General features: G+C 42.3%; 5 protein-coding genes across 10 annotated transcripts in view; 2 read left to right on the top strand and 3 right to left on the bottom strand.

The window, feature by feature from the left end:
• The window catches only part of lpxn (leupaxin), a 15171-nt gene extending 4777 nt beyond the window's left edge, over positions 1 to 10394 (bottom strand). Inside the window, exons 1-8 of the mRNA XM_083767483.1 lie at positions 10356 to 10394; positions 8556 to 8647; positions 7088 to 7167; positions 6666 to 6753; positions 5685 to 5933; positions 4913 to 5086; positions 4517 to 4598; positions 4276 to 4424 (exon numbers count right to left, since the gene is read on the bottom strand). Coding sequence (XP_083623609.1) covers positions 4276 to 4424; positions 4517 to 4598; positions 4913 to 5086; positions 5685 to 5933; positions 6666 to 6753; positions 7088 to 7167; positions 8556 to 8647; positions 10356 to 10368 — 927 coding nt within the window. The 5' untranslated portion in view covers positions 10369 to 10394. The remainder of the gene's footprint in view (positions 1 to 4275; positions 4425 to 4516; positions 4599 to 4912; positions 5087 to 5684; positions 5934 to 6665; positions 6754 to 7087; positions 7168 to 8555; positions 8648 to 10355) is intronic.
• A 5285-nt stretch (positions 10395 to 15679) lies between these two features.
• scyl3 (SCY1-like, kinase-like 3) lies at positions 15680 to 28752 on the top strand. Of its 4 annotated transcripts, none has more exons than XM_083767476.1 (15): positions 15680 to 16324; positions 18610 to 18794; positions 19986 to 20171; positions 20640 to 20753; positions 20904 to 20960; positions 21087 to 21189; positions 21509 to 21608; positions 21891 to 21968; positions 22196 to 22335; positions 22806 to 22987; positions 23596 to 23767; positions 24169 to 24279; positions 24941 to 25111; positions 27004 to 27779; positions 28100 to 28752. In XM_083767476.1, exons 2-15 carry the CDS (start codon positions 18630 to 18632, stop codon positions 28160 to 28162), a joined length of 2418 nt encoding a protein of 805 aa, XP_083623602.1. In that variant the 5' UTR covers positions 15680 to 16324; positions 18610 to 18629; the 3' UTR covers positions 28163 to 28752. The 4 variants fall into 4 exon arrangements, with proteins under 4 accessions (XP_083623602.1, XP_083623601.1, XP_083623604.1 ...); XM_083767475.1 differs by having other exon boundaries at positions 21888 to 21968; XM_083767478.1 differs by lacking the exon at positions 24169 to 24279.
• Positions 28753 to 29423: 671 nt separating this feature from the next.
• firrm (fignl1 interacting regulator of recombination and mitosis) lies at positions 29424 to 49648 on the bottom strand. Of its 2 annotated transcripts, none has more exons than XM_083767473.1 (25): positions 49509 to 49648; positions 49217 to 49330; positions 47362 to 47401; positions 47135 to 47223; positions 46947 to 47051; positions 46627 to 46767; positions 46303 to 46465; positions 46034 to 46118; positions 45602 to 45740; positions 44338 to 44427; positions 44159 to 44223; positions 43055 to 43203; positions 42061 to 42190; positions 41465 to 41651; positions 39747 to 39829; positions 38204 to 38255; positions 35685 to 35774; positions 34922 to 35107; positions 32734 to 32853; positions 32194 to 32289; positions 31987 to 32100; positions 31477 to 31581; positions 31283 to 31363; positions 31032 to 31181; positions 29424 to 29955 (listed from the first exon to the last, which is right to left on the bottom strand). In XM_083767473.1, the coding sequence occupies exons 2-25, from the start codon at positions 49304 to 49306 to the stop codon at positions 29746 to 29748; spliced, it is 2760 nt and encodes a 919-aa protein (XP_083623599.1). In that variant the 5' UTR covers positions 49307 to 49330; positions 49509 to 49648; the 3' UTR covers positions 29424 to 29745. The 2 variants fall into 2 exon arrangements, with proteins under 2 accessions (XP_083623599.1, XP_083623600.1); XM_083767474.1 differs by having other exon boundaries at positions 49217 to 49325.
• A 5069-nt stretch (positions 49649 to 54717) lies between these two features.
• On the bottom strand, positions 54718 to 55854 carry LOC310860527 (14 kDa phosphohistidine phosphatase). The gene is made up of 3 exons (XM_083767485.1): positions 55647 to 55854; positions 55159 to 55283; positions 54718 to 55004 (listed from the first exon to the last, which is right to left on the bottom strand). Exons 1-3 carry the CDS (start codon positions 55786 to 55788, stop codon positions 54912 to 54914), a joined length of 360 nt encoding a protein of 119 aa, XP_083623611.1. The 5' UTR covers positions 55789 to 55854; the 3' UTR covers positions 54718 to 54911.
• Positions 55855 to 61924: 6070 nt separating this feature from the next.
• On the top strand, positions 61925 to 67215 carry LOC310860523 (E-selectin-like). Of its 2 annotated transcripts, XM_083767480.1 has the most exons (14): positions 61925 to 61995; positions 62185 to 62260; positions 62741 to 63157; positions 63317 to 63427; positions 63548 to 63739; positions 63942 to 64133; positions 64287 to 64490; positions 64750 to 64938; positions 65107 to 65301; positions 65458 to 65667; positions 65873 to 66052; positions 66170 to 66305; positions 66432 to 66511; positions 66620 to 67215. In XM_083767480.1, exons 1-13 carry the CDS (start codon positions 61993 to 61995, stop codon positions 66496 to 66498), a joined length of 2172 nt encoding a protein of 723 aa, XP_083623606.1. In that variant the 5' UTR covers positions 61925 to 61992; the 3' UTR covers positions 66499 to 66511; positions 66620 to 67215. The 2 variants fall into 2 exon arrangements, with proteins under 2 accessions (XP_083623606.1, XP_083623607.1); XM_083767481.1 differs by lacking the exon at positions 65458 to 65667.
• The last annotated feature ends 3300 nt before the right edge of the window (positions 67216 to 70515 follow it).

The raw sequence follows: 70515 nt of genomic DNA, 5'->3' as shown, positions 1-70515 counted from the left end.
TCATTGTTTCTTCATAGAATTGTTTAGTGTTATGTTAAATTGATATATTCATGTATTAATAATTATTAATATTTAATACAAATAAGTGGCTATTCAGGACAGGCACATATCTAGGCATGCTTTCTCTCAAAGCATATCATGTTTTATCTGTTATCTGTGGCTCATTCGTTCATCAGGTTCATGACCCCCAGATGATAACCCTAACCCTTTTGGTCCTAAGCTTTTTTTCAGCACAACAATCACAGATGTCCTGGGTCGCTCAGTCAGGAGATTCACCAATTCTTCTTCAGCCGGTGTTGGCCGGTCGCGGTTTCTTTGAAAGTGATGGTTCTAGTATCTACCGAAGAAGTAAGTCCATCACCATCACCCACGTGCAGGCTGCAGTGCTGTCGATTATACAGCGTTATAGATTGCTTGCATGGGACATAGTAGTGTATCTCATCTTAGTTCTGGACAAGGGTGGTCTCGAACAGTTCTCGGGTCTGCATGACATGAAGCTTATTTTAACTTCTTTAAAGCTCATTATCAATTGCTCAAAGGCCGCATGAAGAGCATATGCCGCTCATGTAAATTAATCCATAAAGGGCCTCTATCACTTGGGTGTTCAAATAGTTTAGGATTAAGATCTAAGGCTTCTCTCTTAAGTATTGGTATCTCGGCTCGCATGGTGTGGGAAGTCTCTTCTGCTGATCTCGACCCTCAGCATGATCTCTGTTTTCCGATCCGTGCTTAGGATCCCCTATTCACTCTTTAATTCATTCAGTCAGGATGAAGTATAAGTAACTCTGTCTTTGCTTGTGTCTTTTAGTTCTGCATCGGGCAACTTGCTCTGGCTGCGTTCTGGACTCCGTAAGGTGGCGTGAGCCCTGCTTAATCGGCTATCGGTCTCCTCAGCTCATTCCCTGGCTACTGAGTCCTGATTCTACTGCCACGCTGATGCAGCAGTCGTCACCTGAAACTCAGGCCATGGTCCTCAGCTGCCCATGAATCATCATCATGTGCATCTAATCGGAAGAGCTTTCAGTTGTTTATTCAGGATGTAATGAGTGCAAGTGCTGTATTCGATCAGGAATGGTAATCTTATTTCCTTGCATATACGGTGGTCGCTGGGGGCAGTTCAATTGGTGGCATGTCACAAGCTAACGTTAATAATGGTTCGTTGATGTTCGTTGGTTCGGCCGATGGCGTTTCCTCATACTGGCGTAGAGGACGTCGGCATAACAGCAGGCAGATGGCGTTTCCTCATACTGGCGTAGAGGACGTCGGCATAACAGCAGGCCGATGGCGTTTCCTCATAGTGGCGTTGAGGACGTCGGCATACCGGTAAGCAGGCCGATGGCGTTTCCTCATACTGGCGTAGAGGACGTCGGCATACCGGTAAGCATGCCGATGGCGTTTCCTCATACTGGCGTAGAGGACGTCGGCATAACGGTGAGCATGCCGATGGCATTTCCTCATACTGGCGTAGAGGACGTCGGCATAACGGTGAGCATGCCGATGGCGTTTCCTCATACCGGCGTAGAGGACGTCGGCATAACGGTGAGCATGCCGATGGCGTTTCCTCATACCGGCGTAGAGGACGTCGGCATACCGGTAAGCAGGCCGATGGCGTTTCCTCATACCGGCGTAGAGGACGTCGGCATAGCGGTAAGCAGGCCGATGGCGTTTCCTCATACTGGCGTAGAGGACGTTGGCATACCGGTAAGCAGGCCGATGGCGTTTCCTCATACTGGCGTAGAGGACGTCGGCATACCGGTGAATGGTTGCACTACACGTAAGCCCTGCGAAAGCAGCTGTAGAATATTCCTCTATAGTGGCAATAGAGGAATGGCCTATCTGCTAGCGCAGCCACGCAAGGCCTTTTTCAATTTAAGCTTAAAGTTAGTATGCCCCAGCTGATCCCAGATGGTTGTCTCGCATCCAAAAACGGATGGGATATCGGCCGGGGCCCCAAATGGGTTTGAGTTCGTCCTTTCACACCACACATTATTTTTCTCAGATAAGCCTAATGGCTACACATGGCTCACGTAGGGCGTTCTCGGTTCTGTTTGTTGGGGGGGTTAGCATATCCGTGCAGGTTCCAGAAATGCATATTTTTTATATTTGCATTTCGTCACTGTGCATTCATAGTGGGTCACCTGCCCGGATCGACGGTGAGAGTTCACCGACGGTATGTGTGTTGGGGGGTTATTGTATATCTATCTCCCTGCTCTTTATGTTTTATGTTGTTGCTTAATCGTGCCGAGCAGGGAGAAATCCAGCAGAGCCGAACGCCAAGATCTAACGGCCGCATTTGACACGATTGATCATTCAATTTTAATACAGCGTCTGGAGCACTGGATAGGCCTGTCTGGTACGGCCCTGTCCTGGTTTTCCTCCTACCTATCAAATAGAAGTTACTTTGTCAATCTAGCCGAGTTTGACTCAGACAAACACGACATCAGTTCTGGTATTCCACAGGGCTCGATTCTTGGCCCTCTGCTTTTCTCCTTGTACATACTGCCATTGGGCGAACTCATTGCCAATCACGGAGTCAATTTTCATTTCTATGCTGATGATACCCAACTATATCTTTCTGTGGCTCCAGATGATCCCTGTGCTTTAGCCCCGCTGGTTACCTGTCTGTCTAGCATCAAATGTTGGATGAATGAGAACTTTCTCAAGCTAAATGAGGATAAGACAGAAGTTCTTATCGGTTCTAGTGAACAGAAAGAATCAATATTAAGCAGACTTGGCAACCTGACTGTAGAAAGTAACAGTACAGTAAAGAACCTGGGGGTTATTATTGATTCTGAATTGAATTTTAATTCACACATTAATCATGTTACCAAGATTGCCTTTTTTCACCTTAGAAATATTGCACGAATCAGAGCATCGTCCTTGGACGATGCAAAAACGCTAATCCACGCCTTTGTTTTTTCTCTGATTGATTACTGCAATGCACTTTTTTCAGGACTGCCTAAGAAAACAACTGACAGATTACAACTTGTCCAAAATGCAGCAGCCAGAGTTTTAACTAGAACTAAGATGAGAGAACATATTACTCCAGTTTTGGCATCACTGCACTGGCTTCCGGTTGTTTTTAGGATTGATTTTAAAATTATTTTACTTGTCTATAAAGCTCTCAATGGTCTCGCACCTTCCTACCTACATGACTGCCTGCCTAAATATGTCCCAAACCGCCCCTAAGGTCTTCCACTGCTGGCCTGCTCGCTTTGCCTAAAGAAATGGCAACAAAAAAATACGGGGAAGCAGCTTTTTGCTTCTACGGGCCGTCAGCATGGAACAAGCTCCCACTGTACCTTCGTCAGGCAGCCTCTGTAGACATTTTTAAAGCTCAGCTCAAGACCCACTTCTACAACATTGCTTTTAATTGATCTTTTATTTTTTATTTCATGTCCTCACTGTATTGCATTACTGCTTGTTTTTTGTCGTTGCCTTGCTTTTCTTTTATTCTCCATTGTTCTGTAAAGCACTTTGAGCTGCATTTCATGTCATGAAAGGTGCTATACAAATAAAGTTTTATTATTATTATTACTATGTGGGCGTATAAGTGTGTGCAAGTCTCACACGTCATTCGCCGATGCGGCAGTCAGCTGACCAATCAGGCAGGCTACTTAAGCTCACTAGACTCCATGCTCTTCCTGCCTTCCTCTGCTCATGGTTCCCGGTTGTATGTGATGTTTTCTCCCACCACCACCCCAGCACCACCGGTGGGCTCTGCTATTTATACTCCCCATGGGGGGGTTATTGTATATCTATCTCCCTGCTCTTTATGTTTTATGTTGTTGCTTAATCGTGCCGAGCAGGGAGAAATCCAGCAGAGCCGAACGCCAAGTCAAATATCATATGCACACTTGTTACTCATTCCGCAAATAAATATTGGTTAAACTATTCGTGAGTTGTCTGTCTGAACATTAATAATACTGAGACAGATATCTCTTCAGTGGAGGAGAAGTGTAAGTGTTAATGCTCTATCTAGGCAACTCTGACAGGTGCTGGGAACGAAAGCACATTTGGAGAACTTAAGCGACTTGCAGCCTACTCTCCAAACACAAACTCCTGTGTTCATTTGCAACACTTTTGCAACAGCTTCATCAGCCACAAGGTTTCCTCGTTTCCTTGTTTCAGAATTCCATCTTGTGGTCAAGACATCATAAATAAAGAGCCCAGCAGTCTTACGGCATTGTGTCAGTGTGGGTGTCCCGCTCAATTCTTCTTCAGCTGTGTGTGCGTGTGTGCGTGCGTGTGTGTGGTCTGAGGTAAAAGACTCACTGCACAGACGAAGCACTCTGGATGCCAGGTGCCGTTGGCTGCGTTGAGGTAGTTCTGTCTCACTGACTCCCCACAGCCAGAGCACTTTGGAGCAAAGAGGCGATAGAAGTCCTTGTTACAGTATGGCTTGCCGTCCTTCTCCAGGAACCCTGGCATAGGAAGAAAACAGAGACACCGTTGACTGACTGACTGATTGATAATCTTTTGTGACGACTAGGTCATAGGGAGTAAAACGTGTTACCTTCAGGTCCAAAGCGGTCTCCACAGTGAGCACAGAAGAAGTGGTCTGGGTGCCAGTTCTGGTCCAGTGCAGTTAGGATGTTCTGGTTTGGGAGTCAGAGACGGGTCAGCCACAGAAATATAAAATGTACCCTCCTCTGAGGATCACTAATCTTTTATTATGCAAACAAATAGAGATGTTCAAATGTCAGCCAGCGATTTCGACAGTACCTCAGAAACTCATTACAAAAATAATACCCAGTATCTAGAATATGTCTGTAAGGATAATTTATAATTATAGATGAGCCGACAAAAAGGGGAGCGTAAAACGCTGTGTTCATTTATCTTGTTGTGTGTCTGAGAGAGTCAAAGTGTGTGTATGTTTCAACACTCTCAGGTGAATGTGGAGGATTAGCACCTGCAGGATGGCTCCGTTGCAGTAGGCACAGCGAGGAGAGAACAGCTCTTGGTAGTCTTTCTCACAGTAGGCTTGTCCGTCTCTCTCAAAGAAGCCGCCGGTGCCCAGCTCTGTCTCACACTTGGCACATGCAAAGTGTTCAGGGTGCCACGTCGATCCAAGGGCTGTGATCATCTACACATGCAGTGATGCAGAGAACACATAGTCCAGGAACAGATACAATGGGAGATGTTTATTGTAATATTTACTGCATAATTTATGGAGATGCATATTAACCACTTAAACCCTATAGGTTGTGCGTCAAATAGTGGAAAAAAATCACACCTGTGCGAACTGAGTGGTGCAACTATACTTTTATTGTGATAGTTACTGTACTGTACTGTACTGTACTGTACTGTACTGTGTTATTGTTAGTTATACTTTTATTGTTATAGTTGTGGTGCTCAGTGTGAGTGGCCCTTTGGGCTGTCCAACAGTGCCACTTTAGGTCACCCAGCGGTATTGCAGCTGTTGATACCCCAAACGGACATATGGACTAGTCACATATGGACACACACGGCATTGGAACGGTGTGCACCGCTCAAAAAGCTGATCAACAGGCTCACATGACTGTTGTGTTGTGAGCTTGTAAATCTGTTATTTGTGTTTCCAAATTTTGTTCACATCCATGTTTCCTGAATGTTCACCTAATTATGACGAGCCCAGAATAGGGATGCTGGGGTTCATGTGGTTAAGAGGTTTACAACGGTATTATGTTTCTGCCCTGAATTACCTTTCCTGTAATGAGCTTGCCACAGGAAGCGCAGTGGCCCTTGGCTGTGGTGCGAACACCGATCTTCGCCAAGTCAGAGCTCAGCCCTCCCAGAAGATCGTCTATAGCGTCTGTCTTCCTACTCTGGGTCGGTCCTGTCACCTTAGCGCCTGTTGCAGTGCTGTCATTGTCCTGAAATCCATTATAGCTTTTCTTTTTCACAGACAGCTTTGGAGCCAGGGGTGGTGGGGCTGAGGAAGACGGTGGAGTCTAAAAGATAAGATATTAAATAAATACCTCGTGTTTTTATACAGTAGGCTATAGTTTTGAATCTCTACCTGTTTGGTATACTATATATCTTTTGGTTCACCTGAACCTATAGTCTCTCGAGACTGAGTTGGCTCAGGTCAAATTCAAAGGCACTGTTTTTCCTTTATTTTTGCCGATGGGTTCTAAGATTTACCTGAACCTGGCACTGTATAGCAAACTGCAGCAGGGAGAATATATCCCACGCCACAGTATACTTTAAATATGACAAGGCTGCCCTCTGCTGATACAACATTATTGTGCATCTCAAAGAGCTCATGTAATGAAGTAGTACTTCCCCATTCTTGATAGCAGATAGGCAGTATACAGAAAGAAAGAACTAAAACACAATTACAAAGAAATAATTGAAGCAATATTTGTAACCAAAATAAAAATATCACATGTATATTCTATTTTTTGCTTGGCAAATACCTTAAGTAGCCAATTTAAGGTATTTTCATCACTAAACCACATCACACCAAATATTTAAAGGAGAATAGAATATATACATAATACAATATATATATATATATACAATATTTAGTTACAAATGCGGTCTTCCTCTATAACCCCCGAGGAACGGCCGGACTCAAAGGTCAATTCATTGCTAATTTATTGGCTGAGGATCTGTGTGTGTAGCCAAGCATCTTGGTGCCACTGTGTCAAACATTGTGTTATCCTCACTATCATACTCACTGCTGGTCCCAGGGCCAAAAGGTCATCCAGGATGGAATCCAGGTCCTTATTGGAGTTTAAGGAGGCTTCCACAGGTGCTGGCAGCTCACTAACAGAACGAATGTTTGTTTAGTCCAAATGTTTCATACCATGCTAATGATGACACATCATATAGTTTTATACCCAGATACACACATGCAGAAATATTTGATAATTGCAGCATGCATGCAAAAAATAGTAGACCTACAGCTGTGATGCGTTGTGAGCTTGTAGATTTCCTCTGCTATTTCCGTGCCCAAAATAGGCACACCAGAGTATTGTTCACAAAGAACAGAAATACTGTATATTAATTAAATAAAAATGTACCGGTATGCATGTACAATATTTATAGTTTACACAGGATTTAACAGAACAGAGCACATGAAACGTAACTTGAGGCTCACCTGTACACATTGGGGGACGTAGATCGAACTCCTTCCTTAGCTGCTACTGCTAGTGCAGCATAACCTGAAGCTAACAGCAACTGTTGAAAAACAACACACAGCATCACTACATAATTCTGTAGCCAGTTTACCAGTAACGCCTGAGGGCGAGAAGCCCACGCATCTGCCTGGGTGACAGCAGACTGCTGGGTGAGCAATGGTGCTTTGGAATGGGGGGTCAGATCAACATATGGAATGAATTCTGTACTGGCCATATGTGGAGTGTGTCTTGAGTGTACAGGGTTTGATGAGGTCAGATCAACATAATGGAATGTCAGAACAGGTCAGCTCCATATATGGAGATGTATGGGTGGCAGCGGGGGCAGTGTCTTGAGTGTACAGGGTTTGATGAGGGCCCAGGTAGCGCTGGGCCTTCATTTTCTGGCCTGTTGAGAACTCTAGTTTTTGTCGGCTGCCGGACGCAGCTGCACTAATAACTTTGGGGCAGGCCCGTCTAGAGTTTAAATGGACAGGTATCAGTCCAAATGGAGACATCGAAGAAGAAGGGAGGATCAACATATGGAATGTCAGAACAGGTCAGCTCCATATATGGAGATCTAAGGGTTTGAGGTGAGATGTAGAGGTGCTTGCCAATATTGATGACATCCATATATGGGCTTAATTTTGATGACGTCACGAAGCATGACCATATATGTATGTGGTGTGACTGACTGACTGATCGACTGACTGCCTGACGGGAAATGCACGATTTCATTGTTAACTGCGGTCGCAAAAAACATTTAAAAAAATTAGCATCCGTTTTCATAACAATGTTGACGATTGGACCTTTAAAACAAAACTAATACATCAAAGTACAGTATTCACCACACACACACCGGATGAACATAAAACAAAATCTTTGAGTACGATGAAATGATTAGACTTCACTGCGGTTAATGTTTTCTGGTCAGTTACTATGACAACCTGCACAATCCATGTTTAGCTTGAAATATTCACTTTCTCTGAAGTAAGTTTTCTTCCCTATACTGTTTTCACTGATTATGAGAGAGAGCTGAGTAATTGTACATTGCATACTGTAACATCAGACAGTGGACAACTTGATACTGTGTAGTGACTAGTGAGTGATTAACATGAATGACAATCACAATTTGTGTGGTGAGGAGCGAGTGACCACGTGCTGAGGCAATCCATGCAATGTGCAATAGTGATTGTGTAACTATCAACATCATGCCATTTTGATTTAAATCATCAAAGCATCAAGAACACTGTGTCAATACGTCCCTTCTTGTAAAAGCATTTTTTGAAGTACAGTAGTTGGAGGGGTAAAGGTTGTCTTCTGCTTGGAATGTCCATATATCGGTACCATGTCTTGATACAAATGAATAAATAAATGAATAAAATCTGTAGTTTTTTTGTGACCAAGTTTTTGTTAAGCATTTTTCTATAAAATCTGTAGTTTTGTCCTCACCTCTCTGGATGAGGATGCTTCTCCACTCTTCTCAGAGACTGACTCAAGTTCTGGTGAATGCTGGTATTGGACCAACTCCTCCAACAATTGATCTACGATGTGACACATGATCATATATTATAAATCATCGTACATGCTTGAACACAGTCAGAAGCATACAGACATGGGTGTGCAGACAAATATCAGCACAAATGTAGGGGTGCAATAGTTCATCGATTGAATCAATTATCAAAACATAATTGATAATTTAACAAAATAAGGCAAAAACGTATTTATAAAAAATGATGAACATGAAAAGATTGTTGTTATTATTATTATTATATATTTTTTGCAAGAATGTTATACATTTTATACAAAAACATTTTCTACAAACAAATCTAATAAATTCTATAAATAAAAATGTAAAAAAGTATAGTGAAAATAGCCGATCTACAATCTCACAACGCGTCTAATTTTCTGCTATTTTCACAATTTAAAAGTGTGAAAAAAATGTTTTGTCGTGACCCATAGTAATTGGTCTGTGACCCACAAATGGGTCCTCCTGACCCACTGTTTGGGAAACAGTGCTGTACAGTAGTACACTATGCATACAGAGTACTGTACAATGTAAGGTGCTTCGGACTGAGGTTGAGGTTTGTTCAGGAAGGCAGCTTCTTCAAGGAACTGAAACACGTTGCACAAATTAAACTTCTGCTATGGTTACAAGGCAATTGTACTGGAGGATCCTGATGTAAAAAGTCTGTATTGACCTGTACTTTCGTTGAACCTACACCTATTCTACAAACTGTGAATAAAAATTTAAATACAAAAAAAAAGTGGTGGAAAAGGTACTGCATTTTTAAGTAAAAGTACCAATGTTGCAATGTAGAAATGCTCTGTTACAAGTAAAAGTCTGGTAATCAAAAGTAAAAGCACAAAGTTATTGGCATCAAAATGTACCAAAAGTAAAAGTACTCATTATGCAGAAGGTCCCATTTCACAAGTTTTCAAATGTATAAAAGATCTTTAGAAAATAGTAGATCTACAAACTCACAATGCGTCGCTAGGCATTGTGAATTTGTAGATTGTGGATGTTCAAATGACCAAAATGTATATAGGGCTGAAGGGGTTAATGTATGTTTTGTAATAATAATCAATAGTTAGCTAGTTAGTTAGTTATATTATATATATATTACATTTGCCCCTGAGATGAGTAAATAAATGTACTTTGTTACTTTACACCACTGCTCAGTAGTAAGTACTGTTAGCAAGTACCGTAATCTGTAAAGCACCTTTCCAGGGCAGAGACGCCACAAGAGCTTCATAGAGGAAATAAAGCGTAAGCATGACATACATACAATGCAATAAAAACGGAAATAACTACAACATTAACAATGACACATGAGAAGCGATCTACAAGATATCTCAACTCTAAGTTTGTGGATAGGTGATTTTGGCAATTTATTTTGTAAATGACGTTAAAGATTTTGAAAGATTTTCACTTCATTACACTGAAATCCAGCTTGCTTCCTTTGTCATAATGTGATTATACATCAGGCATTTTGAAAGTTAGAGCTTCTAAAGGGAAGGTGACATTAATACAGCTAGCATTCATATAAGAATTAAGAGCATGAATGTCCCCGTTTAAACATACATTATACATGATCAAAAGGTGGTGAAATGTCCTCATTTCACCACTGCTTTCAACTAGGTTTGTTTAATTATTCAGTTTGTATCTATATATTTACGCTAAACCCACTGATTAACTATTGTCATGTCCAAACAGCAATGCAAAGTGTGAGAGATAATACGTTCTCTTACCTAACTCATCCATGTTTGCCCTGTCACTGAGCCAGCATGTGTGTGTGTGTGTGTGTGTGTGTGTGTGTGTGTGTGTGTGACTGTGTGTGTGTGTGTGTGTGTGTGTGTGTGTGTGTGTGTGTGTGTGTGTGTGTGTGTGTGTGTGTGTGTGTGTGTGTGTGTGTGTGTGTGTGTGTGTGTGTGCGTGTGCGCGCGCGTGTGTGTGCGTGCGTGCACGTGCGTGACGTGTGTGTGTCTGTGGAGGAAGTGACAGAGTGCTAACTGTCACTTCCTCTGATGCAAACGTACGTGTTTTCACAGATTGCATCTCTTTTTAAGAATAAAGGTCACGTAAAAATATAATAATGACAATGGTAGTGAAGTGAAAAACTAATTTTAGTGGAATACAGGAAACGGCATGGACATGGAGGAGCCCCTCATAAATCTACAATTTTCATTTACAAGTAATTTGTGTGATAGATACATGAATATAGGCAGAAATTAGAATAAATTGGTTAAGAGGTTCATGTTACATCCATCAAAAGATATTGGAGGCTCTCGAGTCCTGTCGAGTCCTGTGTGACCGGCTACAACTTGAACTTTATATACTGTAGTTAGTGTAGTAGATAAGGATTAATACGTAAGCCCTATGAATTTTGACTGATTAACTGTTAAATGTCCTGAACCTAGCAAGTTCAGAATTTGTGGCGAGACATGCAAATTTTCCACATCACGTGTCTCAGAAAGGGTGAGGAAGGACAAGAGCTGCTGCTCCTAATCAGAAGTGTTACTTCATAGCCTATGTGTGATGCTGACGTCTTCATATGCTATTCTTGGTTTGATCATTCTCTCTTTTGAGTTTAGCACACCAGTTCCCTTGTTTCTTCTAAAACCCAGACTCAGGAGGGGGAAACTAAATGACCTAGCCTAGCTAGCCTGGGGATAATTTCAGGGTGCCGTGTGGCTACATGACATGGTTTTCAAACATATCCCATTCTCCAACATTAAAGCTAAGATGGGGTAAAAAAAAAGAAAAAGGTCAAGAAATTGAGCAATGAGCAAGAATGAGTGAAAACAGTTAACTGTCATTGCAGTAGCAGTGTTTCCCAGGGGGGCTGGAGACCAAAAATCAAAGACCATAAATTGCTTCACTTCACTTCATTTTTGAGGAAGTTTCAAAAATTGTGAAAATGTATACAAGCTGCTGTGAGCTTGTACATAATCTATTTTTGCTATTCGTCGTACAAATTATATAGGGATTAAAGTTAACAACACAATTGTGTGTCCACCACTGCTTACATGATATGCCCCTCATCGGCCACCAAGTGTTTTAGTGTTGCATGGACAGTTGTACACGTCCACAACATATCTAGACTGGAAAACTGTAAAGGACATTCTGGTTTTAATCCTATGTATAAACGACCAGGACTACTTGTATCTGAACAGACAAAAATGACATGCAGAGTTCTGCAAGGCTCCATTCTGGGGCCTCTTCTATGTTCAACTTCTTCTTGCACTTCTTAAACTGGCTCAGATTATGGAAAACAACAAAAAATATGTTACCATAGTTTTCAGCGGGACAGTGCTCTTCTCCTTTTTCAACCCCCTACTGTCTGGTCCCATGCAGTCAACACCTCAGCTTCTGACCCCCTGGATGGATGGATGGGCGGACGGACAGACGGACGGACGGACGGACGGACGGACGGAGGGCCTACCTAGACGATAAATGGATAGATGAGGTGGGGTTGCAACTGGAGAGATGTCATAGTGGCCTAATAGTGAACTCATGTCTGTTATGTTATACACAGTTTTCTACGGCCTGTTATACACAGTTTTCTAAGGCCTGTTATACACAGTTTTCTAAGGCTTACCATTTCAAAATAGGCCACATCAGTCTATTTGCATTGAAAAATTGTTTAAAAGTGCATAGCTGGCCCAGGCCGTAGCGTAACGGTCTGGGCACCGGACTGGTGATCCAGTCGCAGTGTGCCGCGGGTTCGACTCCCGGACCCGACACAGCCTTTACTGCATGTCATCCCCCCATCTCTCTCCCGTTTCCTGTCAGCCTACTGTCTGTCCCTTCAAAAATCAATAAAAGGCGTAAGCCGCAAAAAAATATCTTAAAAAAAAAAAAAAAGTGCATAGCTCATAAGCCTACTTGTGTGGAACCAGGGGTCACCAACATGTCCGTACACGGACAAATGTGTCCGTGGACTGTGGCAAAGATGTGTGGCTGGGTGGGTGCGTCTGAGCCATAGACTGTAAAAAATATGGACAAAGCGTTCGCCGGGTCTAACATGGACGTAAAATGAAGCCTGTTATTCCTGCATTGTAAGTCGCCATCTTTCTAGATCCGTTTGGTACCAGCTGGCCATTGGCTGGCTCCGTTTTGGACCAGCTGGCCATTGGCTGCCCAGACAACGAGGCGGGACTTCCCCCCTTCTTCTCCGTTGGTTTTTATTTTGACTCGAGTGGGAGGGGAATCCCGATCATAGACTGTAACGGTAGCCACGCCCCTCAGAACATACGCGATGGGTTTTTTTCTTTATGGTCATTTTTTTAATTAATGGGAACATAATTTTCCAAAAAGAATATTATGACATTAGAAATGAGACTTTAAACTAGTGACTGGAAGAAGAAAGTATTCATGACCATGTTTATTAAGGTAATACAGTCTAGGTGAAGTTGGGCCAAAATACATGGGCCTCTATGGAGCTATGGGGCTTTTTGGGTCCAGTCCAGCGCCACAACAGGCCATTATATGAACTACCGATTTCAAATGAGGCTTCACAAAATATCTGGCTGACTGCCCCCCTGGTCTGAGCACGAAAACAGCATGGTTGTCTTTCACCACCTGTGCGCAACCTAACACACACACAAACACACGCACATATTAACTGTATATATGGTGATTTCGGGTGTGCCAGTACAGTACAGTACAGTAGAGTGAGGGACCCCACTGTAACGCTGTCATTTCTCAACCATTTCGGAGGCGGGGCGGCTCGCCGGAATCGGGCCGGCACCCTGGGTGTGTTCCCCCATACGCTTACGCATACGCTTCTTCTTCCACTGAAAAAGAGAAACAAGTTACATTATAAAACAAGTCTCATTACACCAGAAAAACGAATGCAATACTAGAGTAAATGCATGTGCATTTACTATCCTCTTTTTTTAGGTTAACACATTTAGCTGGGAATGGCTAACATGTCTAACATGCGAGTACTACAGGAACTACCCATAGATCCGAAATCCCGTTAGTCCGAACATGCACTGCTCCCGTGCTTGCGGTTAGGTTTAGGTTAGGGTTAGAGATAGGGATAGTAATTTCGGAACAATGAACCTTCTGACTAATGACACGGCACCAGTACTACAGAGTAGCTAGCATGGCTAAGATGCGATTTACTACATCATAATACAGTCAAAAAACACAAACCTTGGCTCTCATCTCGAGGAGGGTCTGAAAGGAGAAAAATAAATGTCACGGGTGAGTTAGATGGCCATTAGAAACACGTTGATTCATTTGGATTCAACTCGAGTATCCACAGAAACAAAATATGTTGACCTACCGTGAAAGCGAAAGTGTCCAGGAATGGCGTAAAAGCTTAAGCGACGTGATATTTATAGGCAGTCCTGCTGCGTCATCTCTTTAACGCACCACTAAATGCAGGTGAATTAAATAGTCTAATGATGTCCTATGGCCCTGGGCCATGCCAGGCCAGGCAGTCCGACTTAATTTGCCACACAGAATGCATCCAGCTACAATTAACAATCTACTCTTTTTGGCAATCGACAGTTCGACACTGTATTTTGCCTGACAACTTTGCAATTTAGCTACCTACAGCAATGGTTGATTTGGGAATGGACACACAAGCGGTGTGCCGAGGCTCAATAAATTGCTGATCCACACACGGTGGCAATCGCATTGATTTATTCTCCGTTGAATTATCTTGTCACTTTACTACATAATTTTTTATAGGACAGCGTGTTTGACACCGTCGCACTATCTGCCGCCTACCAGTGGTAAAATAGAAAATTGGATATACTTTATATATTTAAGTGCAATACTTAATTAGCCTACGTGTACTACTACGTGTAGCCCGCGGACCCCCATTTGAAGAGATCTGCCAGGGAGTCAGGGACCCCCATAAGATTTTTGCAGCTCTAGCAGTGATTCTCAACCCGTTTAATTTCAAGGACCCCCAGTTTTACATGCATTAGGCTACAGACCCCCATTTAATGTAATTTCTATCTCTGGGACCCCCATATTGATAATATTGTAAAATCAATGTCTCAGAGTTACAGACCCATAACATATAGCAGTGGTTCCCAAACTTTTTCGTGTCAAGGACCCCCAAATTAACATGTATTAGGCCACGGACCCCCCATTTGAAAACATATGCCAGTGACCCTGCAAAGGGAGGATTTTTACGGCTCTAGCAGTGATTCCGAAACATATTCATTTCATGGACCCCCAAATTCACACGCATTATGCTACGGACCCCCAATTTAATGTTATTTCTATCTCTGGTATGCATATCCCAATTTATATTGTAAAACCACTGTTAATTTAACTCAGAGAGTGTACAAATAGAACTAGACCTAGAATGCCTGTGATCATTTAATTATAGCCTACTTCGTAAATTGTCATGTAGGCATAGATCCCTTCTGGTAATGCTGGTAGAATTGGAATATGCGCGGCATAAATGTGATAAATGCTGTAGGCCTACTCACCCATTAAATAATTCCAAAGACGTGGAGTGAAAAATGGTCCACTAGTTTTATATCCATGTGAAAGTTCTGGCACAAAATGTGTATTTAGTCAATTATCTCCACTTTTTCAAGAGATGCACACGGAACGATGAACTGATTTGACAAATACGTCCTGTTTACAAATACGTCCCCTCGCCCGGAGAGAAAGATGTCCGTGTGCATCTCTTGAAAAAGTGGAGATAATTGACTAAATACACGTTTTGTGCCAGAACTTTCACATGGATATAAAACTAGAGGACCATTTTTCACTCCACGTCTTTGGAATTATACAAACGGAGCATTTCTCACATTTATGCCGCGCATATTCCAATTCTACCAGCATTACCAGAAGAGATCTATGCCTGTGATACATGAAAATTTACGAAGTATAATTAAATGATCACAGGCATTCTAGGTCTAAAATAGAACCAAATGGACCCGTGACAAATGGGTCCATTTGGTTCGAAATAATCATTTAGCTGGGCCCCCCTGTAACTCCTTGGGGGTCCGGACCCCACTTTGGGAACCACAGGGCTAGTTTACACCACTGCTGTGACTTATACTTGTATAATTATATAAGTAGTGCCTGAGCATCTCAGTTGCATTATGTGTGCATTCACCTTCACGAAGTTCACGTACCTGCGTTTTCTCACACCACTATGGTCGCAACCAGTGGTCATTTATAGTAGGGGTCTTATGATTTTGTATGAACTCAATAATACATACACAGATCAGGCAGATCAGTGCAAACAGTTCGTGCTTTACTATATCAAATTCATACTTATTGATGTATTATTAATTGTCTAGTTTGTAAATTATTGGAGATTTGGACGTATCTCGTTCCTTGATAATGTTCACACGCCCCTACTGTTTGAGTCGGAATGGTTTGGTCCGAATCTCTGACCGGAAGAGTCGGTGTTTACAGCAACAGCAAGTTAAATCGATCCACACATTAGCGATTTATTTTAGCCCTGTGTGTTTCTTCTGCTGGCCTGTGTTTATAATCGATTCCCGGACACTTTAGTGTGTCTTACTGGATCATTATTTTTCATATTCATACACTGCCGCTGCTGCCATGAAGTGAGCATGGTGTGAGTGAAGAAGAGGGCCTGCTGAGCTGAGGAGGAGCGTTGCAATGGGCAGCTGGCTTTACACGTAGCGGCGAGGTTAGGTTAACAGCCAGCTAACAGCCTACAACTTTACATTACATTCTGTCTGCTGCGGATTATAACGATAAAGAGGTAATGGTCTTAAAACACCATGTTTGTTGTATCTCTATTATAGCTTCTCTTGATTGATTGCTCATCAACGTCACTGTTAAATGACGTGTGCTGTGCTGTACTATCATCTATCATCACTACCCCCGCTATTTAAATATGTTTAATTTATTATGACATGAAGCTTCCACCACGATGTAACCAAACGACAGGATGTCTCTGGATGCGGAAAATGTGCATGATTGATATGATAAGGCTGGTACTAGGAAATGGGAATGTCTAAACCTAATTCAATTAAACAGTGTGCTACCAATACCATGTGTCACCACAGACTGTAGTTCTTCATTTCCTGATACACTATATGGATGTTTAGCCAGTTCTTGAAGAAGTTCTCAGATTTCTTTTAAACTTGATGTAAAAGTAGCAATTCCATGACGGGCCATTCTGTACAAGTAAAAGTCCTCTATTCCAAATTGTGAGTAAATTTACAATAGCATTGGCATCAAAATATACTGACGGTACCACACTTTTGATGTTAAAGCTTTATTGGTTAATGTATGATTTTTATGAATGCAAAATATATCAGATTAATACATCTGCAAATAATTGTAGCTGAGTAAAAAGTACAATATTTGACTCTGATATGGAGTTAGCCCTCCAAGCAGAACCCAATGGTACTGAAGTTTCTGACATTTTTGACGACACAGACCATGGGGTCCTGTTGCAGCAGTATCCTGCCACCTGGTACGCGGCCATAATAAAACATAAAGACCGTGTTTACGGCCTGTCTGCGCTATTTGACGACTTTTTTTCGTGTGAGGGCTTCTGAATCTGTGAACTATAAGTACCTATACATGCCGCTGCGAATATCTCCTGTGGCGCGGAAGCCGTTAAGTATTTATAAGTGGTGCAACCACTTCTACATCCAGCATGCAATGTCCATGTACGTGTGTACCTGTGTGAGCACGAGCGCATGCGTGAAATTGGAACGAGAGAAGTATGTGACATGGCTGCCACCTGCTGGACGCAAACGATACAGAAGAAATTGGAACGATACAGAGAAGAAATTGGAACGATACAGAGAAGAAATTGGAACGATACAAATTGGAACGATACAGAGAACCAATAGACGGGAGTTGCACCACTTGGTTCACACTGGTGTGATTTTTTGACCGATTTGGTCGCTTTGATTCTTCTCTTCCTTCCTTGTTTATTGACACCTCATTGTACCGCCTATCTGGCTAGCTAGTGGCGCTATAGCTATGACAGAGCAGATCAGAGGCAGGGACGTAGCCGCACAAGCCAACCGCACACCGGGAGGCGGTACAATAAACGGTAAACAAACAAGAAGAAATAAAGCGACCAAATCGGTCAAAAAATACTTAACGGCTTCCGCGCCACAGGAGATATTCGCAGCGGTTTGTATAGGTACTTATAGTTCACGATTTCAGAAGCCCTCAAAGGAAAACAGGCCGTCATACGGCGCAGATACGATGTTAGTGAGCATATTTATGTCCGCGTTCCAAAATTCCCATACGAAAATATAGTTATGAACAGGGACCCTACAATAAAGCGACATCAAAATTTCAGAAAAGCGTTATGGAGGGTTCCGAGAGGGGCTAATATGGAGTGAAGTAGAAGTATAAAGAAATGGAAAGAGTCAAAATTGTAATTATTTACACTGCTTGAACAAAATGTACTTCAGTTACCTTCCACCACTGCATTTAGGCTAGCCGCAATTTGCAACTCTAGTTTTTTTTAATAATGGGATGAATCTAGAGTTGCAATACCCTCCATTGACTCCCCATTCATCCAATTTGCTTTTGCGATCTGCTTGTATTAAACAACGTTAAAGTCACCAACATTGCATTTCTAGCTTGAAAGCTTGAATTATCCTCTTTCAATCTGCCAAGCTTTTGTTTCATAAAAATACACCGTACACATGTTATGAGCTACTTTCTGTCAAGAAATTTTCTAAGTGTTGGAGTTTGGAAGCACTCGTCGAAGTCGCTGAGCAGCCCTGCGTACCACCTGTTTCGCATTTGCACATAATGCAGGAGGCAGCAGCGCGACCTGTTAATAAAAACGAGTGCTTCCAAATTCCAACACTTAGAAAAAGAATCACCAGAATAGCTGATGTTTGTATACTATTTTTTCTGGGGACTCCCTGGAACCCCCCTCAAGGACCTCGTTACCCCTTGGGAGTACCCGGAGTCCCGGACCCCCCTTTGAGAACGACGAATTAAAATATACGCTATCTATCCGATTTGATAATTTGATATATTTCCCTGCCATGACCCCCTTTCCAGGTCTGTGAAGAACCGCCTCCATGGGGGCCGAGAGCAGCGCTATGCGGAGCTGCATTCTGGAGGAGACCCTCCTGACACTGCCTTCAGGGATGACCATGTACTCGGCCCTTCTCCAGGATGGGAAGCCTGCATCCGTGTTTGTTCACAAGCAGGGCAATGAAGACAAAGTCAACAAAGCTGCTAAAGTAAGCACCGTTGTAATGTGGTTTCAGTTCAGTGTTACCTCTGTTGCATGATGAGGAGTTATTCCTCACCTATCTTGGCCTTGGGTCTTTCTTATATAGAGTGTCCTTGGAAAACTGAAATTGGGGTGACAAAAGTATATTATTTTCAATGTGATGTAACCGCTTGAACCCCAGCATACCTATTCTGGTGCTGACGTTTGGTAACAATTGCAGATATACTATAGCCTGGCTTTTGCCTGGGGCAGAAGCGTCAGTGAATCCACGTTATGTGTCTGGCAAAAGCCAGGCTAGACATACAAGCTCTGAGCTTGTAGATCAGCCTTTTCTGGAGAATATATTTAGTGTAGAGTGAAAACAGAAGGGTTTAAGTGGTTTCATTATAGATTGATATAATCTACCAGCTTGCTAGAGTGAGTAGATTTCTTCCACCGCTCAAGAACCACCAACACGATAGTGAATGAAGTTACTGTGTCCATGGCAGGACATTTTAGTAAAGTAAACATCATGCATAAGACTGAATAGTGTGGTTTTTACTGTATGTAGTATGTACCATAGCATGTTATGTAAGAAACGTCCATTTTACACAAATTGTTGGTCTTTTGTCTTAAATATCACACATGTACAAAAGTATTTTCTCTAAAAGACTTAAATAAAGTAAAAATTAAAAAACTTAAAGTTAATGGTAGTGAATAAAGTGTATTAAGTGAAGTTCTTGATATGAATAATGGTGTATGGCTGTATTTAAAAAAAAAATATATATATATATATATATATTATAATAATAATAATAACTTGCATTTTTATAGCGCCTTTCAAGATACCCAAAGCGCTTGAAACAATATTAGCAGTTAACGCATTGTACATGAGAGATTAAGATGCAAAGACTATCAACACAACGCATTGTCAGGTTTCAACCACATAAATTCACAAAAAGGTAACTTTCACTGTTACAACAGTACTGCTTCCCCACTGAACACCACATTGTGACTTAAATGTTTTCATTCACAAAGTATGAGACATGCCTAACCTACAGTATCTTTCTTTAAAAAAAGAAAGGAAGACAACTAATCATAATGGTGAAATTACGAACCCTTGAATTATGAACCCTAGTCATAAAGGTGAAATTAACTTACTCAAGGGAAGGCTACCGTAGTGCTGCCCACTGAATCCACACTCTTTCATATCCTGCAGCACCTGAAGACGCTGAGGCACCCGTGTCTCCTGCGCTTCCTGTCGTGCTCCGTGCAGGACGGGGGTATCCACCTGGTGACGGAGCGTGTGCAACCTCTGGAGTTGCTGCTGGACAGCCTCTCCCCAGAGGAGATCTGCGCAGGCATTTATGACCTTCTGCAGGCACTCATCTTCCTGCACGAGAGGGTGAGAAGAAGCTCACGCACACACATACATATGCACACACACATGCAAATGGACATGCAACGATGCTCCGGAATGGATGCTGGCGTTGACATAGGACTCTGGAGGGTTCTTCCATTGCTCCGATTCTTAGTGAGTGATATAGAAATGTGTCATTTATCAGAATTTATTAAACACACTTGCCACATGGTTCATAAATCACTGCTCGTGTTTATTATGGGATTGTCAGTTTAGCATAAATTAACGGCAAAATTTGATTAGACCCACTTCACACAATCCACCTAAGGGCAAAGCTGAAATAGTCAACCAACCCAAACACACAAGCACAAATAGAAAAAGTCACATATTACTTACTGTGCAATATATGGCACATTTCTGCCCGCAAGGACATGGGAGACATTACAGAACATTATAGGAAACAGCAGATGTCTTGATCTTGGATATAAACTATTCCTCTCTTTCACCCCACAGGGCAAATCGAGCCACAACAACGTCTGCATGTCATGTGTATTTGTCAGTGAAGACGGTCATTGGAAACTGGGAGCGATGGAGACTGTATGCAAGTTCTCTGAGGCTACCCCTGAGGTAAGAGATACCAGATGTAAAAAGCCTAACTATGCAAACATACTATGCCAAGCAATCCAAACGTATTTTTAAGAGGCATAGTGCCTGTGCCTATGTATTTATCAGTTCACGGAAATGTTTTGATCTCTATTGTCCTTTTTGCATCCATAGTTTCTTAGCAGCGTGCAGAACGTGAGAGAGACGAGTTCTGTACCTCCAGAAGAGCAGGTAATGGGATATTGAGCCACGCACAAAAACAGAAAAGTAAAACAACGGAGGATTGTTTATCATGACAATAAATTGATTGTTTTCATTGATCTGTTAAAAGAGATTGACATGAACTGTTGTTAACAGGCGGAGGGCTTCAGAACTCTCCCTGATGAATACGCTCACTCTCGAGACTGTTTCTCATTTGGAATGATGGTGGAGGCCCTCATCCCACTGATGAATGGCTATGGTGAGTATAAGCTGATGAACTGAGATCTTTATGAATAGAGAAATGATCTGAGACTGATCTGCTTTGTTTGAAAAATGAACTTGAAAAGCTTCGCCTACAATGACATACCCAAAGTAGGGATGCCAGGTTCAAAATCGTTAAACGTAGGGTACATCAGATGCATAATTGCAGATACCAATGTCATTAAAAAGGGTGAATTAAATATGATTTAATATAAATAATAAAGGATTAAATAATAGTCAATATAACGGTCAGACTCTCACACACACACACATACACTCTGTTTTCTCTCTCACCTATTCTCCTGGCTGTCCCATAGTGTCTGATAGCCTGAAGACGACCCTGCAGGCATGTTTATTGAACTCTGACCCTTTGTCGCGGCCTCCACTCTGCTCACTGCTGACTCATGACTTCTTCAGGTTTGATGGATCACCACCTTAATGCAATTATCACCTCTTTTTTTCTATATCGTTGTCGGGTAGAAAACTCTTGTTTTGTGTTCTTTTCCGTAAATGAATACCCTACTTGATCATACTACATTACTACAGCGTCACACAAAAGCATGAAAAGTAGCAGAGCTCAAAACGTGGCATGGAGTAGATCTGCTATGTTTGATATTTTTAACAGTTTTGGAGAGATGGGGTTTCCACCCGACAGAGACCATTATAATGAATCAAACTTGTATTTTATCCCACAAGCAGGAATGACTTTCTAGAAGTGATGAATTTTCTGAAGAGCCTGACCCTGAAGACTGAGGAAGAAAAGAATGAATTTTTTAAGTGAGTCATTCATCAGCATCCAAAATAATTGTATTTTTATACACATGGTAAAAGACAAGTTGAGTAACGCTAATTAAGGAAAATTGTAATACGTTTATGTAAAAATAGTTATAGTTAAGTTTATTTTGAATGGTCTTGTTTTCTAGTCATTTATCAGTGCAAGGCAATTTAGCTGTTTATGTAGAGCTGATTATTGGTGTTTTTGGTTATCGTGTGTGTGTGTTTAGGTTCCTGTTAGACAGGGTCCAGAGTTTACCAGAGGAGCTGCTTGCTACCCGCCTTGTTCCCAAACTCCTCAATCCTCTGGTGCTTGCCGAGCCCATGGCTGTGAAAAGCTTCCTGCCTCATCTCCTAAGGCCAAAGAAGGGTTAGATAGTTTATTTTCAACCTTTTAATTTCAAAGATCCCCATGCTTTAGGCGCCGCAGGTGACCCCCATTTGATACAATTTCTTATCTTTTGGACCCCAGTCTACATTTCACAATGTACACATAATGAAATGTTAATTTAACTCTTATTTGTGTTATTTGCTGACCCGTAAGGGTCCATTTGGTTCCTAAGTATTAATCATAATGTACCCCTGGGGACCGGCCTCTGGAACCTGCTTAAGGACACCTGGTGGTCCCTAGACCACGAGAACTAGTGGAATTTACGCTACCTACGCTATGTACATAGCTTCTTGCTGCTTTTTGTATTGAGAAAATAGTAAATCGGTGTACAAGAAAAACAAGTGTTAAATGAACACACTGGGTTGTGTATTACTTGTAAAAGTATTGGTCAACTGTACTTGTAATGTAGCTTTTGAGTCTAGTTTACCGTTCTTTGCTGTGTTTGACAGATTCCAGTAGTGGTGAAGGCTGCCTGCTCTCAGTCACCCTCTACCGGAACCACGTGGTTCCTCAGCTCCTCAAGCTCTACAAGGTCAAAGAGGAGCATGTCAGGGTCGTCCTGCTGGGTCACATCCACGTCTATGCAGAGTTCTTCTCCCACGACGAGCTCAAGAACCAGATCCTACCTCAGGTGACAATGTCATTATGAGCTATGTGCAAATGACAAGTTCTAGACACATTTTGTAATCGCTAATATTTCTAACGATGTGGTTACCGCAAAGCGGTCTTCTACTAAATTAAGTGTAGTTGAGTCTCTCACCATTTTTAAACAATCGCTTACAATGTTTTTCTTATGTCTGATGGCTGTTTATTGGTAACCCTGGGGCGGCAGTGGCTCAGGGGTAGAGTGGCCGGATGGGAACCGCAAGGTTCCCAGTTCAAACCCGGGCTCCCCCAGAGTTAGTGTAGAAGTGTCCTTGAGCAAGACTCTGAACCCCTAATTTGCCCCCGATGTGCAGGTTGTTGCCTTGCATGGTTTCCTCTGCCATCGGTGTGTGAAAGTAATGCACAATCTATGTTAAGCGCCTTGGATAAAGGCGCTATATAAATGCACCATTTACCATTTAACCCCTTCATGTAGACATGGAACACTTATGCATTGTTATACCTTTAAAGCCGGGAACATCTCTGTGTGTAGTTTGGGGTTCAATTTGACACTTTTAAATGTATAATGGTGGTTTAAAAATGTGTTATGTACATAAGGCTTTACTTACTCTATTCACCCATTTTCACCTGTAGGTTTTGCTTGGAATGAGAGACACCAATGATTCTCTGGTTTCCCTGACACTGCAAAGCCTGGCAGTGCTGGTGCCATTGCTAGGAGCGCAGGTTGTGGTAGGAGGGGAGAGAACCAAAGTGTTCAAACGAACCACACCCAACTTCACCAAGTCTACAGAGGTTACCCCAGAAAGTAAGGAACAACGCTCATCTTGTTTTCACCAAAACACTGTCTGGAAACAAAGCTGAGATTATTCTTTAAAACAAAATCCTATAATAGGATTTGATAGGTGATCAATTTATTTTGTTCTCGTGTTTTCTGGTTATCCTCTGATCGGCAAGCCTTAGATGAACTCACAGGTTGCGGAAGAGCCCCCTGTATCGTAAACACTGAGAAAAACCAAATGACGCCTATAGACTGTGAAGTGTTGGATTTTAAATGACGTCTATAGACTTCAGCGGCAGTCAATGAGTTAGCTGGGGAGTTCTAATCAAAAAGTGAAAGGAGCAGGCTTGTGATTCAAAGATTGTGCAATTCAAAACATTAGACTAGCTGTGAAGTTGAATAAGCAATGCTCTTCCCTTGCTCAACAGTTACCATCAAAATGCCCTTGAGCATGGAATTAAACATCCAGTCTGATGCAGCAATGCTTCTCAGTGGCCAAGAGTGTCCTGGGCAGGTTCCAGGACTGAATGTACATGACGGTATGAATGTGAAATAAGGTCCTTCCTGGGAAGAAGCATGCATGCTTTGCAAACTAATATGGATAAGCTTTTTCTGGGTTCTGCAGAAAAAGAGGTATAGGGAGTTCACCAGAGCTCTCCATCTCACTTTCTTCTGGGCCTGAGCTTTTTCTTCCTGCCAGCTCACCTATGTTGTTTAGGTCTTGGGAGTGTGGAACGTCTCCAGGTGTTTCTCCTCAGCCTACCCTGTCCAGGCCTTGTCTCGTAATGTTGTTTGTGTCCTTTGTAAGGGTGTGGCCTGTCCAGTTCCGCTTTCTCCTTTTTCTGGGTTCTGCAGAAAAAGAGGTATAGGGAGTTCACCAGAGCTCTCCATCTCACTTTCTTCTGGGCCTGAGCTTTTGCTTCCTGCCAGCTCACCTATGTTGTTTAGGTCTTGGGAGTGTGGAACGTCTCCAGGTGTTTCTCCTCAGCCTACCCTGTCCAGGCCTTGTCTCGTAATGTTGTTTGTGTCCTTTGTAAGGGTGTGGCCTGTCCAGTTCCGCTTTCTCCTTTTGATGATAGTAGTTATATTGTCCTGGTTTGTGATCCTCCATAACGTTTAGATGGGAATAAAACCAGAATGCTGTGTATTCCATATTAATCTCACCTAACATTGTGCCTTCTTCTCATCTCTGTATTTCAGCCTCTCCAGTCCATATAGGGGGAGGCCTCCACCCTCAGATGGCCCAGCCCTCTAAGGTCCTGAACCTGTTCCCCAAACCCTCTGGAGCAGGGGGGCTGGTCCTGGAGAACATGGACAGTGTTCAGAGGAGTAGGGAGACCCCCAACAATTACTCACTGACATCCAAATTAGGTGATATGATCACTCGTGACTATTCATTTCTATACTCTATAGATGTTGTGGGTACCTGCTATAATGGAGATTAATGATCCTCTACAGCTGTACTACTGTAGTGTACAGTATCATGTCATGCAAACTAGATACTATTGAACATTCAATTAGGAATGTATACACGCCCATGCACAAATATGTATGTACTGTATGTAGGTTTCGTCAACACATTGAGGCAGCCTACAACAAACCATGTTTTCAGGAGGAAATGGTCATCATAGATGGGCCATTGAGGTTCACTCAACAGGTTCTAGTGAGTGCAAGAGATTAGGGGTTGATCAAACGAATTGATTTACCAGGGATGTTGTGGACGTGTTCTCTCCTCCACGTCATCAGCGCCCATACGCTAGATGGGGTTGGCCTGATGGCGTGGAAAGGAACCGGGTGAAAAATTATTAATTTCAATAAAATAGTTATACATAGGATAGTTGCTAAGAAGACAGCTGATAGTGGCAGCCCTAGAAGAGATGTATTGGAAGGGCACTGGTGGTAATAAAGACTGCCTGAACTTGTAATTCCTGAGTGACAGCTATTATATAATTATATTGGTAACTATGTTATTATCTGGTTGCCTTGCAACATAAAGAGAAGGAAGGAATATAGCCACTAGCCAGGCAAGGGCAATGTGGATGAGCTCAACCAGTTCTACCACACACGTTTGACTCGGATGTGCCCTGTAGCCCTCACCACCACACTTATCAGGAAGTGGGGAAAAAAAACAACCTGTGTTCAAAGGATTCACTGTAGTTATTTGGTAACAAACGCTTGTTAAAACAATAGCCTATCTTTATCGCATCACATGTGAGCTTGTAGTTCGATTCTTGCTACTTTTGTGACACTGTAGTATGATGACTTAATTTATAAAAATAAATATGGAAATACAAGGCTTGACAGTGTTGTTACCATGAAGATGTAGGAGCAGCTGCACTTCTCAGAACCAAAGTTGAACATGGCTCTGGCCCTCCTGTAGTTCACCCAGCAGGAGCAGAGGAACATGCTATCCTCTAGTCCTTGGCTGACAGTTTATATAATGGTCACGGACCAGCATATTGGGGGGGTCATAACATTGTACCAAAACCACCAGACAGTTTACTGGCTAGGAGGCTACCTGCTGCTATATTATTATATCACAACATAATGACCATCATTGACCTAAATGCCGTTATATCAACAATGATAGTATGATTTAAAAAAAATGGTTAGGCTTATGTCCTTTGTCGTTTTCAGAAATGTGGTAAACTTTAGTTAAACATGCAGAGTGACTGACCTGGTAGTTGGCAACATCATCTTCTGATACTTTTTGACATGAAATAATAATCCTGTACTGTCGCTGTGTAGTGTTTTGTTTGATTAGCAGATAAAATAGGCTGCAGCTGTTGCTGCTCGCTGAGGCTGAGCACACATAAAGATACCAAAGACTTGGACAGTGATGTCACTGTTATGCTACGCAACACGGAAGTAACATGGACTCAAAGCCGTTTATGAATCAGTCACTGACGCATCCGCTGACGAATCCTTGGTATTTTCATTCGAACGGACCAAGTCAACTTTTCACCGCTGTTTGGAAAATCCTTGTGAAGGTCGGGAAACGGTTTCCAGGAATTACATTTTGGGCAGGCAAGATGTGTGCAACGGCCAAACCGCTGCCCACTAATGGTTCTCAGGTCTGGTGTTTGTCCTCTTTTCTCAGTCGTGTTTTTAAATGGATTCGCCTTATTGTAGATATGACGGGGAAAACTTGGGATTCCCTTCTCGCGTACGTGTGCCAGTGGTTGGGAACCTCTGCTCTAGTCTACAGTACATGCTTCATAAGGCCTACTCCCTATCTAAAATGGTTCTGATTTGTGTTTCAGCTATCGGCAGTAGAGAGATGAATGGTTTCAGCCGAACCAGCGGGGCGGAGTCCCCGTCCTACAGCCCGGAGCAGCCGGAGAGACTGGTGGGCCCGGCGGAGGACTGGCCAGACTGGAGTGACCCAGAGGAGGGGGATAGGGATGGACACCCAGTAGAGATCCACATCCAGCCCGCTGAGAGCACAACTCCACTCAGCTCCAGTAGACTGCCTCTCACAACCGCCGATGAGGAGCCCTGGGACAGCTTCGAGGACACAGAGCCCACCTCAGACCTTTCCCCGACAGCTCCTGCGCCAGTTGTTCTCACCCCACCCAGAGGGCATGCCACTTCCGCACCTGTAAACCCTGCACGGGGGGAACCACTTAGACCGGGGTCCTCAAAACCTTTGAAACTGAGCGTGGCCGTGCGAGCCTCTGCAGAGTCTAATAGCACTGCCTCATGGGACAATGGGTGGGAGAAATCACACAACCCTGAACCTCCCTCCAAGCCCGGGCCTAAACAGAGGAGTCAGGGGGCAGGGAATGGGCTTGGGGAAGAGTTCACCATAGAGGTGAAGAGGAAGCCGAACAGAGACCCAGAGCTGGACTTGTTTGCGGACATGGTGCCGGACATCAAGCTGTCTTCTCCAACTCTGCTGCTCCCTGGAGAGTACAACTTGAATGACACTGGACTTTTTACGACCACCAATGCAGAGCACACAGAAACACCACAGGCCAACTCATGCATAGATACACCAACACTCACTACCAAGTTCGCAGCTGCAGAGCTGACCGAGGTGAGTGTGTGCCAGGTCTCATATTCAAACCCTATTTCACAGGTGTTCCTGTGCCGTTTTGAAGGTTTTGTTATCTATGTTTTCCAGCTTGTGCGAGTATGGTAGTACAGGGACACTAGCCAATGAAAGATTTAGGATATAAAAACGGGTCCCTGGGCGGCCCTCAACCAAAATAACAAACATCTGTGTAAAAACAGCATTCCCCCCCCCACCCTACTAACAAGTAACTGCTATAGACTTTGCACGTGGGAGACTTAACAACAAAGGCTGCATAATTGTATGCTGACTATTAAAAATAATGATAATTCTCTCCCTCTCAGGCTGAAGCAGATGGCTGGGGAGATGGAGATGATCTTAACTGGGATGATGAGACTGCTTGGTGATGAACCTTGGACCTGGCTCTGTTATATGGAGCAACATTTTAGAGACTCATTACGGAAACAATTCACCTTACAAGACTCCGCCTGCAGAAGGATCATGACAAAAGAAACAATCTATAATCCCATCTATTATAGGGGTCCAGTGATTCCCTCAACCAATCATGCAGCAATAGATAAAACAGCACACTTTCTTTTTGATATGTCTCAAGATGTTTAATACCATTCAATTGTCTTCATTCATGAAGGTGACTTAAAATTTGTACTGGAAGGATGTTCTGCTTTCCATTGGTAACTATAACCAGCTAGACTGGGAATCAAAATGAAGCCATTAATATTTTTTGCCAAATTCTGAGGAAGCTATTACACTTGGAACTCTAATCTGAAGTGAATGAACTCTTGTTTTCATCTCTAGGTTGTACTGTGCCATATACTTCACTACTTGCATTGCAACTTAAACTCTGAGGGGACACAGACTTGTCCAAAGCCTGATCAGTTGAGGCTGGCATTTTGAATGAATGTGGAGAGATTGACATAATTTATTGGTATCTTTCTGATTGCTGGTGAAATAAAAAGGTTTATGGTATCTAATGTGACCCAGTTTTGCATTTCCTACTTGGGACAAATGCTTGTTTACACAAGACATTAACCATTCAACAAGTTTTCAAATGTTTTTCAGACAAAGATTGACAAATACTAATAGTCCTGGTCTGTCTAAAAACAGATTCCTAGAATTCCATTTGAAAGATCACTCAAACGAATGCAGAAACTTTATTTAATCACTAGCGGCACATGTCTGATAACTGCCTCATTAAGGCATTAATGTCAGGACATACACTGGAAAATATGGACTAGGCAGAGGATTTTCTTGGGACAGCGGTGGCCTAAGGGTTAGAGGAGCGCCCTTGTTGCCGGTTCGATTCCCCAGATGGGCAGGAAGAATCTGGGTCGGGAAGTGATTGGTCATCACTCACCCAACACAGCTGAAGTGCCCTTGAGCAAGGCACTGGAGCTGCTTAGTGGCCAACAGTATAAGACTGAGGTTGTACTGGTTGCGTGTCCGTGTTTCTATGTTCAGGGTGTTGCTGAAAATGAGCACTTGTGCTCAGCTACTACCCTTGGTAAATGAAGGGGGGGGGGGGGGGGGGATTAGAAAATAAATTCAACAGATATGTATATTTAAAAAAAGATAGTTTAATAAACACTCAAAGGCAGGCCATGACCCATTTTCTCTAATGAGGTGAAATAATGTCAACTTTGTCAAGGTTTGACAGATTCCCAAAACATTTATACAGTATAAAAGGTACTTAAAAGGATAGTTCACCCACAAAATTACTTCAATAGATTACTCACACCATGGAGTTCAACGAAAATGTTTTGTCACATTCCAAAGCCCAATAATTTGATGGCATGGCTGTTTCGGTCATCAAATTATTGGCTTAGGAATGCAACAAAAAAACATCTGTGAATTCAAGGCTTCATGGGGCAAGTAGTCGATGGAAAAGGAGTCATTTTGTTGGCTGAACTATCCCTTTAACTAGCTTGTCGATAAAAACAAGAAGCACTAGTCTGGCACTGGAAGAAAGCCACTAGCTAGTGGGTTGGACTGTTCTGATTTGAGTTATCAACAGCTGTAGCTCACACAGCTTGGAATCCAGCCATTGTGGCCGTGGGGAGGCGGTGTTGGCATGGCCCTCAGTGAGAGCCCCCAGGGTCTTCAAAGCACTCTCTGCTGTCTGGATGCAGTGTCTGTACTCCTCCTCGGTGATGGTCTCCTGCCGCGCTCTCTTTGAACAGGGCTGAGAGAACGACACACGTGTCACATGATTACACTTGAAGAAACATCTGTCTTTCTGTCTGACTTAACCACTTAAGCCCTATTCAGTAAATGTAAAAATAAATAGATCCACAAGCTGACAACACGCCACAATGCATTGTGAGCTTATAGATCTATTGTTTTGTCATTTTCACCTATAATGACAGGCCCAAAATAGAGATGCCAGGTTTAAAGTGGAAGTTTAAAGTTAAAGGACCACTTCACCACTTTTCAACCTATCTTTATATACCGGGTAATAGGTCCTCACTAATCATGAAAAAATGGTGCAATTTTTTCTACTCTGTGTCTCATAGGAGGGCTGTGGGCAGTTCAGAAACCGTCTTCCAGTGACATCATCGATGGGAAATACAAGCTAATAGAAACTGCAGGCTTTCTAGTCCTGAAAAGTTGCAATGCGAAAATGGAAGCCATCGTTCTCACGATAATGAAAATCTAAATATTTTTGTAAACAACAATCTTGTTTAAAAAAAGGTCTGCCTAATGATGATGTCACAGGAAGACGGTTTCTAAACTGCCCACAGCCGTCCTATGAGACAGACTGAGTAGAAATAAATCGTGCCATTTTTTCATGATTATTAGTGAGGACCTATTATATGAAGGTTGACAAGTGGTGAAGTGGTCCTTTACTGGCTGTGATGGAATTGCTAGACAAAGTCTCGCTTTTACCAGCTGAATCATATGTTGATCTGGATGAATACAGTATAATCCAAGTTTTAGTCACAAAGGAAATGTGTTATAAAAAATGTAATATGACTTTAACGCAATCAACAGAAACAGCTCAGTATTTGAGAAATGAAAAGCTGCATGGCGAGAAAGTTGACGTTTTGAATCGTTAACTCCTAACCCTAAACAGTTACCAGTGAGGTGCTCTTCGAGAGCATGACACATGACGTAACCCACAAAGCGCTCCAGTGGAGTAGCAACAGTATAAGAACTGTTAGAACCGATGAGTGCAACAGATTAGGTTAGCGTGATGTGATTGTGAACTATATGGATGTGAAGCAGGAGGCTTCTTTAAAAGATCATTATGCTACTCACCTCCTCTGTGTCAGTGGAGGCCAGAACAGCGGAACTGCTTTCAACAGTTTTGTTATTACTCTCCAGCCACTCATTGTGTTGCTCAATAACTGGCGTCTCCAACCTGAGTCTCTCTCTCCGCGCCTCCGCCACTTCCTGGCCATTTATTGTCTACAAGAAAAGTATTGCCAGTAAATGCCATTGTTCTATTGCTGTCTGTTATCCCATCAAACAGACAGATCATCCTAATGAAACGTGCTGGCACCGATTACCTTGCTTAGATAATTCACAACTTTGTTTTTGGTGTCCTCCTCCAACAAGCTCTGGGAGATCACAGCTTCATGATTTGTGATCTAGAACATCAGGATACCACATTCTTCACTCCACCACCAATATATAGTTTTTATTTTTTCTCTTGTAAATATAATATATGTGTCAAGATATGTATTAATTTCCCCAGTATTACTTCTGCAAACTGAGCAAAGGCCTCCAGGGCGTGTTGGTGCAGCAGCCACGATGTCTCAGCCAGCAGGGCTCCAAACAGACTACTGAGCCTGGGCAAGGCCTGGTTCTGAGGGACAAAGTCATAAATAATAGTAAGCTATGAAATGACAATACTCATCCACAAAAGGTTACAGGGAGCCTTTTGTGGTCATATGAGATTTCTGTCACCACTACATTTCTACAAAACAGAAGTGGGGGAGTAATTTCACCTTTAAGCAGGACAGTGATCACAGCGAAGCACAAGGCCAATGCAAAGCAGGAGTGGTTAAACAACAAAAGGTAACTAAACTGCCAAGTCAAAGTCCAGATCTAAATCCTATCAAGAATCTGGCAGTTTGAAAATATGCCTTCTATGATCCATCCAACCAACCAGAACCACCAGGAGCAAAATCTACCAAGATGAATTGGGAAAATGGCTATCTTTCAAGGCTAAATATATGGAATCTCTAGTAATGGTCCTTGTTTTTAGTACCTGGCTCTCATGAGAGATGAAAATCTTCCCTAGAGAGGCCATAAACTCCAGGGCAGCCAGCACCACCTCATCGGGACACTTCGGAGACACCAGTGCACGGACACACACCAAAGCCTGACACACAAAAAAGGAACAAAGACAATCTGTAGTAGTCATCCGAAGTTTTTGACATTAATATGACATGTGTAACAGGCAGTAGTGGCACACCTGACATATGACTTGAGGTTCGATGCTTTTGACCAACATGGCAGATATGGACAGGAGCAGTCGCAGCGTGCACTGCAATACAGGGTGAGTCTCCACCTAAAAGCGTCAAAGGGTGAAGGGGACAATCATGATACAGAAAAAGAGTTTCGAGGTATTATTACTTTACTGGAGTACTTCCAATCTTCAGTACTTTTACTCTACCACTACATAGAGGCAAATATTAAAAAAAAAAACTACAATTATTTGTACTAGTTACTTTGTAGATTTTGATTATTATTACAAACATAACCCATTACCCTCTTCAGCCCTATACCATTTGCAAATAGGCGATTTGTCTACATTTTATACATTGGAAAACTTGTGAAACGGGACACCAATACCTTCACTCTAGTAAAATTTGATTAACGGATTTGTAATTGCAACAGTGTTTATGCATTGCAGTAGTTACTTTTACTTAAGTAAGTAATGCGAGAACTCTTTCCACTACCGACCGTGTATATATTTAATGTTGATGTCCGTTCGTGCGTGCGTGGCCCTTACCTGCAAAGGACACATGCGTAACCAGAGCTGTGTGACTACCCTCAGCGTGGACAACACACACTGCTCCTCAGGCGGTGATCCACCTCGAGCCACCACTAAGAGGAGCGACAGTACCCCATTCTGGACACCAGAGGGAGATCATAATGACACACATGCACCATAATACAGTCTAATGTTTCATGGGAATTAGTTTCTTTTTCTCAAAAATCACATATTAGTATGCTGATAGTGTCCAACTTCCAAGTCTTTTTAATTCTGCTAACCAGACGGTATGAACTGTCAACTGCGCCATCTCTTAAAAATAACAATGAAAGAGGGTGGGATGATAGCAGGTCTACAAGATCAAGACTGTGACCTGCAATCATTTGTCCACATTTTTCCAGAACATGTATCCATTTCAAGACATACAAAACTGTCTTCGGTTTCTTGCGCAAACCAGATAATTGCATGAATTGAAAACTATAATTCTTGGAACTTGTTTTAATCTAATTGAAGTGCCAGAGAGAGGGCCCAGGGGGGGGGGGGGGGGGGACGGCTTTCCAGAAATGTGTAAGATCAGGTCAAAGCGTCGACCACAGGACAATAAACTACCCTCATCAGTCACATTCCTTTGATTGTATAAACTTTCTGGCACACATCGTATTTGACCTGAGTAACCATCCACACCCCTCTGGCATCTCCAAGAGAAAGATGATGAGGCGCATTAGTAAACACCATTTGATACCGCCAGACCACCTCCTCCTCTACAACCACCGGAAGATCAAGGTCAATAATAATGTCCCTCTTACTCTATTGGTCTATTTCAGCAGCATTTCTAAGGCCAGTAGACCAAGCCTGAATGATGTACATGAAAAACACTTCTACATGCTCAGACTGCGTTGTCATGAGCATGTATCACATTGGTGGAAACATCGGTAATCGATGGTCTAGGACAGTGGTTCCCAAAGTGGGGCCCTTGAGGGAGTATCAGGGGGTCCCCAGCTAAATGATAGTTAGGAACCAAATGGACCCTTACGGGTCTGTAACTCTGTGTACAAATGTTTGTACACTCTCAAGAGTTAAATTAAGTTTGATTTTACAAAATACATTGGGGTCCCAGAGATAGAAATGCCATTAAATTGGGGACCGTTGACTAATTCAGGTCAAACCGGGGGGCGCTTGACATGAAAATGGTTGAAAGTCACTGCTACTGCTAGAGCCACAAAAATCTTCTCTTATGGGGGTCCTTGGCATATATCTTCAAACGGGGGGTCCGCAGGCTAATGATTATCATTTTGTGGGTCCTCGACATGAAAAAGTTTGGGAACCATTGGTCTAGGACAGGTTTTATTGCATTTATTTATTTTTTATTTATTTTTCTACCCCGGAACAGTGCTATAAATGATGACGCATCAATGTTGATGTTATAGCGGAGGAAGAGGTTTCCGATCGGAGCTAGAAATTCCCCAGAAAGGGGAGTTAAAATCTCAAGAATGAGAAGTTCACCTGATTAGCTAGCCTGATTATCAGACTGTAGCTTTCTTGAAGCTTGAAGAGATGCAGTCCACTCAGAGAGTGGGGGGGGGTCTTTGGGCTGGATCCAGGCTACTGATTAGCTGGTTGAGTCATCATTATTAGGAAATGTGCCCAGTGGACCACTATTTCAGTTAAATAATGCCTTGGCTAAGGCTTGATATTTTTGTTTCACTTGTATTGTTCAACAAATTAAATCAGGTTTAAAATTCATTATTTAATTTAAAGCTTTTTCTCCCACACGGATGGACTACATTTAACAATGTATTTAATGTATGTATGCATTTTATTTATGTATTAACATTTTAAACCCTTTTCCCATGGACCACCTGCAGACCTATATATGCCATGGACCACTAGTAGTCTCATGGACCATTAGTTGAGCAACATTGGGATGCATAGACATGGGGTGCATAGCAAGTGTTACCAAAAAACAAATCTTATCCCAATATCTCCTCACTACAGTGGTCACCAGGTTGATTCTTAGTCAGGGTGGTGGTGGTCCCTGGTTCACAATCTGAATCAGAGGAAAACCCTTGGTCTAGGGGTCTCCAAATTCGAGATTAGACCTACTGTAACAATATGGCATCTGTTAGGCTCTACCATCTTCTCATGCTTTTAAACTGACCTCAAGTGTCACTGTCCATTAGCACCAATTATACCAGGTCTCCCTCACCACTTTATCCAGCTGGCCCAGTTTGTGTCCCCCGCCCTGCCAGTCTTTCAGGACTTGCTGGGTCAGGCCGATTATGTCCGACTCGACACGGTGGCGAACATCGTGCGAGAGGGCTCTGAGGAGGACATGCTGCCACACTGTCAGGTTCTCCATCTGAGAGGGAGGGAAGCGCTCCACCAACTCCATCTAAAAGAAGCAGAAACATGCATAACCCATTTAGACCAGAGTTAAAAACATTCACGTTGAAAGAATATATATTCAAAGATTTGCACCACATTTTTACGATTTTTCAAATATATCAGACCTACAAGCTCGTATGAGCTTGTAGATCTGATATTTTTCAATAGCTAAATTATAACATAATGTTTAAAACACCAAAAGGGGTTCCCGCCCAAAATGGGATAAGGGAGATTACCAGGAATGTTGTTCAGTTGGTCACACTATTTATTACCATAATGATAGCAGTATTAATAACATCATCTTTGATCAGTGTACAGCAACTTGATAATCCTGATGATGCACACACCCACGCACACATGATGCACACAATTCAACTTCACCCAATTCCATTTAAGATTTAAAATAGGTTTCTATACTGGCCGTCGTCCTAAAAACAGCACGAGGAACAGTTCAATCTCATTATGAAATGAGTAATATCCACATCCTGAACCTTATTGTGACTTTAACTCTGAGGAAACGGGTTGACGGGTGTAAGTGGTTAAGTGTGAATTGAGAAAAGGGACTTCCCAGTGGCGTCACTGACCTGGTGGCTGGGGGTCATGAGGAACACCAGCCTTCTGAGCAGCAGGCCCAGGTGGACCTCCTGATGACAACCCTCACCACATACTTTCAGCTGAAGGAGGACGAGAGAGAAGCAGGCCAATGTTAACACATTTAAAGCCATTTAGGCAAAAACTAGGAAAAGAAACTGTGACACGGCTCTTGAAACATTTCCGCTGCTTGATTTGACCCTTCACTAGCATGAAATACAGTATGCTTTTCTGCTAACCGGAGCATCTCTCTAGCTTTTTATTGACCTCCTAATATCCTGCCTCACCTCATATCACAGGGGTACTCAACTGGCGGACCACGGTCCACGACCGGACCGCAGACCACCTCTCTGCAGACCCTAGGCAAAAAGATATATATATATATATATATATTTTTTTGCATCAGGTCAGGCCAGCAAAAAATAATCTCTCCTAAGCTCAGGCCAGGCCAGCCACAGTCAATTTCAATTCAATTCAGGCAGTGTGTGTGTCTTATGTTAATGAAGGGAAGAAGTTAATAATATAAATAACATCAGATGGTACATTTCTCATGTGAAATTGCTGCAAAGGCCCCCAAAATGTCCCCCAAGGGCCCCCAAAATTCTGGCGTGCGCGCGCAGTGAGATTTGGATTTCCACTCCGGGCCTGCACTCTGCACCCCATTATTGGTTGGTTGGAAGGGGATCTGATTTGTATAAGCTTGGCTTGACAATACTAAACGGGCATAGAGCCCCGCTCTCCGATGGACGCCGCGCATGGGACCGGACCTCGGTCTTATTCATATTATTTGTGGACCTTCATCATTTCTAGTTGAGGACCCCTGTCATATCACTTCATCTGAGCTTCAATTCGGAGATAAACGGCTAATACAGGAGTCTATGGAGCGCGCTTCATCACTATGCAACTTTTTATTTTTTTGCCCGTTCCAAGATGCCTATGCGGTGCATTGTCGCAGTCCTCTTGGGCAGACCTGTCGTTGATCCAGGCGAAGTAGTCTCCGTCACTCTCCCCGTCTCACCTTTAGTCTTTTGAATAAAATTCCATTTAGTTTTAGTCATAATTTGAAATCTGAAATGTTAACTAAATATCATAACATTTTAGTCAACAAAATCTACAGTTGATTTTGTTGATGAAAACTGTTATTTTGGCAGGCCTTGGTGGCAGCTTTTTACACTTGGTTGCATGCTGAAAATAGCCGATCTACAAGCACACAAGGCGTTTTGTCAATATATTTAGTCTTAGTCATCGTAGCTTAGTTTTTATTATCAGTCAGTAAAAAAAGGCAGTCAACGAACATTTTTCGTCATAGATTTAGTTTCCGAAATAAACAATGTGGAGGCCAGGAGCCGCGGCATTGGGAGAGGATTGGAAACGTGTGATTTTCAGCTTATTCTGACTATGGACAGGTGTCCCTGTCTCCTTCAAGTTCAATAACACCAATAATATTGTCACCTAATATTGTCACCTCTGTTGGTGACAGACCACAAAGCAGAGTGAGCCCACTAACCCACTCCTCACTCCCCATAGAGAAGGAGTACGGGATTTGGTAATTGGTATTTTAGTGTGTGCATACAGTAGGGAATGGTCATAGACAGGAAGTTATGTGAAAATTGGTGATAGCATAGCCACAATTTCACTTAAGTAAGGTCCCATTCCATCAGTTCACCCAATATTATGATCGGTTGACTTGGTCTATAATAAAAAGTCTACACAGTACTGTATATCAGAGGTGGTCAGTGTTAAATCCACATGGAAATATATATACCAGTAAGACGCCCTGAGGGCGAGGTCAGGTGCACGCAGCCGCCTGGGTGACGGCAGATGGCAGACTGCTGGGCGAGCGCTGGCGCTTTGGCATGGGGGTCAGATCAATATATGGAATGAATTCTGTACTGGCCATATGAGTGTCTTGAGTGTGGGTTTGTCAAATCAACTTATGGAATGTCAGAACAGGTCAGCTCCATATGGAGAAGGGTTTGAGGTCAGATGTATTGTTCCATATACTCCATATATGCAGATATGGTGATCTAAGGGTCTCCATGATGTCACTAGGCATGACCATAATATGGAGGCGTGATGTCACAAGGCATGACCATATATGGAGGCGTGGGTGACTAACTAACTAACGGACGGACGGAGGTAACTAACGGATGCAGGTTCTCATAGTAAATGCGACCTACGGTCGAAATTAAAAAGTCAAATATATTACAAATTACTGAGATTTTAATTAACAATGTAACAGTACTTTACCTTTGTGCTTTAAAGAATGTCACGAGTATGTGTAACTACTAGTATGTATCATAAGATCTGGTCATCCGTCTTATCTTCCCAAATTAGCCTTCAGTCATCAAATCTTTGAGAAACCCTGGTCTATATGATATACGTACATGACATATTCAAGTACATTTTTCCTTGTCAGCTATTGTGCTACAATGCTCTACAACAGTAGGACTTTAACGCTCATCTAAACAGACTTTCACTCAGCCATCTCATATTGTTGTTATCCACCCACCAGTTTGGCGATGAGGACAGTGTGGTGCAGACAAAGTTCGGCTGTCCCGTACCTGTGGACAAACAGTATATGATCAGCAGTGAAATACAGTTTACACAGACAGACTTGTCAAACATTTTTTATTTTTATTTAAGATTTGGTTTAGACTTTTTAGACTTTATTGATAGATACAAGAGAAGAATGACAGGAAAGAGGCAGAGAGAGACGGGGGGAGACATGCAGCAAAGGTCGTCATGAACGGGACTCGAACACACAACACTCTGTCAGGCCAGAGCCTATATGTGGCATGCGCCTGGACCGCTAGGCCTGCGGGCGCGCCACACATATGATATTTAGGCATGTATGTACAGTAGCAGACAGTCTTATCCAGAGTGACTTACAAAGTGCAAGATCTGAGGAAGTGCCATCATCAACATTTGCCAACGGTGTAATTGGTCATGGTATTACAGGATATGTGGAGTAGACACGCAAAATCGCAAATATGCTTGTACTGGAAGTGCCCGACAGGATAGTATCCTGTCGGGCACTTCCAGTACAAGCATATCCTGAGGGATAACATTTAATTCAGGCATGTTTACATTATAGAGTAATTAGTAAACACTTAAGTGTTTCCCAGAATAAAGAGTATAAATATTAATAATAATACATTAGGGAATACATACAATACAGGATTAAATATTTTTTTTAGAATAATAGTGAGAAAAAGAGTGAGACAATAACATGGAAGGTACAAGAGTGGAACCGTGATCAAAGAAATACAAACTGTAATAATCAAAATGACAATAAAGGGATTTCCTATAAAAGTAGGAAGAATAACTATTAGCCTAGCCTGATTGAATAAACACTGATTGTTTCTTGATTTATTAATTATTAAAAATAAAAAAAATTACACTTATACTTGCATAATTGGGATATTTGATTTCATCCCATCACGCTGAGTGAAGACTTGAAATTATTATGAATCTCACTTTAAAGCTGTTAAAGTTAGGTCATTATGACAAATACTGTACATATTCCTTGAAAATGTTGAGGATAACAATAAAATGTAAAGAAAAGATAATAATCATTATGGCTAGTGCTACACGATTCTTAATCAAATGTGAATCTCGATTTTCCTCCACAAGAATTGAGATCACGATTATCATTGTAAACAGTTACAATGTAGCAGCCTATAGTTGTATAGTAAATGGTAAATGGCGCAAAGCACTTCTGCATTACATTCACATTACATTACATTCACACACACCGGGCGACGGCGGTGGAACTGGAAACCATGCAAGGAACCAAACTGCCCATAAGGAGAAGATAGGTGTTCAGTGTCTTGCTAAAGACAATTCTTTCTGACCTTCCCATTCCCAAGTAGTCGCTCTTTCACCTGAGCTACTACTTGGCCACCCTTGGCTTACAGTATATGATGCTCTATAGGCGAGTCCTGTATATCCTAGTTCTTCAACGGTAATTTAGTGATAATTCTTCAAAGATGGGTTGTTCCTGCAACTGCCTTATACAAATACTTGGCTATGAAGTGGTTTAAAAATCTCACCGTGCCATGAAGCACCACATGTCTGATGCCAGGAGGGACGTCTGAGTGTCAGCCTGCAGCACCGCCTCCACCAAACAGAGCTCCTGGGACAGAGGGGGAGAGGCGGACGCAGGGATATATCAGAAAATATTAGATGGCAATAATGAAAGGAAAAGTAAAAAGCCCAACAGCCCATTATGAAAGGCAGGAAATCTGAAGGAAAAACAACATCCAAATAAAAGAATGTTATCCAGAATGGCTCGAAAGACCAACAACAAATTACCACTCGACAATGTTATTAGTCACGTTAATGGTATCTCCTTAAGCCATATTTCATACTTTATGGAACGACTGAAAAATATGCTTACGCTTGCATACAGTGGGTTCCTAGCGTAAGACACAAGGAAGTGGTGCGAATGTGCCTTAAAGAATGTTCCCATGCCTACAAATTTAGGTCCCACTCCCAGACTGACTTGGTTTTGTCCAAGAGAGTGGTTAACACAACAACTCACATAATTGTTCCACCATAGAGAAAACTAGACAAAGTGCCAATCGGCACAGGTCTCCACCAGGGCAGGTCAGGTTGTGGCCTCATGGTGGCGCTATAACAGGCTGTTGAGGAAGATTTGGGCCGGAGGTTGGTGTTGGAGGGATGCAGGTACAATGTTTTTCCATGTGTGCATACATAAGTTGTATACAGATCGATGCAGTTATAGCTAAAAACAGGAATTGGCCTGTTATAGCGCCACCGTGAGGCTGATTTTGAGGAAAAAATTGTGGCATGTCGTCCTCGGCCTAGTGAAAATGTGCGTGTATAATTTAAGGGAAATTGCACACTGTGTTTGTGATTTGTGGGCTTTTTTCGAAATGGACGAATCGTGTGAGCTTTGAAAGCCAATCTTAGCCAATCAGGATGGAAGATGGGAAATGGTGCCGCTCCGTGTTGATCACATGACTATGGAGATCATGTGTACCGATTTGCGTGAAATTTGGATAAAATCTGAAGGAGTAATAATAGAAAATGTGTTTTACATATGTCAGCCTCCTGGTGGCGCTGTAAAGAGCAGATGTGAAAAATTCCAGGCAAAGGTTTTTCCTTGGCCTCTAGGGAGTTGGCATACAAAGTTATCCACAGATCCGTGCAGTTATAGGTAAAAACACTTTTGGGCCAGTTATAGCTCCACCTTGAGGCTGAGTTGAAATTGTTCATGTGGCATTTCGTCCTCGGCCTAGTGGGAATGTGGGTGCACAATTTCACGGAAATCACGCGATGTGTTCATGATTTGCAGCATTTTGTTTTTAACTGAGCACTCCTGTGAAATTTGGAAGCCAATCTTAACCAATCAGGATGGAGTCTGAGAAATCTGAAAGACCGGTTTCGTTGAATGGCTCTAGAGAGACTGTGTACCAATTTGCGTGATGTTTGGACAAAATCTGTAGGTGTACTGTGCAAAAACTTGTTTTGCACAAAGCGGCCTCCTGGTGGCGCTATAACAGGCCGTTCTGGAAAGTTTGGGGCAGAGGTTCATCGTTGGCATCCAGGGAGTGTGTGTGCAAAATTTGGCATCGACCGGGTTAACGGTGGCCGAGATTAGCTGCTCACGGACAGACACACACACACACACACACACACACACACACACGGACGGACGGACGGACACACAGACGGACGGAGTGCAAAACATACTCTCCCCACATGCCTTCGGCCTGGTGGAGACAACAAAGTGTGTTGTCCTTACCAGTGTGGGGAAAAAAGCTGGGGGCAGGGCGGCTACACTGGCACAGAGCTGCACACACACATGGTGGTGCAGGGTGACTGTACCCTGGGCCTGACCTTTCATCATGACCCCTGGTAACATCACAGGTACTCTTCGCTCCACGCAACATCGTTGAAAACTCTTGAGCACAGCCTGGAAGAGTGGGAGCCTTGGAAACATAAGAGATACAATTTGTGGCCTGGTTATACTAAATGTTATCATTTTCAAAAAGCACCAATGTTCCTGAGGTTATTCTGAAGATTTACGATTAAAAAACTAACTAGAAAGAAATAGCTTTCAAATGCAACTTTTAAAAGCACAAGTGAATAAATTAACTACTGTGTATCACAAATTTCTACACTCTCTTAACTCACTATTATCTATATTAAACATTTGGATTTGTAAGACTTCTCAGATTTTCTGATAAGCACTACTCTGGAATCTGGACTGACTCACTCTGGCCAGACGAGCTCACATATTGAGTTATTTTTATTCAAAACGAAACCCAAAAATTCCAAATTGGTGTTATCCTAAAGGAAATTAGCATTTTAGTGCTTTGACGGGACCCGGGTAATTACCTGGGAGTATCCTCTGAGAATTCGCTGCCCTTATGCCAGAGCTGCATCACCTCCTCTGGCTGGGAAGGCAGCTGGGATAGGACACTAGCCAGCAGAAGACAATGGGGAAGCTCAAACTCAGGACCAAACCCTGTGTTTAAACATAAAAGGCAATGGTCAGGCAAATCGGAAGGTATTGTATCCTTGCGTGTGAATATATGGTTGGTTGGCAGTCAGCCACTCGCACTCCGATAACAGATTTCCTTTTAATGAAAAGTTTGCATGCTTGGAGCAGCAGTGAACGTCACATGGGTCACATTCAAGTGACACATTTATTAATGCCAGAGACTGCCAGAGTTGTCGGACTGCATTGTGCCCCCATTTTTTACATCAAAGAGTAAGGTCGGCAACCTTATTTCCGCAAACAACTCTGTTGTTTACTTAACAGATGCATGAACAGTGGCACTGGAGGCAGGATCATGTCATATTATTCCATCTCAGAAGGGAAGCAGAGCCATCATCCATGGCATACAACATGAACAAGAGGTAAGCTGAGTACAAGCCCTCCTACGCAGCAAAATCCAGAGTGAAAATCTAACTCAGCCAGCCGGGAGGACTCACCACTGGGCAAAACACCCTGTATGCCAAGAAAGCAGTTGGCCTAGAAGAATTCTTCCAAGGACAAGAGAATCAGCTGTCACATCACAGGTTTACACGTACAGGTGTAAAGAACAAAAGAAGTGGGTGAAATTATTTTTTTCATGCATGTGGATAGATTTTTCAAAGTACTGAAAAGGGTAGCCATTCTACTTTGCTGGAAATGTGGACGTAACATACAGTACAGGTTGTGGACGTAATGTACAGGTTGTGTTGTAGCTATGTGACGTACAGTCCGTTGTTCTGTACCAGTGTGCCTGCCAATTAGTGACAGGTCTACAAATATCTCGGAACGTGTCACAATTCAGAACTCGGTTCAATAAATTCCCACCAACTGCAGATTTTGCTGTGTACTCACGCTGGTCAAGTTGGAGGACAACCTCGGCAAAGGGCCGTAGTGGAAGAAGCTGGGAGAGTAAAGCCTCCATGGGAACCAGGGCAGCCACGTTCAGCTCCTCCGAGAGAGGAGAGGGAATAGCCAGGGCACCGAGGCTAGGAGGAAACTTACTGGGAGAAGACAAACATACTATTCATGTTCAGTTCACCTGTTTTTATAATATATAATATACATACTATATAGCATAGTAAGTGCTTATTATTACTATTATTTTATTAAACTAACAGGGATCTCCCCGTCTCTCTAGTGCTTTATTAAACAAATACTGCATTTTCAAGTTGGGATATAATCATTTTAACCAGTCAGGAGAGATAAGGATAAATAAGTGAAACTGCCGAACTGGAAGTAATTACACACAAAATAATGAGCAGACAACGTTCAAACTTGAATACTGGTAAAGTTGAAGTTGATAAATGGGTACCGACTGACCTACGACTACGAGTCAACAACGTTCATTATTGTTGAAGCCCTACACTGGTGAAACGGAATATAATGTGCGGACTTTCCCTTTTTCTTCATCTGATGTAAGCCTGTCGCCTTCCACTGTCAATGGTCAGACAGGAAGGATATGACTGATCACTTTCTGGGAACCTGTAGTAAATAGGCGCCTCTGCTTCTGTGGCCTTGTGGTTAGAGTGTCGGCCCTGCGACTGGGAGGTCGGGGTTCAATCCCCGGCCGGGTCATACCAAAGACTAAAAATGGGACCCAGTGCCTCCCTGCTTGACACTCAGCATCAAGGGTTGGATTGGGGGTAAGTCCCTGCGACATACTAGCGTCATGTCCAGGGGGTCTACATCAAGCTGCCTCATGCTACAGAAACAGGAGATAGGCTCCTGACCTATGGGCCTCATGGCTCGGCAAGGCTACTTATTACTGCTTTTGTGACCTAAAATACTGGTTCCCGAATAGGCCCCCATTAAATACACATTACAGTGTGTGCATGTGTGTTTATATAATAGGCTGTAAATTAAAATGATAAACAATTCATGTGTACTGTAATAGTCAGTATTGAATGACCAACTGTATTCATTTGGGTATAAATAATTTTTGCCTCAAACCTTTACCTGGTGATCTGGAGGTAGAGTTGGTGAAAGCGGGAACAATACTTTGTCAGAAATGATTTGAATTCCTGTTGGAGAGGCAGAGTGAAGAAATTCATATTTCAATAGTTTTGATGTGTAATCAGAGTTGAAGGAAAGTTGAAAGGAAAAGCAGGGAAGAAGCAAAGAAACTAATCCTGTACCTTGATGTAATGAACTAAAGTGTTGGCAAAGAATCTGCACATCTTTGTGGTTTTCTGGAACAGCTTGTATTCTGGGCTTTGTGCAGTTTTCTTAAAACAAACAAAAAAGTAAAAAAAGACAATAAAACAAGAGCATCAACTCAGTCATCAAAACAAATCTTTTCTTTATTTCCTTTTGTTTTTAATGGCCACAGTATCTCTAGCATTATATATATATTGATGTGAAAACAAGAGTGGCAAAAACATGTGGCCATGTACCAAAACCTTCTGCAGACAAGCCCAATAGCATCGTTCTGTGTACCGGTATTTACACAATTTTTACAATACTTATTGGGCCCGTTTTAACCTTTCGTATTATTGCATGGTTACGAAAATAATCTGACAGAAAATAATAAATAGCCAGCAAGATCTCTGTGGGGGTAGTCATATCATTAATGAAGCTTTTGGACATTTATAACAGGCAATTGGTCAATATAGCTATATTGGATTGCCAGGACCATCCACAAACAGTTTGCGAATGCATATTGACCTCAGGTCTAAAGGACTAAGACTCCACAGCCTCCATCATCCCAACTTACAGAAAGTGCTATCAATATGCTTAATGGCAGCTAACATTCAAGGTACTGTAACTGTATGAATTTCCATTTCCCTGCACGCTGCACATTTGCAGTGCACCTGCTTGAACTTCCATTTCCCTGTACTAGCTCTTAGTCCTGTGATTTACTGTGTGGAATTGTGGATGTTGTCCTTTTGTATTCTATTTTTATGCATTTATTTGAGCCTGGCTGCAAAACAATTCTCTCCTTGTGGGATAATAAAGTTAACCTTAAACCTTGAAGATAACAGGACAACAAAACACAGAAATATCATCAAAACCTCACCTCTCTAAATTCCAATGTTCAAAACTCACTCAGTATAACAAATGGGTCACATTTGACCTGAAGGACATCACGAATATGACACAGAAATCCGATTGTTTTTCTTTAGTAACTAATGCTGAAAATAAAAGATTTCCCTGCGGGGATCAAATAACTATCAAATCAGTTAAGACCATGTTCAAAACAAATCATACCCTGAAGAAGGCAATTTGTTTGCTGAAATGTTGGTAACTCAATAAACAGTATTTTTTGCATCGGGACTACGAGCTGTGCAACCTCTCCTTTCTATTTTCAAGTTTGTCTCCCATGGTCAGCACCTCCCCACTATTGGTGTGCGCTCCTACCTTTTTGTTTACTTCAATACAAATTACACATCAGTTTCCTACCTGCAGACCAGCCTCTCTGATCTGTTCAGCCAGCTCCAGACAGCTGTGAAAGGATGCCAGCAGGTTGTCACACAGACTGTTGCTGATGTCACCGTGACGTAGATGCGCCTCCACCAACGACTGGTACCTTACACTCTGTCTGCACAGTGCACACATGCATGGTAAATGTACTACTGCGTTTATAATTTATATACTGTAGCACCTTTCCAGTCTTTCTAACCATTCAATGCACTTTACAATGTACCACACACACAAACACACAAGGTAACCATGCAGTGAGAGCAGGGGATCGAACCGGAAACCTTACGGCTCCCAGACGCGTCCCCGTTTTTCCTCAAGAACCTCTCCCAGTCTATGCATTGTGTATAACAAAGCAATGTCACTGGCATGGGGATCTGAGAGAGTGCCAAGATCAGTGGCAGCACTACTAACTTGATAATGCATTTCCATGTGTTGGCATGAAGTGCTATGTCCAGGTCAGAGATGACAGAGCAGATATCCAGCAGGCTGTGAATCGCTGAGGAAAAGAACACAAGTGTCTTTGATTAAACAACAAGTGATGTGCTGGACTGGTGGTATAAGAATACAAATAAATACTGCTGTTGAAAATGTTTTCATAACCATGGAGGTTTATCCATCTGTGTGTGAGCATTATGTACATGTACCCACGTGTGCACATGCACGTCTACACATACACACACCTGTGACAACATCAGTCACCTCCTCCTCTGAGGCACTGATATCCAAGGAGATCTTGTCCAGCAGCTCCATAAGTCCTTTGTGTAGGGAGTAGGCCTCCTTGAAGAGACCCTGAAGCATGTCTGCCACCAGGGACAGACGGCCACAATAAATCACCTCACTCTCCTGTTGGAAAGGATGACATTTAGTTTCAGTAAGAATTAAGACTGTTTTAATGGTTTGAATAAGGAGCTCGTTATGTTTTTATGCTTTTTCAACCAAGTGCCAGTTTGAAGTTGTGCGTATTACAAGAGTCAAGACTTCATTTTGTGCACTAAATCATTTACCTTGCAGTGCTGGAAGGTATCTCTTAGGACTTTAAGGATACAAGAGGGTAAAGTGCGAACAGTATCCAAATCAGGAATTCTCTCGAATGAGCCCACGTGACGCACACATGCAGACATCGCCTCGATTATCTGCACCATTGCCTGGAATATACAGAAATACCTAATTAAAAATGCACTTTAAGAATTAAGCAAAAACACACCTTTCACACAGTGAAGCCTAATTTACGCACCTTTGTGCAATGGCAATATATACAATATGTGTTTTGGACCAAAGCGATGAGTTCCACAATTATGCACGCATTACAAAGGCATGACATCACCTGTAGAATGTTCCTCAGTGTGGCACGCAGTGCTGTGTTCTGACTGGACAGCTCTCCAACCTGGGTTGAGATTTCCTTCAACAGGGTATCAAACATCTCGACAGCCTAGTACATATGTTACGATGCACACATTAGCACACAGAATTATTCCCAAAGAGTACAACGAATGAGAAACTGATGTTCGTCACCTTAGGTAAGACCTTAGAGAAACAGGCCTCCTCGAGCTCTTGGAGACCAATATGAGGGAGGAACATATCTGTGATAACCTTTAGTATACCTGTAGAGACAGTTATGAATGAAGCATCTCAACTGATTCTGAAATTGACCAGGTAGTCAGGCACCATTGGTTTTACTGGCATAGTCAGTTAGTCACAAGACAAGAGCTCTGAGTGTGTGATCAAATGAACTGACTTACGTATATGATCCTCCCATCTCTCAGATTTATGATGCAGAGAGTAGCAACAGCTAAGGAACACAATTATTAATTATATTTCAACAGTTAAAATGCATTATGCTGTATGCGTTTACCATGCCAGGTAAATTACAGCTGTTATAATGCTGCTGATATTTACACCACTTCACTTTACACCACAAGTTGTTGCTATTAACTTTCAAGCTGCAATGCAATTCAGAATTAATTAAATTATGTATATAATGAGTATGTTAATAATTAGGGCTGTCAAATTAACTGAGTTAATTCATTTGTGAGATTAATTTGATTAAAAATGTTAACGCAATTAATCCATACATGCCATAAGCCCAACCCCATCGACTGCACTGTCTAGCCCTATCTGGATGGCAACACATGTTGGTTATAGTGCCATAAAATGCACAATTTACATAGGCAGAGGCTCAAATCACATAGCACGGCAACGGGTGAGAAACACCATCCTACCACACTGGATTTGTTATAAAGAATAAAATATACATATTACATACATATGTATGTTAAAGGTATCCACCTTCTGACATTTATCTTACCATTCCCACAACAATATACAGAAAAAAATAATAATAATAATGGGATGAATCTAGAGTTGCAAATTTCAAATACCTGTTACCCTCCATTTTTATTAAACAAAAGCTTGGCAGATTGAAAGAGGATAATACAATCTTGGCCTAGAGCTGCAATGTTGGTGAGTTTAATGTCGTTTAATACAAGCAGATCGCAAAAGGGAAATTGGATGAATGGAGGGTATTGCAACTCTAGATTCATCCCATTATTCTGCAAATTGCAGAATGGCACATTCGTACTTAGTGCCTGAAGCTTATAAGGGCAAAGGCTCCCCTGGAGTTTGGAAGAGCAGCAGAAGTTATAGCCCTAGAACGGCTCTTGTTGTTACATACAGTATGTACAGTATTTCACATACAAGAGCCATAGAACACAGCCATATATTTGTGGTAGACCGTTGCATGTGCGGCATAAATGTGATAAATGCTCCGTTTGTACTCACCCATTAAATTATTCCAAAGACGTGGAGTGAAAAATGGTCCTCTAGTTTTATATCCATGTGAAAGTTCTGGCACAAAACGCGTATTTAGTGAATTATCTCCACTTTTTCAAGAGATGCACACGGACATCTTTCTCTCCGCGCGAGGGGGGGCACTGGAATATCGATGAACCGATTTTAGATACTTCCTGTTGTCATCACAAATTCACCGGAGAAACACAAAAGTTTGGGTCACACAATTGGCAGGTGCTTTGCGATAGGTGCTGGGTAATTAATCACACCACCTGCCAATTGTGTGACCGCAAACTTTTGTGTTTCTCCGGTCAATTTGTGATGACAACAGGAAGTATCTAAAATCGTCCCCTCGCTGGAGAGAAAGGCGTCCGTGTGCATCTCTTGAAAAAGTGGAGATAATTCACTAAATACGCGTTTTGTGCCAGAACTTTCACATGGATATAAAACTAGAGGACCATTTTTCACTCCACGTCTTTGGAATAATTTAATGGGTGAGTACAAACGGAGCATTTATCACATTCATGCCGCACATGGTAACGGTCTACCACAAATATATGGCTGTGTTCTATGGCTCTTGTATGTGAAATACTGTACATACTGTATGTAACAACAAGAGCCGTTCTAGGGCTACAGAAGTTAGTGCTCCTGCTCCCTCTACACTTCAACAAATTGTATTTCTTTCCTCCAATACTTGGTTGTGGTGGATACTGGATAGTGTATAGCCCGGCTAGATAGTTAGTGTAGTGCATAATGTATGTCCTATAGTGTCAAGCGAGTCAGCAGTCTCAGCACTTTAAAGGATATAGTAAGTTTGGGCAGGACAGATGTCAGTTCTTGACGACAGGTGTCCTGACTCCACTGGACCACCTCCTCCAACAGAGTGGTCTGCGACATCTCGACACCCACAGATGGTCTACTCTATTAAATAACATACAGAACTTGTTGTCAGTCAATGAGAAAAATAGCTATTATCTCATGAATTATGCCATTAGCCATTATCAGCCTTGGGTAAAACAGCTGGGTATATTTGCGATTTCAGCATGGCAAGCTAGCCTTGTTTTGCTAACGCTATTTCAGATAGCAAAACAATACTCACCTTAAAAGCAAGCGAGTAGTTCTCCGTTTAGAATTCCTGGGAGTTCCTCTACGTTAGGTTCCATTTGCCGCAAACGTTGTTATTTTGTTTATTAATTTTAAAATGTTTAAGTGTGTATATATCAATAATGCTGCCACCGGTGAGTGAGTTGTTGTTTGTGACGGATGTAACCCAACATTCATAGCGCGCGCTTGTTTGTGTCACATGTGACGTTGCGGGCGTGTTTACGTATCTATCAGGTCTGTGATTGGTCGTTACCTTAGAGTATATATACTCTATGGTCGTTACTAGAAGTTCTAGTCTTCTTCTTCTTCTTCTTCTCTGAGTTTTATGGCGGATCGCAACCAACATAAAGGTGCATACCGCCACCTACTGTACAAGAGTATGTAACATCATGTCAATTTCCTATTGCTATTTAGCCTATATCCTACTACTCAGGTTTGTAGTATATAAAAATGCAGTGCCTTCCTCACCATAGCTACACCCTTTCCCTCTGTTCCAAGGATCCCTGACAAATCCCATTCCCGTCCTGCATCATTTACTTTGTCCTTCAGTTGTGCTCTTTCCTCTATCTATCACAGTTCATTAAAACAGGCTCAACATTCTCTGTTTCCCCACAACTTCCACATTTATTGCTTTCTGCCTTATGGTAAAAAGTTACTGTTTTTTGTACCTTGTAATACCCTCGTCCTTTTGGGTCTTCGTCCCACCTTCTCTGCCAGATTTCCATCCCTTTCTTTTTGACCATTGCTTTCCCTTCACCCTTTCCTAATAGCACTCGTAGTACTACCTCCTGCTGGGTTGCCCTTTTGGCAAGCTTGTCCGCCCTCTCGTTCCCTGCCAGCCCCTTATGTGCTGGCACCCAACAAAACTGGATATCCAGGCCACCTCTGTGTAGTCCTAGTAAGTACTGGTTAATATCAATGACTAGGTCCTCTCTCACTGACTTTTCAGACTGTAGGCTCTTCAGCACTGCTAGTGAGTCTGTGCACACCACCACCCGCTCTGGTCTAACCTCCTCCACCCATTGTAACCCAGTGATGATTGCCACCGCCTCTGCTGTGTGCACTGATAAGTGGTCTGGTATCCTTTTTGCTATATATTTTTTTTTTTTAAGATATTTTTTTGCGGCTTACGCCTTTTATTGATTTTTGAAGGGACAGACAGTAGGCTGACAGGAAACGGGAGAGAGATGGGGGATGACATGCAGTAAAGGCCGTGTCGGGTCCGGGAGTCGAACCCGCGGCACACTGCGACTGGATTACCAGTCCGGTGCCCAGACCGTTACGCTACGGCCTGGGCCCCTTTTTGCTATCTTGACATTAAACTCTGGTATAAACACTCCTATTCCCACCCTGTGCTGCTCGTTCTTAGACCCGTCTGTGTATATATATGCAAGTAGTTGCTGTAGTTCTGTCTGAGGTACATGTTGGATTGTGCTCCTATGTCCTCTGCTTGCCAGTTATTTTTATTTTCAGAAGTTCTAGTCGAGATTAAACCAATCATATGGCAAGAACTGATGAGCGAGGGATGATGAGCACAGGTCAGGGAGTCTGACTCTGGAGTGATGTGAATCTGTGAGACTGTGAGAGTCTCTATCTAATCTGTCTTCTTCATAAAAAAAATGTATTTAACCTAAATTTCAGTTATTTCAAGCACATTTCCGCCATGGCGCCACCTCTGAATGTTTTTTTGCAGTTATAGAATTTGTTACATTAATTATTAAATCACTTAAAAACTGTCCTCCCTACTAAGCCTACTTGCATGTATTATGTCAGGCGGGCCTAAAAAAAGAAATTGGAAAAAGGTGTGTGTGTGACTGTGTGCACTGTGCAGGCCCGGATTAACAATGGTCAATGGAATTTAGTGGAGTTTAAGTGCCAGGGCCTCCAGTTTGCAGGGCCGACGCCATGTGTGAGACTATTTCAAAATTCAAATAGCTATTGCTTCCGTCCGTCAAAACCGTATTCATAGAATCATAGGTCATCGATTTCAATGTAACGCAACACAAGAACCCCAGCTAGTGTTTGGTTATCCAACAGTTTCTTAACCACTCGGTGGGAGGAGATTTAGTCGGGGAGCAGCCTTATAACTCTATGGGAGCAGCGGCGATAGTGCTCTCATTCACTGGGTGCGCAAACGCAAAAAGTGTCGTTCTCGATTGTGTTACGCGCATGTGAATCACTTCGTGCATGTGCATGGGGCCTTTTGATTTGGCGTGTAGTGCCAGGGCCCTCGGAGGGGTTGATTCGGCATTACTGTGTGTGTGTGTGTGTGTGTGTGTGTGTGTGTGTGTGTGTGTGTGTGTGTGTGTGTGTGTGTGTGTGTGGGTGTGCGTGTGCAACTGAAACTGTCACATTCTGAATGTTTTTTTAAATAATATTTGGTTACTTAATGTAAACTGCTTCTGTTCATATTTGGAAGCCTCTAATGTCCATAAATCAGTTGGTAGAGGCCTGCAGATTGGAATGCCCAAGCCAAGAGCTAAGGCTTTGGCAAAGTTCTGTGATAATTGGAAGAGAATGCTTCCTGTACTTGTTGAGCTTCCCAAGTTTGTGCATCTACTATTGTTTGTGTTCAAGAGTTTCTTGTTAAATGTGAACGCAAATAAAATAAAATAATGTTAAATATTCATTTATGGGAATTGGAAATAGAACAGGATAAATTGCTGTACAGTAATTATATAGGTAACAAATATGCCTATGGCTTACTGTAAAGGCTAACAATAATTTTATGGGAAGGAAGTGGTTTAGGCTCATTTCCAAATATGCACAAGAGAGGTATTTCTCCCTTTGAAGCCTCTGGGTGGTTCAGTGGCTGGTGCCTTAATGATTTCATGTAGTGTACAACCCACTATTGTTCTTCTTCTAGTCTAGAGAGTGATACGATCTTGAGTGCTGTGGTAAACCATCTCCTGTATTGTTTTACTTTGTTCCCGGCAGCTTGAGGTGTGAGTGGCTGTTGCTACAGGAAGGGACTAACTTCTTATTTTAGGAAATGGGAGTAGATTAATGCAACGCAAACACTTAGACCCGATTCAATCATTTTTTTCTTTCTCAGATGCCTCTATAACATCCTTAGATTCCTTACCACATCAAATTGGAATTTAAATGAATGTGCATGGCTCCATGTGCATGACTGAACACGGTTTCCTGCGCAAGTCCTGATTTTTTGCCGTTGAGCTCATAGAGCCTGTCTACTTGCTCAGGGGATAAATTGAATCTTGACCATCAGATCAAAATTCGTGTCAGATCCTGTGTCTAGATGAGACATGACCTTTGACACAATCTAAATGGCTCAATAAAAGAGCAGGGAGATCAAATACAACCACCCCAATTGTATAAATTATATTGTATTAACATAGTCTATCATACAGATTGGACAAAAATATTTTATTTACATAGTGCCCCTTAAAAAAAAAAAAGCACATGGATAAATGTATACTTTTGCAGAATGATGCCACAACCCAAGTTGGCCTATATGCCAACTTGGGCTGGGAAGGTAATTTACATTCTGTATTTGAAATACAGAATGTATGCTATACTAGCTATGATAGTAGACTTAAAGATACAGTCATTAAAGTTTGATTTTGGCAAACAACCCTTACCCACATTACAGGCGAAGCTCAGTGATTTACAAGAACGTGGAGGTCATGTTTTACCTTTCTAATCGGTGTGCAGGAAACTGGCTGGATACGCTGGCAGGAAGATGTATTTCCACCATGACTCATAATTCACGTGTGTTGTTGATGAGTCATTAAGTTGCGTTTCTGATGAACACTTTTCCATATGTAGATATTGGATGGAGCCCGCACACCACAGGTACAAGAAAGACGTTCTTTCCTTCAAAACCGCTCTACTCCTTCAAAACGGCTCTCAAAGGGCACCTACGGATGGCTGCTATTCGAAACTGACCTCTGTAAAATCCCCACCCCATTTCCCCTCACTGTATATGTATCTTTTCCCTTTTTGCTTCCTATATGATGAATTCCTGTTCTGTTCTTTAGCTACATAGAAGTGTCTATTTGTATGTCTCTAAATGTTTTGATGAATTGAACAATGTGGACCCTGTTGTAAACAAGTGTAATGCTTAATTGGGTCGTCCACTCACAGTTAACAGTCTTTGTATTGAGTTTGTGCTTAAAATGTACTGTAAATTCTACAAACTGTTAATAAATATTTCAATCAATCAATCAATCAATCTTTATTGAAAAATCTCTGACAACGTTTCGATCTATTTGATCTTCATCAGGTCATGTGTCAAGAATGTCTTTCTTGTACCTGTGGTGTGCGGGCTCTACCTACAGTATGGTCTTACATAGGTAGAGGCCTCGTATAAGACCCTTGGGCTTTTTGCCTCAGCCTAGCACTTTCCCCTTTTTATATTTGTCTATTGTCTTGTTTTCATACTGTGCTGAATAAATAAATACAGAAAAAGAAAATACTAAACAAAATACTAGGCCATAGCACTCACAAACAGATGACACCATAGCAACTCCTTATCTATTTATATAGCTCAAACTTTCCCTCAAGGCAGCAGGATGTTTTGCTATTACCTTCCTGTGGGGAATTTCACTTGGCTCATAGACCCTGGTTACTCAAAGAGGTTGCAGAAATATGTTTGTTGAATTTATACGCATGTGTCCCGGAAACACTCCTTGGTCTAAAAACGTCCATTCAGCACATTTGGGCTAGTGGCTATGGCCGAATTTAGGCCAAGGAGTGTTTTTCATGCAAAATTAATGCTTGGAATGGATTCAGAATCATGCTACTTAAAGCATGATGAAATTTGGAAAATGTTGCCTTATATTCGTTGTCTATGGTGTGGTGTGGTATACAAAAATGTCCCCGGCAGAGCAGACCTCTCATTATAGATAGAACAGAACACAAATAAAAAGTATATCATGACATTGACATCACAGGTTAATCTCTATTCCTTGAGCAGAGCTTTAGGGCCTGTGGCTCCCCGGCTACTACATTAGGTTGTCTGATATTGTTTCCGGCTGACAGTTCTCATACAGTATAACAGCTCCATAATGTTAAGTATGCTTATTCTACATAGTTGTTCTAACTTCCAGCTTTTGATAGTTGTTTCAGTCATCCAGTTCTCATTTTGTTCTGGCACAGCTATGGGAAATTTGAAAAGCTGATAAAATGTTATATATCCTACTACAGTATATAATTTATATTCAAAAGTCAGCAGACAGAAGTTCAATTGTTTATTTTAATATTTCACATGGTGATATTGAATTATACAAAAGGTCCAATACAGACTAGAGTTTGTAACTGGCCTTTTGCTTCAGAGATAAGAATAAGAAAAAGAGAAATCGGTGGCATTCACATTCCAGATAATGCTGCAGTTATCCGACAGGAAAAGTGACATTGATTGCTAGTAGTTTCCATCTTATTCTGTGTCATCTGACCAGGTGATCGCATAGTCACTGAAAGCAGTCTTCAGCTTTTCAACGGATACAGAGTGGTCAGCTTTGCCAAAGCCCTGAAAAGGTTGGACAAATATTGACAATATTAATATATAAAGACAAATATATTTGTACGATTTGTGTGTGTGTGTGTGTGTGTGTGTGTGTGTGTGTGTGTGAGAGAGTGAGAATAAGAACTTGCATCTCCTATCCATGCAATGATGCACTTACAGTTGATTCTCCAAACACCCTCAGTGTTTTGTTGTCAGTGTTGTGCTCTATTTTGCCACCTCCAAGACACTTGCACTCTAGTCCCAATGCCTCCATGGCTGGGTTGACCTTCTCAAATATGTTATCTATAAAACCAGAACATATCTATAATTATACACATGCTGGACTTAAATGACCAGCATCAGCAATTATATTCAATATAATACTTTTTTGAACCATGAACCATGTACTATACAGACAGTAGCACGTCCAGTTTACACGTGCACATGTGCACTGCACCTTTCTGAGGACCTTATATGGGGTGAAATTGGTCCACACAGTATTTTCGTCAGCTCTTCGTTTGAATGAAGACCATAGTTAAAAACGCACCTGTCGACCATGACTCATTTAAGACAAGCATAGCCTGCTTCCTGCCCTGCAATCGAAGCAAAGCAAGATCAAGCAACGCGCACCAAAACTAGCCTAGCTCGCTACTAGCTTGAACTTACTGTGATACTTGGCATCTTTTGTGCCTCTTACTATGTCTTTGTGCACGTCTCCGTCTTTTACATTTATCCTCACTAATATATACTTAAAAGTTCCTGCAGGATCAATCTCAACATCGGGGACTTTAGCCAGCGCGTCTGCCATAGCTGCAATGCCTAGTCTCAAAGCACCAGGGGGGACCGCTGACAACGTTCTTCCAAGGAAAGCCAGAGTGTGTAGAGTAGACTGTAGAGCCGTCCTAACTTCTTCTTCTCTGAGTTTTATGGCGGATCGCAACCAACATAAAGGTGCATACCGCCACCTACTGTACAAGCGTATAAAAACTATTTTGTAAACTTTGTATCGAAAATAAAATAAAATAAAACAAAACCCCGACTAGCTCCCCTTCAGTTTATGTCCATTCCCTACATCCCAGACCCTAAGGCCTGAGATGGTTGTGCAAATTCTTCTTTCAATGTGTCATTCAATTCTTCTCCACTTATATCTTCCACGCCCAGGAACCTCCTGGCTGCCTCAAGCACCATCTTGATCCTCTCTGATTTCCGTGGAATTTCCACAGCACAGTTTATAACCATGGCTATGAATGCCAGGAATTTTTTCTTGTCACAGCAAATGTTTGGTTCACCCGTTTCCTTCATATTCTGCTCTGGTTCACGTTGCACAACATGCACAGTTTCAGTCCCATCCAGCTTCCTCACAGCTTCAGCATACGTAATTCTCTTTTCTTTCCTTATCTTATTTATTTTCACTTCCTTAACTCTTTTAGGACAAATTGCCGCTCCTGCACCATGCTTTCCTTCACAATGGATGCACCTCTCCGGTACTTTTCCACGTCACATTTCAAGTCGATGCACTCTGTCTTTCCACATCTCCTGCATCTACTGGCTCCTCTGCACACCGCAGCAACATGGCCATAATCCTGGCAACAGAAGCACCTGAGTGGCGCTTGTTCGTATGACCTAACTCTGTAACTGATGTACCCAAGATAGATTCTTTCAGGCAGCTCGCCTTCAAATGTCACACAAATTGAGGTACTTTCCTCCTTCATCCCGTCTCTGAACCGTGTCAACCTCCTGAACTCAACCACACCATCAACGTCATCAAACAATCCCATGTCTAGAGTCAGTGGTACTGCACTGATAACCCCTTTCCTATGTTGCTTCTCTCCCATTCGGAAACATGATACAATGCTATGATTCTCCAACTCCGTGATCCTCAAGACATCCTTCATCTGCTTCTTGGATACACATTCAATTATCACAATTCCACTCCTTGTAGCTCTCAATGACCGTATTTTCCCAACTTTTCCCTCTATGAACTTTGCTACTGCATGTTGATTGCTGAAAATACCGTTTGTTTTGGTCTCCGCTTTCATTCCAACAACAAATTTAGCATTCTGGCTGTCTTTGCTTCCTGCACTATCTACCTCATCCCTTTTCCTTTTCCTCTCTTGGTAACCTCTCTTATCGTCCTCTGCATATTGAATTCCGCGGTCTGATTCCTTTGACGTAATTTCCCCTTCATCCGACTCAGAGCTCCATGCTTTCTCTCCCCGCGGCGGTGAAAAAGGACAAAACCGTGGTATGTCATCGTCGCTGTCCCTTCTCCTGCCCTCCCCTCTCCCGGGTTCCTTCCTCCTAGCCATACGCCTGCACGGGCTTGTGCACGGGCTTGTGGGACAAAAGCACGCCATCCGCAATGGCAGCGTCTAGTGAACAGATCTAATGAACAGATTTAAGGCTTCCGGTGGACGATCTCTTCAAAATAAGAGTAACCTCTAGAGTATTGAAAAAAAGTTTAATTTGCACATTAAAACTACAAATTAAGCATTTAAATGATGCTATATGATGCTATAAGACACACATTATGTTTCTGTGTAAAAATAAGTAATTAAATCATTATAATAATAATAATAAAGTTATCTAAATGGATAAATGCTATTCACTGGAGTGCATGGACTTTATAAAGTGGACACTGGACAAAAGACGGCTCCGCGAGGCAACTATCTGGACATACCCACGCGTTCGGGGAGATGTCCTCTACCACACCCCACTCTCCGCTAAGCGGGAGAGGTGTAAAATTCACAGCAGCAGCCCTTCTACTGTGGTCAATGCTGACAAAAAGTACCGTTTCCGGACCCAGAATGGACACTGGACAAAGAGGCCTCCGCGAGGCAACTATCTGGACATACCCACACGTTCGGGGAGATGTCCTCTACCACACCACACTCTCCGCTAAGCGGGAGAGGTGTAAAATTCACAGCAGCAGACCGTCTACTGTGGTCAATGCTGAAAAAAGTACCGTTTCCGGACCCAGAATGGACACTGGACAAAGAGGCCTCCGCGAGGCAACTATCTGGACATACCCACACGTTCGGGGAGATGTCCTCTACCACACCACACTCTCCGCTAAGCGGGAGAGGTGTAAAATTCACAGCAGCAGACCTTCTACTGTGGTCAATGCTGAAAAAAGTACCGTTTCCGGACCCAGAATGGACACTGGACAAAGAGGCCTCCGCGAGGCAACTATCTGGACATACCCACGCGTTCGGGGAGATGTCCTCTACCACACCCCACTCTCCGCTAAGCGGGAGAGGTGTAAAATTCACAGCAGCAGACCTTCTACTGTGGTCAATGCTGAAAAAAGTACCGTTTCCGGACCCAGAATGGACACTGGACAAAAGACGGCTCCGCGAGGCAACTATCTGGACATACCCACGCGTTCGGGGAGATGTCCTCTACCACACCACACTCTCCGCTAAGCGGGAGAGGTGTAAAATTCACAGCAGCAGCCCTTCTACTGTGGTCAATGCTGAAAAAAGTACCGTTTCCGGACCCAGAATGGACACTGGACAAAGAGGCCTCCGCGAGGCAACTATCTGGACATACCCACACGTTCGGGGAGATGTCCTCTACCACACCACACTCTCCGCTAAGCGGGAGAGGTGTAAAATTCACAGCAGCAGACCGTCTACTGTGGTCAATGCTGAAAAAAGTACCGTTTCCGGACCCAGAATGGACACTGGACAAAGAGGCCTCCGCGAGGCAACTATCTGGACATACCCACACGTTCGGGGAGATGTCCTCTACCACACCACACTCTCCGCTAAGCGGGAGAGGTGTAAAATTCACAGCAGCAGACCTTTTACTGTGGTCAAGGCTGACAAAAAGTACCGTTTCCGGACCCAGAATGGACACTGGACAAAGAGGCCTCCGCGAGGCAACTATCTGGACATACCCACACTTTCGGGGAGATGTCCTCTACCACACTCCACTCTCCGCTAAGCGGGAGATGTGTAAAATTCACAGCAGCAGCCCTTCTACTGAGGTCAATGCTCAAAATTGGCATTGACATGAAATCACTGGCCTATAACATGCATTGCAAAGTAATAGAATTTTACACCTCTCCCGCTTAGCGGAGAGTGGAGTGTGGTAGAGGACATCTCCCCGAACGTGTGGGTATGTCCAGATAGTTGCCTCGCGGAGGCCTCTTTTGTCCAGTGTCCACTTTATAAAGTCCATGCACTCCAGTGAATAGCATTTATCCATTTAGATAACTTTTATTATTATTTAATTACTTATTAGTAATTGAATTACTTATTTTTACACAGAAACATAATGTGTGTCTTTACAATAACTGTAATGTAATAATAATACTAATTGTTATAATAGGTGTATTATTTCTTGATGAAATAGGAACCTTTATTGTTTGGATAGGAACCTTGCTTATACAAGTGCGTGACGCACGGTTCCGCACGGTGCCTGTTGTTGGTTGCACCTCTCGCACGGTACCTGTTGTTGGTTGCACTAGACTGAGCTGACAGGTTGTTTATTACTACTCTTAGCACGGGACTTTATAATAAACTATTGCCCGGCTGGGCTAAACTACAATCCTTGTTGGGTGATTCTTAACGAAAAGAACACACTTTTACACTAATAATGTAACGTAATAGTTATTTAATTAACGAATTAAAATATTATTTTATTCTGAAGGCAACCGGATGTCTTAAATCTGCTAGCTCTCAGAGCGGAAGTCTTAAATTTGCTCATTAGACGGAGCCATCCGCAATCACATCCAACCTCCACTTCCGTTCAGCTCAGCTCCCTCTCTAGCCGTCCTAACATGGGCGTACCAGACTTTTGAAGCCTCTTAAAGGTGCAGCCTACAATTTATTTATTTATATATATTTAAATAATTATAAATAAAAAGTTGAATGTTGAGACTAAAAAGTTGAATGTTGAGCCTAAAAAAACTTTAAATGTTATGATAACATTGAACTTGAACCAAAAGATGATGTGTTTTGAGCAGTTGGATCAGTAAGGAAGAGTGGGCACCGTGATGTAAAATTAAATTGGCTATTTAGTCCAAAATGTATATGTTACAAAAACATCCCCCAAAAATTGGAAAACTGTAGGCCTACACATATTTGACATTAAAAAGGGCTAGTATTTCTACAATGGCTACAAAATGCAAAACGTGTAAATCCAATAGGCTAATGTTGGACATAAGACATAGTCGTTCTGATGATGCATTTTGCATGTTCAAATGAATCATATACTTTACAATACATAAAGACAAAAACATTTATTTCATTTTTTTAAATTTTGCACTACATGGCAAATTTTGCATAGCGGTGCCCACTCTTCTTGTATCCATTGGTCATTGATGTATTTAATCATTTCGCTACTTTTAGGTGGCCACTTTCACTTTATTGATTGATTGAATAATGTATTAGTATTACTGAGGAAAAAAGCATAGGAATGTACACTGAATGTCTGCTTTATAACCCAAGAAACCACTGACTATGGCTTGTTTCCATTGGGGTCCTTCATATTCAATCTAACCAAATGGTTACAAATCAAAAGAAATAGGCTTATGTACATTAAAGGGTAGGGGGGGGGGGGGACTTTTTACTGGGCCCACTTTCGAATTGCAGCCATCCACTTGTGCTCTTTGAGAGCAGTTTTCAAGGAGAGTAGGGATTCACATAATCATTTCTTTAAGACTGCCAGCACTCAATAGTGGCCTAGTGGGCCTTCCTCAGCGTTGTCAATGCTGAGGAAGGTAAATAAATAAATCATGTAAAAAGGATGTATTGAGTGCTGGCATTACATTTCTTCCCTTTCAGTAGTTAGTAGTTTGACAGGAGGTAGTTTTAACTGCTTGTTATCTGTTAAAAGTAGGACATCTATTGTTTTTCAGGTGGGTCAGTGGGTCTCATCACTCTCATGTAAGCTGTTGCCCTCGGTCGAACAGGAAGGATATGATCCATCACGGAAAAACCTGTTGGCTACCAGTCAACAGGCCAGGCGTCTCTACTACTGTAACCCATCTTCCCTAGACCCTCATAAAATACACATTAACACGTGTGCTTGTGTGCATGAGAGTGAGAAATGCAATCCCATTATTCACTTTTATTTATTATTTTGCATAAATAAAATGCATGAGAGTGGGAAATGCAATCCCATGCCATTATGTAAGGGATAATGTCTAGCTATTGTTGGGAGATAATTCACCGACAGGGTGATTAACCACCGACGAGAATCCGCTTATTACACGGCTACATAATACATTAATTAAATGAATAAATTGACACAAAATACAACAAAACAAGGTACTGTATTTCCTTGCTTGCGGTAATGGACATTTATACATTTGAAAACTTTTGAAATGGGATTTACTGCATAATTCGTTTTGTATTTTAAGTACCCTCATTGTTTATTCACTGCTGCTCTGCCAGTCTTAGACCCATGACTTTCATTTTTGCATCAAACTGTATTTTACTTTGCTATATCAGTGGTGCTCAAATGTTCAAGGATGCCCAAATGTATGTCTTTCTTTGGCCACCGGCCCCTATCTCAAAATATTTTGTTCCAGGGAGCCCCAAAAGCAAAGATTTGGTTAAAAATATTCAAAGAGTTGCACATAAGATAGGAGATCTACTAGCAGCACTAGCTCAAAACGTGGCACAAAGTGACTTTCTATATTAGCTTGTAAATCCGTGGAGGCAGTGGGAATTACCAGAGAACCATCCACTTACCAATAATGTTATACACTTTCACAGTAACAATAATGTCCTGCGTTGGTATCCCATTTCCTTAGCTCTATCATTCAGTCTGGCCAACACAATGGGATGAAGGCGATAATTAAAAAAGTGAGGAGGCGGGTGGGATTTCCACTGAATCTGAGTCATTCCCGGGAAAAGTGAAACGGGCCTCGGGGGCGGGCCTCTGGCCCTTATTATAAGAGCTGCAGAGAGGCAACCAAATCAGAATACTCTGTGTGAGTTAGACTACAGATATACATACTTTTTAGATTACCTGCTGCAGATTCTCACACAAACCTATCATGGTTAGTGTGATGTGTTCCAATTTGTGTGTGTGTGTGTGTGTGTGTGTGTGTGTGTGTGTGTGTGTGTGTGTGTGTGTGTGTGTGTGTGTGTGTGTGTGTGTGTGTGTGTGTGTGTCAATTCTCTATATTCACTTTTTTTTTCAGGTGGTCATTTATTTATTTAATGTTATGTCATGTGTGTTGCTACAGGACAGCCGTTTTGGATTACATCAAGCCAGTGGATCTCAGATTGCTACATGGATTACGCTGATCTATATTTATTCAAGTATGTAAATCTATTTAAAATATTTAACCCTAAGCATTCGGGGCCAAACAGTTTCAGCAGGAGTATTTGCAGATTAACCCAGCATTAGTTGATTATTATCTGATAGAGACCTCGCCAAACATTCAAGGTGTTGTACAGTACAATAAGGTATAAGAATTATAGCTACTGGAATTATTCAGTAACTCAAGGTCACTCAACAATGTTGATAACAAAAAAACAAAAAATAATGTTGATAATAATTACACAAGATATGATAGAAAGATAAAGTATAGTAATAAATAAATAATAAAACAAAATAGCCTTACAACATGGGCAATATCATATCATATACTGTATATAAAATGGAAGAAAAGCCACTGAAGTTAAGTATAATACTGAACAATAGCACCAAATATCAGAGCTGTGAATACAGTTCTGATATTTGATGCGGAATACAAAAATGTGAATGCAATCTTAATGAGTAAACTGTCCTTTCTTCAGCGCTGAGTATCTGGACAAGAGTAGAGAGCTGGTCTTACTTCTACTCCGACACCAGAATGAACTGGAACGACGCCAGTGAGTTTTGCCAGAGGATGAACAACTCACACATGGTGGCCATTCAGAACCAGGAGGAGATCGCTCATCTCAACAGCTGGCTTCCCAAGAAGGACGGATACTACTGGATTGGGATCCGCAAGATCAACAGCAACTGGACCTGGGTGGGGACCAACAAGAGTCTGACAACTGAAGCGACCAACTGGGCCGTGAGCGAACCAAACAATGGTGAGAAGAATGGAAAGAAGTTAGCGAAAAAGCAGGCTGAGGACTGTGTGGAGATGTACATTAAGAGGGACAAAGAACAAGGCAAGTGGAACGATGAGGACTGTGGGAAGCTGAAGACGGCTCTATGTTTCACAGGTAAGCAAATTATTAATTAATTGAACTCTGAGAGTATACAAACTAAACCAAATGGACCCATTTGTACACTCTCAGACTAGTAACAAATGGATAAAACAGTTTTGAGTCTGGTCTGTTAGTGTGAAAGTCAACGGTCTTTTCCCCCATTTCTGTCCACAGCTGCCTGCAAGAAGGATTCATGCCAACCCCAACACGGAGAATGCGTGGAGACCATCAACAACCACACATGCAGTTGTTATGAAGGTTTCTACGGCGATAAGTGTGAGCATGGTAAGAAAACACCTGTGGTCTTTTAGTCCAGATTATTATACCAAGATGCACTTCTTTAAATCCAGATTATACCAAGGACATTCATATCTAATATGAATTGTTTTTTGTTTTGTTTACCAGTTGTTCAGTGTGACAAAGAGGAGGTGACAGTCCATGCAAAAGCGAGTGTCAAGTGTTCCCATGTGCATGGCGAGTATGCCTACGACTCCCTGTGCCAGTATTCCTGCGAGGATGGATACAAACTGAGCTCTCCTGGTCCCATGAAATGCAACGGCTCTGGAAAGTGGTCAGAACAGCCGCCGACCTGTGAATGTAAGTTCAGAGTATTTGTTTTTGTCAAACTCAAAGAGGTTTTATCCATATGTCATATCATATTACAAAACGCATCCGTAGTGATATTCAATTGATGCCGTTATTCCAACAAATTATATTCAGATCTCATTGTCATCGTCACGAATGTCACGTGTTGTAAATGTGTTTTTAAATGTGTTTTTAAATGTCCTGTCTCCTACAGTGAAGCAGTGTAAGGAACTGTATGCTCCTGAGAAGGGATTGATGACGTGCTCAGATCCACTGGGCTCCTCCAGCTACCAGTCTACCTGTACGTTTTCCTGTAAGGAGGGTTATGTCCTGGCTGGCTCCATGTCTGACCATCTGCAATGTCAAGCCTCAGGACACTGGAATGACTCACAGCCACACTGCGTTGGTATGGACCCATATTCCTTTCTCTGTGTGTTCTGAACGATTGTTTTTAATGTTTTTAATGCACTTTGTACTTTTGTATTGCTGGCATCTTTCTATATAATGTAATGGAAAACGTGTCGCATCTATTCTAACTTACCGTTCTCCTGTTTTACAGCCATCATGTGCCCATTTCTAGAGCACCCAGAGAACGGAGCTGTCAACTGTGGGGCACTGCGCGGCGATAATAACATCGAAATGATGTTTAGTTATGAGAACAGCTGCAGTTTCACGTGCGACCAGGGCTACCGTCTGGTGGGGGCAAACACAGTGACATGCACGTCAACAAAGGAGTGGAGTGAGAACATACCTTATTGTGAAGGTGAGCACAACCTTCATTGGTGTCATTCTGCTTCAGGTATCATTCTAGCATCCTCAAAGCAGGTGTAGTACGAAGTACTGGTTCAGATTCAGAGCACTCTTCATTTACAAATGGGGCATTTGAATGCAGCAAGCCAACACACCTCATACAATCTTTAGTCATAGGTCACAAAATGTACAGTAGCTTTGAGGTAAACACAAAGAAAAATATGTTTTATCATTTAATTTCCATTGTCTCTCTCTCTCCGTCTGTCCTACAGCTATTACTTGCCAGAGACCTGAAGGAGATGCTTTCCTGCTTGTGGAGTGTAGTAGTAATGCCACCAACGAACTGCCACCTGACGCCACATGCAATTTCAGGTGTGGTGCAGGTTTTGAACTTCAAGGGGAGTCCCATATTCAGTGTTCTGAAGAGGGAGAGTGGACGACTGACATACCCAACTGCAAAGGTATTGTTACACACAACCTTTGCCTGTGCCTATTTCTGAAATAATTTGTAACATATATATATATTTTTTTCTTTTACCACAATCATTAACAATTTATCACAATTATTGAATGTGTCCTTTTGTGATTGATTGATGTATTGACATCTAAATCTTATATCTTTCTCTCAGCACTACAGTGTCCCGCTCCGGTGGCCCCTCTGGCAGGCCGGATCAGCTGTGTGTCTCCTACACCCTCCTCATCCATGTCTCCTCAGGGCTCAATCTGTACCTTCAGCTGTGACGAGGGCCATGAACTCCAGGGGTCCCTGAACATGGAATGCACACAGACAGGACATTGGAACTCTACCCCTCCTACCTGCACAGGTATGTCCCTGCAAGCGAACAACGCATCACTTCGCTCAGCATTGCAAGCTTGTTTTAACGTATTATTTTATATGTTTCTGTCTCATGGGTTAGGGTTCCAAACAGCCTGATTCCAGCATTATATGTACTGACATCTAAATCTTATCTTGTTCTCAGCACTGCAGTGTCCAGCTCCAGTGGCTCCTGAGAGAGGCCAGATCAGCTGTGTGTCTCCTACACCCTCCTCATCCATGTCTCCTGCGGACCCCCATCCACAGGGATCAATCTGTACCTTCAGCTGTGATGAGGGCCATGAACTCCAGGGGTCCCTGAACATGGAATGCACACAGACAGGACATTGGAACTCTACCTCTCCTACCTGCACAGGTACTGTGTAGATGTTTATTCAGATATCATGTGAAATACTAACATTCACTCTACACTCTTTATGTGGTTAATGGAATGGTTGAAAGCTTTGTTTAATCAACACATCTAAAAAATAGGATAATATAGGATACAGTTGTATTCAAACCCGTGTTTAGCACTTCTGCTTGCAATGTTAAATTAATTATCTCTCTTTCTTATTCCACAGTGGTGACGTGCGACTTCCTTGAGCATCCTGCTAATGGCGTTGTGAGCTGTTCAGATTCTGAGGCGAAATACAATACCCAGTGCAACTTCACGTGTGACCAAGGCCACTCATTACACGGACAAGAGGCCATCACCTGCAATCAACACGGCAATTGGACCGCAGAGATGCCTACTTGCCAACGTAAGGAAGAGAATATGAAAGGACTACTGCATTTCTCTGCATTACAAACATTTCTCTAAAGCTCTGCATGCATAGTTCAAGATAGGAGTTTAAAATGTCTGATTATGTTTTCAACAGGTTCTTCTGGGCCTTCAGTGAACCCCACTACATTGGGTTTGGCAGCAGGTGGTGCTGCGTCACTGTCCGGTCTGTCCCTGGCTGTCTGGCTGCTGAAACGACTCAGACTGAGAAAGAATAAGTTTGAGCTGAACAGGTGAGTTGTAGGCGAGGCGTCGGCGCTCTCCTGTAATGAATCAAATATTGACTCTCTTGTTGTGTTCACCCGCATCACCCACGTATGGTTGTGTAAACCATGTGCCTCTGGTGTCGTGCTTTTCAGTGAGTCAGATTTATTGGATCCTCCACAGCACTACAGAAACAGCATCGACAGTGACAGCCTCATATAGAGCAGCATCATGGGTAAGTTCAGGACACACTTTGAGACGTAGGTGACAGTCTCTTATTAAGAAGGAAACTAGTGTGAGGAAGCTTGATTACTAAGTTAACACCTGTTGTTTCTTTCTTCAGGAATCTCCAGAACCCTTTTGTACTTTCAAATGACACCGGCAGCTGCAAAATGTGATTGGGAGAATATGTGTTTCTCCCTTGAAGGATGTCGATTGGTCGACGGCGATTGAGCGGTCACAGTACTTCAACCAACTGTGAAAGAAGACATATTTAAAAGCTTTCATGTTTATTTGGTGGGAAACCCATAGTATCTTGGCCCTATCAGTATTTTGTCTATATCTCCATTCTCCACATACGTGTAGGAGATTCAATTTGTTGTATAATTTAACCTGTATTTAACCAAGAGAAAACTCATTGAGTGGGTTTTGTATACAAATTATTGCATTTGAAAATTATCCATGGTTGTTTTCTTTCATCAATGTCTTTTACATGTGTCTGTACTCCCAAGGGGAGTTTTATATTGAGCACATTATTGTGCTAGAATGTTGTAAGATTTGTTATTCTAAATGGTGTAGGTAGTTTGTAAAATGACAATACTGTGTATTATTATTATTTATATATTGTGACACAACTGTGAAAAAAATAATTCAATGCATTCTTCTCAGAATGTCTATGCATATTTATGTATAATTTATTCAGGCTAACTGCTGGTTATGAGGCCCACAGTGTATTATGTGAACATGTAATTATGTTGTGTTTGATTTTTCTCTAATAAAAGCTTTTATAATGACATTCTTATGTCTTTCATTTAAAATGTATGGCTATGTTGTACCATGATCATTAACTACAGTCATATTAGACAATCCTTGCAAGTGATGAGAATAACCAGACAAAACAGATAATATTGATCAATAATCAATGATGTTTTACTTGTCATTCACTCATACAGGAACAAGCAGTGAAATGTTGGTGCATGTCCGCAAGACATGCATAAAATACAAAAGATAATGGGTTTCAAATCATGTACATTATATTAATATATTATATTACTAGAATTTCGCGGCCGCTCATCCCAGAGTTACGTTGCCGCGCACTATGGGAAGAAGGAAATTGCGGGAGTTGACTCCACATGTAGTAACGGATGGGTTATTAGTTGTTATTATGTGTCCTTATTAGTGTAGTGTAGTGTAGTCAACACGTTATGGCTCATACACACTGCCCGGTATTTGCTCCGATTATGATTATAAAAAAAAAAAAAGAAAGGTACCTTCCAAAACCTATCCACACTTTTCCTGGGCTGTGTGTGCTCCAGTTCCTGTTGATTTCATTGGATATCATTGTTCATCTGACCAGTTTCATTGTCTTTCATTGGATCAAATCGACAGGAACTGGAGCACACACAGCCCAGGAAAAGTGTGGATAGAAGTCAGCCTGGTATACAGACGAAGGGGACACCACTGTATGTAGCCTCAATTACATTTTGTAACTATTTTCTGCAATGGGATGATAGTTTTATTTGGTGGGTATATGAGCTGTTCGTTTTGAAAGTAGCTCTGAAGTAAACAAAAGTGTGGGCAGTCCTGGTATAGATGAATATATATATATATATTCATTCCGTGGGTAAATCCCTGTAGGCTACCCACATATTGGTAGCCTATATTAGCCCAATATTGGCGTTATGCATTTCACTTGAATAATGTTGTGTGCGCACGTGCGCGTGCGGAGAAAGACAGAGTTATTTAATGAAACTGAAGATTATAACGTCCTGTATTGGTAGCCTATTTAGCCCAATATTGGCGTTACGCATTTCACTTGAATAATGTTGTGTGCGCACGTGCGCGTGCGGAGAAAGACAGTTATTTAATGAAACTCAAGATTATAACGTCCTGTCTCGCTGCCGCGTATAGGCTGCACGGCTATTCCTGTGTGTGTGTGTGTGTGTGTGTGTGTGTGTGTGTGTGTGCGTGCGTGCGTGGCGTGGCGAGAGAGAGGGTACTGCCACACGGGAGCGGAAACCTGTTTTGCGCTGCCGACAGTTTTGGCTGTCGGCTGCCGAAAAACCAGGTTTTTAGACAGCTGGTGGATCATTAAAGTAAATACTGGAGTATTAAAAGGAGGACTGAACTGGCGTGAAGCTCCGCCCCCTCCGCTATTCATGTCAGTGGAAGTTGCTCAGTGGCGTTTTGAAGCAACCGGAAGGCTGCCGGAAGTACCGTCTATTTCCGCTGATTCAGCCTTTGGGCACCAAATTTTGGTGCCCAAATGCGGAAGTGCAGCTGGGCTTTAACATTGAGCGCTCGGTTGCACGGGGTTTCCTCGTCAAGAATCCACGGGTCCGCCTGCAGTCCTTCCTCTTACCACCACAGGGGCGACTGTGGCTCAGGAGGTAGAGCAGGTCGTCCAATGATCCATGGGTCGGTGGTTCGAATCCCGGCTCCTCCTGTCTACATGTCGAAGTGTCCTTGGGCAAGACTCTGAACCCCAAATTGCTCCCGGTTGGTACCTTGCATGGCTTCCGCCGCAATCGGTGTATGAATGGGTGAATGTAATGCACAATCTATGTAAAGCGCCTTGGATAAAGGCGCTATATAAATGCACCATTTACCATTTACCACTAGGGCCCAGCGCTTCAACATTGGAGTGCCTAGCTGGCCCCTTGTGGTGGATGGAGAAAATGCTCCACTTCCGCCGACGACTTGCGCGACGGCCAGCTTACATCTGACGCTCTTAGTGTGGTACGATGCATATTTCCGTAGGATTTTTTTGCTAAAAATGTTTTTTTTTCCTTTTTTGGCTTTCATAGGGACCAAACTGTCAGAAAATGATGGGGTTCAAATTTTCCCGACCCCCACCCCTTATTTGGGGGGTCATATATTTCGGGACCTCCCATAATAGTATGCCAGACAATGAATGTCCGATTTTCATAATATTTTTTTTTATAGGTTTTTTTATATTTTTAGTTGATTTCTTACACAGCCAGAATAATATTTTCTGACTTTTGGTTGGGGTCTTTCTTCACCCGGGACCCCCCGGACTCATCTCAGTACTCATTACATTCCTCGCTCTGCTCCTGTTCCAGAACAATGTCAAATTAGATAATAATATAAGCATTAAAAGTTTTTGTAGCTGGGCACTGATTACAAAAATGAGTAGTAGCTAATACCAGGGGTCTTCCACAGGGGGTCCGGGACCAGTTTTGCCCCTATTCTTGCACCCATGTATGTGTTTTGCAAGTATTTCGAATATAATTAGAATATCTTGCGTTTATGTAAAGTACTTTGATAGTGTATTAGTATTCTACCATTATGGTTGACAGGTGTTACTGCAGGGAATAAAAGTATTGCAACTTCTCACTTTATGCACGCAGAAAGTGTCCATTAATTTCACACACTGCACTCACACTAACAACACAACACGCACACACCTATCCTCTTAAAGAGCCCATGGTCAATTATGCCTACAATACATTATTTGCAGGATCTATTCATCTTCGTCATCATCATCTTGAATGTCCTCCCTAATAGTGTTGACACAGTCTCCACCATAGCATTTGCAGAGAGGAGTGCAAGGCAGGTTATTGTTTGAGCAGCTGCACCGTCCCTTGCAACCTGCTTTGCAAGCACATTTGATGAGCTCAAGTACTGCCTTTGTAGTGAAGTAAATATTCCTACTTCAAGTACACTATCTAACTTGACTAAAATCGACAAATAAGGACGAAGAGTCTGCATCAAAGTCTCCGACGATCGGACCAGGAAAACAGTGAAAACACGCAGGCAGAGAGATCAGCTGAAGTGTAGATGGATTATTTATTGTAATTAGTCAGACCGAGACAAAGACAGAGGGCTTCCCGCGGCCCTTGAGTTGAGCCGCGGAGCCCAGAGCATGCCTGACCGTACGGAGAGGCTGCCCCCACAAGACTCACTTAACATTTGTATTTACAGACATATATATGCAGTTTTCCATCAAACAGAGGAGTTTCTGGGAGGGGTTTTAAACTTTAACATATCAACAGTGGC

This window comes from Protomyctophum parallelum (genome assembly GCF_964188405.1).
Source record: "Protomyctophum parallelum genome assembly, chromosome: 6".
NCBI classification, from domain to species: Eukaryota; Metazoa; Chordata; class Actinopteri; order Myctophiformes; family Myctophidae; genus Protomyctophum; species Protomyctophum parallelum.
This window is presented reverse-complemented; position numbering and strand designations above follow the sequence as displayed.

Bases quoted from the DNA above. Each gene is read 5' to 3' on its own strand.
- scyl3 (XM_083767475.1), top strand. From the start codon at position 18,630: ATGGGGGCCGAGAGCAGCGCTATGCGGAGCTGCATTCTGGAGGAGACC. The intron at 21,969-22,195 runs GTGAGTCATTCA...GTGTGTGTTTAG, and splicing joins GAAAAGAATGAATTTTTTAA to GTTCCTGTTAGACAGGGTCC. The intron at 24,280-24,940 runs GTATGAATGTGA...TCTGTATTTCAG, and splicing joins AGGACTGAATGTACATGACG to CCTCTCCAGTCCATATAGGG.
- firrm (XM_083767473.1), bottom strand. From the start codon at position 49,306: ATGTCGCAGACCACTCTGTTGGAGGAGGTGGTCCAGTGGAGTCAGGAC. The intron at 35,108-35,684 runs GTCAGTGACGCC...TGCTTCTTTTAG, and splicing joins TCATGACCCCCAGCCACCAG to ATGGAGTTGGTGGAGCGCTT. The intron at 32,290-32,733 runs GTAAGGGCCACG...TGACGCTTTTAG, and splicing joins TACGCATGTGTCCTTTGCAG to GTGGAGACTCACCCTGTATT.
- LOC310860527 (XM_083767485.1), bottom strand. From the start codon at position 55,788: ATGGCAGACGCGCTGGCTAAAGTCCCCGATGTTGAGATTGATCCTGCA. The intron at 55,284-55,646 runs GTAAGTTCAAGC...CTGGTTTTATAG, and splicing joins AAAAGATGCCAAGTATCACA to ATAACATATTTGAGAAGGTC. The intron at 55,005-55,158 runs GTAAGTGCATCA...CAACCTTTTCAG, and splicing joins GGGTGTTTGGAGAATCAACT to GGCTTTGGCAAAGCTGACCA.
- LOC310860523 (XM_083767480.1), top strand. The intron at 62,261-62,740 runs GTATGTAAATCT...TCCTTTCTTCAG, and splicing joins GCTGATCTATATTTATTCAA to CGCTGAGTATCTGGACAAGA. The intron at 63,740-63,941 runs GTAAGTTCAGAG...TGTCTCCTACAG, and splicing joins ACAGCCGCCGACCTGTGAAT to TGAAGCAGTGTAAGGAACTG.